The sequence below is a fragment of the Cornus florida genome, unplaced genomic scaffold (assembly GCF_030987335.1).
Source record: "Cornus florida cultivar Cherokee Brave unplaced genomic scaffold, ASM3098733v1 CherokeeBrave_3.0.0_Hap2_Chr01, whole genome shotgun sequence".
NCBI lineage: Eukaryota > Viridiplantae > Streptophyta > Magnoliopsida > Cornales > Cornaceae > Cornus > Cornus florida.
Window position 1 is genome coordinate 43,347,666 of NW_026775571.1, and position 72,089 is coordinate 43,419,754.

At 36.2% G+C, this 72,089-nt stretch overlaps 1 protein-coding gene across 1 annotated transcript; it reads right to left on the reverse strand.

The window, feature by feature from the left end:
• Positions 1-6,845: 6,845 nt before the first annotated feature.
• On the reverse strand, positions 6,846-56,036 carry LOC132271386 (probable LRR receptor-like serine/threonine-protein kinase At3g47570). Its single transcript, XM_059772744.1, has 3 exons — positions 55,553-56,036; positions 9,017-9,160; positions 6,846-7,045 (listed from the first exon to the last, which is right to left on the reverse strand). The coding sequence occupies exons 1-3, from the start codon at positions 56,034-56,036 to the stop codon at positions 6,846-6,848; spliced, it is 828 nt and encodes a 275-aa protein (XP_059628727.1).
• Between the last annotated feature and the right edge of the window lie 16,053 nt (positions 56,037-72,089).

The window sequence follows — 72,089 nt, forward strand, 5'->3', positions numbered from 1 at the left end:
TTAAAAGCAAAACTTAAAGTAGAATTAATCATGATGACCTTACCCCCAAACTTAAATTGTACATTGTCCTCAATGTGCAATGAGAACATTGAAAAATGATGGAAAGAGTATACCGTGATGGCAAAGACTATGAAGTCTGGCAATATTCCATTAGGAACGATGTCTCCCCCAAACTTAGATGTAAAAACCTACTAGAATAGCCACACTAGCAACTCACATTAAATATCAACATGGGAGAAGAATCAAACATTCCAAAACAATATAAAACACGATGCAAAGGGACATAAGATCAAGCCCTTGGTAAAAGATGAAAACATGCATAACCAAGCAGAATGGCATAACTGTAACACATATTTTTGAATTTTTTGGTTTGTTCTGCATTTTTTTTTTTTTTGGTTAAAAAAATTAATAAATAAACAGAGAAAAAGAACATGTATATACAACTTACAAAATAAAAAATGGGCTAAGTTTAACATCTCTAGCAAGACAGAATGCTTCTTGAAATTTTTTTTTTTTATTTTATTATTTATTTTTTTTAATTTATGAATGCATAAATGTACAAAAGGAAAAGAAAATAAAAGAAGAAAATAAAATAATAATAAAATGCAAATGAATTATTTTATTTTTATTATTATTATTATTATTTTAAAACTCTACGAAAAACTAGTGTGTAACGTCTCTAGTAAGACGTTGGGGCGACTCACTTGTCAAAAGAATAAAAAACAGGACATGACACATCGTCATTGATTCATTTATCTATTTTCCCCAATGGATCTTCTCTCACAACAATATATGCATCTCCCAAGAGAATGATTTGAAAATGAATAATGGAAGATGCGATTTGTTTCCTTTCATCCACGGTCTTGAAGACAAAACAAACATTGGTAGGCCTTGCAACCTTGGGGTGCTCTTGAAGCATATTCGAAGAATTGCTTCCATTGGTATTTGGCAAGGTGGTGTCTTTCAAAAACATAATAGGATGTTTAAGAGACTCACTCTCTTCATCATTTTCCTCTACCTCTAAATGAATCATCTTCTCCTCACTTACCAAAGGTGTCTCAATGATGTTATACTCAAAATTATAAGGAATGTCCTCATAAATCAATGTAGAATTGAGGAATGGAATGGGTGGAATACTAGAGAGTGGAGAAAGAGATTCCTTTGAATATTTCCATGGCGGGAAGTCTAAGATGGCCACGGAGTCCATTAGAGAATTCACTTCATATATGGAGCTTTTAATGTCAAATACGTCCATATTGAAGTGAGAGAGGCACGCCTCAAGAGGATATTCGGAAGGAATGGAAGAAATAGAAGAAATGGGTTTCTCAACGAGTTCATCTAAGACATTCACTATGAAACACTCGCCGTCATCGATGGGATGTTGGCTTGTGTTGAAAACATTAAGCTTAACCATCATATTGCCAAAAGAGATATCCATAATGCCGGACCTACAATTGATTGTCGCATTAGCAGTGGCAAGGAATGGTCTTCCTAAGATGATAAGAATGTAAGTGGTAGGATTTGCAATCGGCTCAGTGTCAAGCATAACAAAATCAACCGAGAATAAAATTTGTCGACTTTGATGAGGATGGCCTCAACAATTCTGCTTGGTTATTTTGTAGACCTATCAGCGAGTTGAATAACTACCGAAGTTGGCTTAAGGTTTCCCAAACCTAATTGAAGATACACGAAGTAAGGAATAATGTTAACACTAGCCCCTAAGTCAAGAAGAGCCTTATGGACCTTATGGTTCCCTATAGTACAGGAGATAGTTGGTGCACTAGGGTCTTTAAACTTAGGTGGGGTGTTAAGCTTAATGATGGAGCTCACTTGCTCTGTGAGAAGCAATTTCTTTGGGCTTGGTCTCTTGTTCTTCCTCTTTTGAGTACACAAATCCTTCAAGAACTTCGCATATGGTTGAATTTGTCGAATAGCATCAAGAAGATGAAGGTTGATTTTAATTTGTTTAATAACTTCCATCATGTCATGGATTTTTCCTTCTTACCTAAAAAATGGAGTAGAGTTTAAAGCGTGAGTAAATGGAGCTTTTGGCTCATAAGGCTTCTCCATATGGGAGGAAGATGTTGATGATGGAATTTGCTCCTTAATGTGACCACTTGCCTCTAGTGAAGTAGGAATGGAATTGGGAATGGTAAATGGGCTAACATTTGGTTGCTCCGGAACACTAACTTCACTAGGTCTCTCAACTTTGTTATTAATTTTTCTCTCACTCCTCAAGGTGGAAATAGAGTATGCCTTTCGATTAAGCTTGGGTTGCATAGGTCCTTTACCTTTCATTGATTGAATCATTTGCCCTATTTGGACTTCAAGCTTTGCAATTGATTGACAATGCGAATGAAACACTTGATTTTCCTTTCAAACATCACCGAAAGCTTCTAAAACCTTGTCCTAAAAATTGGAATTTCTAGGAGGCTCTTGAGGTGGATGAGAGTAAGATTGATGATTCGAAGATTGAGAATTGAAGAATTGATTCACATTTGGGAGAGGATAAAATGGAGATTGTATGCTTGGGACTTTGCAATTCGGAGGTGGGGAGTCACATACTTTTCTTGGGAATTTTTATGAAGGGAAGGAATGATTCCTCCTCCTTGATTTCAACAAGAAAAGTTAGGATCACTCCATCCGGGATTGTAGGAGTTGGAATATGGACTAATTTCTAGATGAATGAAAGCGGCGTTGACTTGTTCTTAATACTCAATCGGAAAAACCTTGCCTAAGAGGACAATTGGAAGTATTTTGAGTATAACTAGAGCAAGTCATGCACATTACACTTTGAGAATGGAAAGAGTTGAATGATTGAATTGCCGGGTTTTGGCTCAAAAGGAATTTATCAAACCTTTGAGTAAGATTTTTGACCTCGGCTACAATCTCCATGGAACCCTCCACTTGAGAAAGATTGGAGGTTTTCTTCCTTTCTTTATTCAAATTTTGGCCCAATCGGGATGATGAAGAACAATGCATTGAATTTTCGCTTATGCGATTAAAAAGATGCCAAACATCATCTTCATTTTTATCCAAATAGGCTCCTCCACATGAAGCATCAACCATACCTTTTGGGGTATCGGATAAGCTTTCATAGAAGCAGCGAACTAATTGCCACTTTAGAATGTCATGATGTGGACACTTCCGTAACAAATCGTTCAAACACTCCCATGCTTCATGCAAAGGTTCTCCCTCTCTATGGGAGAATTCACGGATAGAAGCTCTCATAGCATCGGTTCTACTTGCGGGGTAATTTTTTTTTAGGAATTCACATAGTAGTTGAACCCAAGATGTGATTGAATTTGCCATCGAGTTGTTGAACCAATATTTAGCCTTTTCCAGAAGAGTGAAATGGAAAAGCTTCATTTTTAAGACTTTTTCTGGAAGATTCATGATTTTCACGGTTGAACAAACTTCCAAAAACTCATCCAAATGTTTATATGGTTCTTTATTGTTTAACCCATAGAAAATGGGGCATATTTGGATGGTTGCGGGCTTGATTTCATAATGGGATGCCCGAAAGTTTGGCAACCGGATGCATGTTAGTGCATTATATTCATTGGGAGTGTAGTGATCTCGAAGAGATAATCGAGGATTGGGGGGATACACTACATGACTTTGAGGATGGATTGGTATTATTGGAGGTTGTTGCATTTGATTTGGTTGTGGAAACACATTAGGATGGGGAATTCTCAAGAGTGGATACACATCTTGAGGTGGATGCCCACTAAGAGGATGATACACACCTAAATTATCCATATGCCCTAGATCTTAGAAATGGTTTTCTATTAAGTGTGGGATTGTCAAGAATGGGAAGAATTCTTCTAGAAACAATAAACCACAACAACAATCAACAACAATTCACCACCTCCACATACGATGTTCCCATACTCCCATGCTATATCAATGCACAAAATTAAATTGCCTCCACATGGGCCGATGCTTTCTATCAAGAAAATAATAGCCTCCTTTTGGTTTATGCTTGGACAAGAATTTAAGCAATGTGATAGCCACGACAAGGGCTATCTCGCAAGCATACAGAAAATTGAACAATTATAGTAAAAAAAAAATCAAAGAAGCTCACGAAAGTCCCTAGCAATAATGTCACAATGGTGTCAAGATCCAATGCTTGCTCCTCTTCTTTTCAAGTACCTAATTGAACAAGAAGGATTAGTAAGAAAATAGTAATTTAAAGAAAACAATCAAATTAGCCCTAATGCCTAATTCAATTCCAACTAAACCATCAATCCCTGGCAACGGCGCCAAAATTATGTTACGACCCGAGCGTGTGCACAAAATAATGCACAACACTTTGGTTTTGGAAATGGTATCAAATGGGCATCATACTTTAAATTTATATAAAAGCCGCTTAACACCTATACCATCAAGTATGAAGTGAGAAGGGATCATTCCTAATGGATTGAATACGTGTTGGGATTAAACTTGGTTTCAAAGTTAATTAGATTGTAAAAGAGAGAAGAGAGGGAAAGAGTTTGAGATAAAAAGATTTTTGGTGAAGTGATTAAACTAGAGTTCAATTTAAAGCATGGAAATGGAAATGACAATGCAAGTAAATTAAACTAAGAATTAAAGAGATAGGAAGAGAGTCTTAGGGTTAGGATTCACCACTAAGCTCATGTAATTAACCATTTGCTTTCAATTAATGGGGAAATCATTAGTGTAATTATAGATGTAGCCACAATATCATTACAAATCACAATTGTAAGCATAGATTTTCAACATCAAGAATGAGTTGTCTACTTAATGATAATTAAACTAAAGTATAGAACCCATTCAAGACTACGTCATAACCCACCATACACATTCACAAATGTATCCAATAAGAGCACACACCAATCAAGATAATAATACTAATTGTAATTAGAAGTATGGATTAACATAATCAAGCACAAATTGCCTATTTAACTACAATTAACTAATAACAAGTAAGCTTATTTGTAAAACAACTCATCAAGATTGAGTTTTTATCCATCAAATTAATTGACAATTGTATCACATAAGTACTATGCCATGGCCATCACTAAACACAACTACAAAAAGTATCTAGTGTAGAGTATAATTTTAAGTCAATCACACATAGACATGCAATTTACATATAAAATCAATGGAAGAATTAATTTTCAATCATCTAATGAAGAATAAAATCTCTAATTAATTATACATAGACTTATAATCAACTAGAGATTTCAATGGTAGAATTTATCAAATTAAGCCCTAATTTGTCAAATCAAGCATGTATATATAACGAAATCACAAGGCCACACATTTAATTACAACATATTAATTCCCCAAGAAAAGAAATACAAAGGTTTAGGTTACATAAACTTAGGGCTCATCCAAGCCCTTAGTGAAGAACTAGCTCATGGAGGAGATGATCATAGTGTCAACAAGCCCAATCCCCATCTTTGACTCCTTCTTCTTCTTCCTTGAATATTTCTCAAAACCCTTTCTTTTTTTTTTTTCTTTTTTTTTTTTTCATGTTTTCCAGAGAGAACATGATATTGATTCCAGAAAAATAAAATGTAATATTCAAATAATAAAAATTAACTCCTCAACTAATGGGTCCTTCTTTCCCTTAAATACAAACCCTATTGGAGGCCAATAGTTCACAAAAAAAGCCCCAACAAGAAAATCCTGTAGCCAAGTAAATAATAAAATTCTTTTTAGACCTGTTTAACTCCATTTTGGCCCCGGGCTAATCTGCGTACTTCTTAATCGTTAGGAACATCATCAAAGACCCGAAAAAAGGTAGAATTGACCACTTTTAAAGAATAAGCACACTATATGAACAATGGGTTACTGCCTCCTTTTGCCATTTTGTAAGCTTTTTCCGACTGCCTTTGCTTGACTCCAAAAAGGTTTTAATGAACCGAAATTAGTTCGTTTGAACCTTATTGACCTGAAATTGATAAAAACATAAATTAGAACTAAAATATGCAAGTAGGATAGATGCAAGGACTAAAATACCCTAGCTTAGGTACTGAAATGTGCAACATTTAAGGACTTATCATATATATATACACACATAAGTTCAGCAAACAAGGTACAACACATAACATCAGTTGGCTCGACAAACACAGATAACGATACAACAAATCTGATAATTATATATATACAAACAGTTTCTTGACACTTGTTCAAAAACAGGTACACGAATTAAAACAGTGTTCGTATATCATAAATTAAAATTATATAATTATTTAATATTAATTTAAACTTACACATATTATTTATACAATGATAATGGAAAAAAAAAAATGAGTTCCATAACTATGGGCTCTGATACCACATGTAAACTCTAATTAATTTGTGTTAGACTTGGATCATAAATAATCCTAAATCCTTAGATCTTAGAACTTCAATTAATTTCACATTCTTATAACGTATAAATATATATAGTTAGATATACATACCTCGATTCATGATATCAAACCTTATTGAGACTAAATCCAACATCTAGATCCTTTAACCACGAACTAATTTGCAACTCTGATCAACAGGTAAAGGTAGAAACTGGTTTTTCTCTCTTAGCCTTTTGCACACATAAAACTTTTATGTGTTGTATCAGTAATCGTATATAATTGATGGAGTATATGCACTTTTATAAAGGTAGAGAGATGACCAGTTTTTCTTTTAGTAACATAATTTTACTTTCCATCAAAGTAAGCAATGAGAAGGAAAACACTTCTCCAATAAGTAATTACCAAAAAGGTAATTATAAGTTGACCAAAATAAATAATATTAATTGATATCTATTTACTTAGCCACCAAGTAATATGTCACATGTCCAAATCATGTGGGCCACAATTAAATAAATAATCTTACAAAAGGTAGTCAAGATTGGGTAGAGTCCGGCCTATACTTGATGAAAGATTGTCTGTAAGGTGTTTCTCAACGAGTCCGATCTCTTTTAGTGTTGAGATATTGAACATTGTTACTCGGATAAGTCCTGTTAAGCTATTAAATTCTAAAAATATGGTTTCCAACTCATAAAGGTTGCCAACCTCTTGTGGTATCACACCTGGTAATCCATGTAAAAGAACATTGAAATGTAAGGTTAATTCATGGGAAATGATTAGAGAGGAATCATAAGAACCGACACCTAAACTGAATCAATGAATAAAAAAAGAGCTAAAAAGTAGAAGACTTCGATAACGAATATTTGTAGCTCATATTAGCATGTACAGAATCAATAAATAAAGAAAGAGTTAAACAGATTGATTTTCTAGAAGTTGTTATAGAGAACTACCCAATACAATTATTTGAAAATAGACATTTTTTAACTAAATTTTGAATAAAAAATTAAAATTCCAAAAAATTGATGGTCAAACAAATTTTTGTACAAGTTTCCAATTTTCACATAATGGAAAACACTGTTCTAGAAAAGGTAAACAAATAAGTGCATAACAAAGGATGGCAATGGAGCGATTTGTGGCGAGGAACCCCATCCCCATCTAAAACCACTTATTAAATAGGGCGGAGACGAGTTTGACGAGTTTTTATTTTATTTATTTATTTTTTAAGTACTTTCATAATTATATTACTAATTTAACAAAAGTAAATAATGAAACAAATTTTCATCTATGGTAATAATTTTTTTTTTTCTCTTTTGAGGATAGAATTTAGATTCAACTTCTCAACGGGCTAGTGGCCTAGTGTAACAGGTGAACGCTTGCTCATTTACCCAAAAGTTATAGCTGTTGGGTAGTATTACATATCCATTACCCACCCATTTATACACAATTATTTTCTCATCTGGATCCTTTCTTTCCAAAGGGAGGTCAGGGGTTCAAGCCTTAGTGGAGGCATGTGTGTGTGACTACCAATTAGGAATATAATATTATTGTAGGAACATCAAAATAATACATATAAGTTCTCAAATAAGAATAATACAAAATGATATTTAGTGATTCGAATAGGATAAACTAAGATTTACTTAATATATACCTAATATTATTGAATATATATATATATATATATATATATATATATATATATATAATTTATCACTATAAACGAGTGTGGCGGGGCAACCCATCCCCGTCCCATAACTAGGGATGGCAACGGGGCGAGGCGGGGATTCCATTCCCCATCCTCATCCCCAATGAATTTTTCAATCCACATCCCTGCCCCCATCCCCGCTTAAAATTTCACAACTATCCCTGTACCTACCACCGCCCCCGACTCCTCATCCCCGTCCCCGCCCCGGCCCCAGCCCCATAAATTTTTTTTAATAAAAAAAACACATTTTTTCTTATTTTCATATATATACTAAATCTAATTTAGCAATAAATTATTATATGTAAGGGTATATTAGTAACTTTATACTTAATAGGGGTGGGGCGGGGCGGGGCGGGTTTACCCCATCCCTGCTCCCGGCCACGGCGAGGATTCATAATTTGTCCCCATCTCCATCCCCGTTTAGCTAAAAGAATCTCCATCCCTGCTATAGACGGGGTGGGGTGGGCTGGGGCCCCGGCAAGGATGGTAAATTTGCCATCCCTACCCATAACTATGCTGATTTTCAATCCTATCCCCATCCCCGCCCAAAAACCATTTAACAACCCCATAATCATTCTAACGAGGCAAGTATTTTGCCTTGCCATCCCTAATAACAATCCGTTTGGAGAGTAATCAAAGTGGCCTCTTGTGCCTTCCTAACCCAAATATTGAATCCTCGCTTGTAGAAATAGTATTTTCCTACAAGACAACTATACTATCTTCACGTACACAGCATAATTTATAAAAATTTTATTTTCAAACAAAAAAGGGAGGGGCATGCACAAGGCGCCCGAGCCATGTCTTTCAAGTTCAAAGTTCGTAGCTCATAGGAGCTCTCACTGGAGGGGCTGTGTCTAGTCGGCATGAAGCGGATCGACGAGAATAGCAAAACTCAATTTGGGGAAAAAATGATAAAATAAAAAAATTATAGTGGAACAAAAGTTCAAAACACAACTAGTGAAAGTTGCCCGAGCATATATAGGGGTCATACCTCTCAGGTTATTATCTCGAAGATGAATAACTTTTAAAGAATTAATGTTAAATATGGAAGATGGAATAACATCATTGAGATTAGCACTTAGCATTGATAATCTCTCCAAATTAAGAAGATTACCAATTTCTTTCGGAATTTCACCTGCAAAAGAATTTCGAAATAATACATTTAAGTTCTCAAATAAGAATAATACAAAATGATATTTTGTGTTTTTTAAAGTTCAATTTAATTTGTCTGGATATATATATTCATTTTTTTTTTGTAAAAACCTGACAAGTTTATCACCCCTAAATGTTTGTCAGTTTGTTTTTTGTTTTTTTCTTCCTTGGGTTGGGTAAAGAATTACCCATAAATGTTGTTTACCTTTTAAATTGTTAAAAAGTTTATTTATATCTCTATGGCTATTCCATGAATTAATTTTTGGTTAAACAGAATGCAGACAAGGACCTGTCATAACACGTTATTTTTGAAGCTTCCAATCTATGGCTACTTCATGAAGTAAGATTGGAAGCTTGAAAAGGAAAAACTTGAGAGCACAAACAATGAACCTTTCCGGAAAAAGAGAAAGAAACGGCTATATACCAAATTGATAAAATTAAATAAAAATGAAAGGTAGTATGTGTAATAGTACTTTTGAGGTTGTTATAGCCAAGTAGTAACGTCTTAAGCAAAGTTGAATTCGGAATCCCTCTTAGCTAAACAAGACAAAAGACAGTGCACAAACAACACTGCATGCAAAAGAGCAAACCAAGATTTCTCCATGAGCTAGTGTATGTGATTAATGTGGAATACCAACTCAGTTTGCAAGACATATAACATAAATTTTCTGAATATCTTCTTGCTTTAATGCAGTAAAGAAATATTGGATGTCAAGTCAATGGTATATAATTGAGTTCAACATTGACAAATTGGTCAATGATGATTACTGTGACGTATTAGCCTTCACATTAATTGAGCTTGACGCCAATTCAGCATTTATAGTCTATGATTTCACTTTAGTAAGGATCTGTATTGAAGTTTGACTATTTATTGAGATAACTTAGTAAGGATAAGAACAATTTACACAAGGCTCGGTGCTCCTTTGTTTGAATAGAAAATGTTTTATTTATTTTTTGAAGTTTGGTTATCATAAAATATAATATTTATGAAAAAATAGATATTAAAATTTAACAAAAATAATTTATCCTTTGACAAATTATTTTACATTCGTTCATTTTTTTAATACACAATTCATACATGGATTATTTTACATTCTTAACTTTTATTAAATTACCTAAATTAATTTAAACATAAACTATAAATATGTTTTAAATTAGCCATGTCATTTTATAAAAAATTCAACTTATGATAAATTTAAAAAGTTTTAATTTAGAGAGTTTAAGTCCAATTTTTTAATACACAAGTCGTAGACGGCTCATTAAATGGAAGGTGGCCTAACTAATTGAAACTCGCGAGGAGCTGCTTTTATTGACATAACTACCATCTCGTAGACAGTGGAGCTATCATGTTGAACTTGACCTAACTACCATCTCGTAGATAGTGGAGCTATCATGTTGAACTTGACCTACCACCATCTCAGTGACTCTGTGCTATCATGCGATTGATGGTCATTAGTCTTTTCCAAATTTGCCAGGAATTATAGTTAATGGAGAAATTATTATTATTATTGGCCACTTATTAATTCCCCTACGATGAAATTAGAATGGTCCAGGTAACTATCAATCCAAATTGAAATTTGAGGCATTGAAGCTAGGCAATTAAGTGAAGTTTTTCAATTACATACCACATTTGTAACTAGTTTTCAAGCGACTTCAGCATTTCAAAACTTCTATGCAAAGGTTTTGACCTTTTCCACAATTAGATAAATAAAAAATTAGTGATTTACAACCCAAAAAAAATAAAATTTGTGTGCAAAAACAGAATTAACATTGATTCTTTCAGATTTCATCTCACAATTTTTGTTTAATTGAAGTTCGATCTTCTTGAGTGCTACTACTACTAGAGCTCCTTTCATGTTGATCCTCGTTTGCGGTGATTCTCCAGAGCAATTCAAAGCCAATTCCGTAATGGATGATACAAATTGCACCTTTGCAATGTAGTCCTCCGCCTCCGCCTCTAGCCTTACCAAGTTGGAATCTACAACCTAAATTATTGAATGGGGTAGTGACTCATTTACCCAACCATTGAGTGCTAGATCTCCCGTAAATAAATCATTAGTGGTTTTCTTCTAGTAAATTAATGTTTTCATCAACATAATACCATAATTGTAAATGTCACACTTTATTGATACTAATCCTTTCAATCCACACTTTACATCCAACATAATAATTTATCAATGAATTGATGCGTTGAGATGAAAGAAATTTTGTTATGAGAAAAAGAATTCTAGAACTAGGATTTGAACAAAAATTGAAGCTAAAAGCTTTACTTGGTGAAATATACCCAAATGTGGCTGCTGTCTTGGTTAGTGCAATTTTTCTTTTCATTTTTTTTCCAGAGTAAATTTTTTAAAAGGGGTGCAACACAAGGACTTGTCCAGGTCACCCATCTTAGTATAATTCTCGTCCAAACACACTTAACTAAAAAGGAAACATATGGGCTCCACATGTAAAAGTTGAAAAGAAAGAAACAAATGTGATTTTGTTTGTGCGTGAGAGAGATCCCTATATATGGAATGTGATATATATGTGTGTCTTACAGAGTTGAAAGTAAATGTTTTCATGTGAAACCCAAATAGTATTGTATAACGCAAAGTAAGAGTTTGTAGTGTGAGTGCCATAAATGGCTACAATAGGAATAGGAATAGGAATGGGAAGGTTTGTTGGTTAAGGTCAGAGATATATATGTGTGTCTTACAGAGTCGAAAGTAAATGTTTTCATGTGAAACCCAAATAGTATTGTATAACGCAAAGTAAGAGTTTGTAGTGTGAGTGCCATAAATGGCTACAATAGGAATAGGAATAGGAATGGGAAGGTTTGTTGGTTAAGGTCAGAGATCTCAAGCTATAGGAGCACTTAGAAGCACTTTTTGTATTGCAAGGTCACCTATAAATATGTACTTGTTGAAGGAAAACACATTCCATCATTTAAGTGAAAAACCTGAAAGTAAAATCGTGTGTACTCGGGCTCAAAGTAAATAATATCATATTATGTGATAGAGTGAATTGTTACAAATGATATCAAAGCCTCACTCTGTCGAAAATGTGGCCAATGGAGACGTTGGGCCCTAAGGGGGTGATTGTGGCAATTTATGTGGGCGGGTGCAAGAGACACTAGCAGGCTATCACATTAGGCGACCTAAATGTGCACAATCCCACATTGCTTGGGTGTGAAAATGGGATGTGCTATATATGTGTGATTTGTATACTCCAATTGGTATGAGGCCTTTTGAAGTAAAATTCAAAAGCAAAACCGTTTGAGCTTGAGTTTAAAGTTGACAATATCATATTAGCGGCATTTTTGAAATTCAAGATCTTTTGCTATTTATTTGTTGAGATTTTCCCCGGGAGTAATATAGATTTGTCTTGCTTATGTGCTTCCCTATTGCTCCGTTCGGTAGAAAGGAAAAAAATTGGATGGAAGGGAGAAAAGAAGAGAAGGATGAAACATCTCTAGAGAAGAGATTATGAACTTCTCTCATTTTGTTCGGTTGGATGGAAGAGAAGAGAAGAAGATGACAACCTATTCTGTTCATTAGGAAAAGGGAGTAGAGAGAATTTCAAATTATTTTTATCATTATACCCAACCCTATTTTTACTACTCATTTGACCATTTATTGTGTTATAAGTACAAATAATTTACTATAATTTGTTGTTAGAATCATATTTCATCATAAAAAAAATAATCGAAAAAATAGGCGACTTGTGTTGAAAAAAAAAAGAACATTAATCATAAAATGTCAATTATTAATTGTTAAGAAAAAGATAGATTGAATTGATTTTAATAATTCTATACTCCATTAAAATGATTCTTGTAAATTAGGAGGGGAGAAGAAATCCAAAGCAAAGGAAAAGGTTAAGATAATTCTATACTATATTTGTCTTCAAGTGCAGAAGAGATAGCTTGCTGAGAGCTACAATTGTTTCAGCCGGAGCAGCAGTTTTGGAAACGTCCTTAGGAATTAGGACTTTGATTCATTCCTTGACAGCCACTTTAGAGAGAGAATAATTTAATCAAATACCTAATGCTCCAATTGAAACGTCCTTATCGGAATGCACTTTGATTCATTCCATGGAATCGTCCTTACAATAATTCCTTGGTAGCCACTTTGATTCATACCTTGGAAATGTCCTTATCGGAATGCTCCAATTGAAGTAATTGATTTAATCCTCTCCGACATATATATATATCACATGAATTTGATCAGTTTATAAATACTGCCGATATCAATAAATTAATCATATTTATATGTGGATCTATGTATATGCATAGAGGATAGCAAGCGAGAGTCTATTACATGCGTGAGAAAGATTGGTTGAGAGAGTCAGAGTTCTTCTTGATAGGGTTTTGCGTGAGATGTGATTGTAGAGTTTATTAATATTTGTGAAGGATGATTTTGTAACTTAACATTTTTATAATAGCTTCACTTGTTTTCTCTCATGTCTTTCGTCCAAATTTGAGTGGATGAATATTTGTAAAGAAGGAGGGATGAGTCATCCCCCCTATTTTCTTTTCTCTCTTTGTCTCTTCCCTACCGAACAAAGGAACTTTGTTCATTTCCTCCTATTTTCCTTCCACCCTCCTTTCTTCTTTCCTACCAAACAGAGCATATAAGATCATAAAGATGAGGGTAGTAAATTCTTTCTAAATGAGCCCCGCTTAGGTACCATGTTCAATCAATCTTGAGCCAACATAGCTTTCTTACTTGCACTTGACCTTCCTTCTTTGAGCAAAGAATGTTGTTGTTCTTGTCAACTCACCGGAAAGCGTTTCTTTCTTCTTTTAACACAGTCGAACACAAGTTTGATTTCACCTTTAACGCTTTTTTAGTTAGGAAACGGGTCGGATTGTTATGTTTCTGATTTTTATCATTTTCCACTTTTCGAAATTTTCTGTGACATTTTTGTCTTTTCTCGTTTTGCATGCCGGACACTGTGGGGTGTGCCGGGTGTGCTCGAGAGTTGGTTGGGGCATTTCATTGAGTCTAGGACTCTTTTAAATGTAAGGGTGACCATTTTGGCATTTTTCCCTTTTTTTGGGCCGGACAATCCCGTGTGGGACCCGTTACCGGAATTGTCGTGTACGGGGGTGTTGGTAGGATCCATTTGCATCACATGTATTTTTATTTAATGTGTTTTATGTTGTTGTGGGCTAGTATGTGTGATGTTTCCGATTTTCACCATTTTTCTTTTTCTGGAAATTGTGTCGCCGCAAGGGCATTTTCGTCTTTTCACATTTATCGAGCCGGACGTTGTGGAGTGTACTGGTTGTGTCCTAGAATTGTTTAGGGCATTTCATTGAGTCCAGGACCCTTTGAAATGTAAGGGTGATCATTTTAGCATTTTTTAATTTTTCGAGCTAGACGGTCCCGTGTGGGACCCGCTATCGAAATTGTTGCTCATGGGAATTTTAGTTGGGTCCATTTGCATACATGTATTTAATTTAATGTGGTACATGTGAATATTTTATATTTAGTGCAATTATATGTATTTGTGGTGAGGAAATAAGAGAAAAGAAAAAGGAAAAAGAAAAAGGAATTGGCGGGACCCACGCTTGGACCATTTAAGGTCATGAGACTATAATTTGGTCACATTCTCTCATTTCCCTCTCACTCTTCTGTAGGTTCTCTCTCCCACTCATTTGCTTTTCTTTTTCTTTTTCTTTTTACTTCAAATCTTTGAAGTTAGATCTCTTTCTCATTTCTTAAAGTTTTTAGATGCCGTTTGCGGTAACTTGAAGCCCACGACGAGGTCTACGAATTGATCTGAGCTAATCTTCATTTGGCCACCATTTGGAGGATCTCTAATCCTAGGGTTTGTGAGAAAATTTGGATGATTAATTTGAATTAGAGGTAGGGGTCTCTAATACTCAATTTTCTTGCTCCTTTATGAGTTTTCCTACTTTAATTACTGTCAAGCATGATTAATTTGAATTAAATGTTTCTTAAATGACTTATTTATGTATATGAATCATGTAAGTATGTGTATTTTGTTAAATTGTATGAAGAGCATACTTTATTTGAATTGATTGCCTTGTATATGATATAATTTTTGTAATTGGAATCCATGCCATAGTGTTTGTTATTTTCCTAGAAACAAATATGAAGAAAAATGTTGAGCTGTGATGTGTAAATTTCCCCCATTTTTATACAATTGGAATAATACGTGGCATGCATCCATGGCATTGGGCATAAAAGAAAGGGAAAGTGTTTTGAAATGAAATTGAAAAGGGGATTTTGGGGAGAAATTTTGAGAAAATGGTTTGAGAAAAACCTGGTCGCCGCGGGGTCACCAAAGGGCCGGAGTGTTAATATAGTCTAGAGGGAACTAGGGAGATTGCCCTAGTGTGGTTGAGCTAGCTGGGCCCAAAATGACGCCGCGGGGGTACCAAGGGTTAGGGACATTAGCTAATCCTTATCTCGTGTTGCTACGGGGTCGCCAAAGGGCGGGTTATATTAACAGTTGTGAAAGCGATGGATTTTCCTGAAAATGGAGAGCGACATGCATTACATTGCATTTATGGCACGACATTAATGTGTTTTGAACTGGAAATTGATATTGTATTTTCCCTGGCTTAGTATGACCCCGTTCCCTATTGATCTATTCATTGTTTGGATTCACGGGGTAACAAGAGGTGCGTCTTAGGTATCACCTACTGTGCTTTATGCTCACCCCATCTTATTTAATATTTTTCAGGACCAGGAAATGGAATAGGAGACGCAGACCCTTCAGAAGCATGACAAAGACTAGGATTATACTTTGTTTTCTTTTGTGTATCCACTAACCTTTTGTAAAGTCTCAGAACTATAATAAAGTACATTCATTTTACAAACCTTGACTATGTATTGTAATTATAATTTTCAATGAAATTTTGATGTAAATTGAGACTATGCAGCATTTCCCAATGAATGGGTTAAGAAATTATATTTTTGATCTGTTATGGATGCCATCCAATTGTGTAATGTCATGAGTTGTTGCCGTGAATTTGAGAGTTTCTGTAAACAGGTCTAGTGTGGGTTTGGATTTCATTAAACACAAGCAGTGGCCATTCCAGTGGGTTTTTAGAGTTAGGGCCTTGTGTCGGCCTGCTGATCCTCCTCATCAGTTGACCGAAACCCCAGGTTCGGCTGACCGAACCCCCTCCATCAGCCGACCGAAATGCCTACAGTGAAAGTCCAGAGAGCCTTTTTTCTTCACCACCATTTCGGCCGACCGACCTTGCCTTGTCAGTCGACCGATCCTGCCTTGTCAGCCGGCTGACAGCCCCTCTTTGATCCGTATTGTTTGGACTTCCTAGTAAGCTTGACTTGGGACATTTTTGGACCTTGAATTACCTTATATAATGGTTAAGGACTCAAGAAAATTGACGATGTGACCTAGTTGACCTCGGGTTCGGGTAAGGACCCGGGTAATGGTCCGGATCCACAGATTTAGGTCGTTGCAAAATTGGTATCAGAGCGATGGTTCGAAAACCTTCAGGACGACGGGTAAAGGCCTACTTGGGATTGCATAGGGGAGCTGAATTGCATGATTATGTGCTACGTGTTAAAATGTTTAAATGTTTGAGCAACATGTTTACATGTTTACTTACTTACCTGTTTATTTGCTTACTTGAAATCACATGCTTATGTGTTACATGTGTGTAGCACTGACTTAAATGATCCATGAGTAGATGTTATGTTTTCAGTATATAAATGTTTTGCAAGTGCGTTATTAGGTTGTATTAGCTCTGCGAGTTATCCCTTACGACTGGGAAAGGTGTTAACATTGTGAGCATGAGGGATGTGAATAGTATGATCTTTTGAGTCCAGTTTAATTTGGGCACATTGTTTCATTAGGAGTCTTTTCCTTAGAGACTAGTAACAGTGGAAGGGTTTGATCTTAGGCGTCATCTGGGACGGAAGTTCTCATTTTCTTGCACGGGCGAGAGTTTGTGTTGTGTTTCCTCGATATAGTGAGTGGTATCTTGGGATGATGGATTAGTGGAGCATGGTGTGTGAGTCATGGGATCCTTTCATGTAAGCCAAGTTGATTAGATGTCATAGGATGTGAGATGGTACGTAGTGTATGACTTGTAAGGTTCAAGTGTTGTACGGGTTGAGCAATGTTTGTATTTGGATTTTTAGTTAGAAGTTCACTGATGTTTAAGGTTGAGAGTTTGTCCCTTAGATTGCCATTTTGAGAGTATGAGTTGAGCTTGACCTTGAGTTAGTGACGAGACGAGTAGGTTGTATCTTTTGTTTTGATTACCAGTGAGGAAGACAGAACTTTAGTATGGTGATGTTTGGTGACCATAGAGTGTTGGTCACAGATTGTGTTGAGCCAAGATGAGGAGTGACCTCTTGGGCTTGGTGGCCTGTTTTATTTGATTTTTTTATTTTGTGGCCCTGTGGGCGGGTGTGCGTGAGCGTGTGCAGGTGGCACAAGAAGACTACCACACTGGGTGAGCTGCGGGCACACAACTCAGATGAAATCAATGTGGACATTCCATTGTGTTGGATGGTAATCATAGCAATTGGTTGGGAAATGATAGTGTTAGGGGTGTAAAAGTTGTATACCCTTTTTGTTTGGTCGGATAGGTCAGTTGTAGGTATGACTTGAGTGTCCAGTTAGATACTAATGAGAGACCATTATTTTGTAATTATCGTAGAGTGTAGTTTGTGTGGTTGACTGTTAGGCGTAGTGTATGTTATCCCTCTTAGGGGTTGTTCCTGTAGTGTTGCTGCGTAGGATTTTTATTTTCTTGTAGCGGGTCGTTGACGATGGTGTCGGGTATCATGAGTGATATGTGTTTTCATGTTGAGTTGGCGTCATTTTTGAAGGAGCGATTAGTAATAGAGGCTTGTTGATTCCAAGGGATTGGAATCGTATAGTTATTTTGGGAAGGATGATCATAGGGGTATTAGTACTTGGGGTTCCTATATTGGAGAGTAAGTCAGTTTAGGGGTGACCCCAGTATTTAGGAAGACAATAGTGATTGATTGCATTATTGATAGTTTTAAGGAGATAGTTGGGTGTTGAGCATATTGGAATTTTGTACTTATTTTTGTTTTGAGGGTTTGTCAGCATGGTATTACTGTATGGATGTTCTTTTCATGCGGTAACTAGTGGTCACTATGGTAGTATTGAGAGTGGTGCTCATTTTATTGTTACGATGGTGTTATCTTAAGGATATTGAAGGAAGAATCGCTTGGTGGTGGCTTGATGGTCTGATGGGATGATAGGTTTGAACCATTGTCTTAAATGAGTGGCAGTGGAGGCGTTATGGTGTGATGATTAGTGTTAGGGAGTAGAACGGTTTAAGGTGTGACTCGAACATGGTTTGGGGATTATGATTTATTTGTTGTATGTTGTCTGGTAGGTGATGGGATTATGCACTAATTGAGGTGATTGTGGACAGTTTAATTTAAGAACCAGCGAGAGCGGTGTTGCCAGATAGGCATCTTCTTCTTTTGAGGAGTCAATGGACTGTTGTGACTAGGGTCACAGGTCTTGTATGCACGGTGATTGAGGTAATGTCGTTTTGAAGGGTGAAGGTAGAATGGGAAGTAAAATGTTATTTTAGGACCTTGAGATTGTTTCTTGGGAGTGACTAATTCTAGGAAAAACGGGACGTGGTATCCGAAGGGCTGTGATTGTTTTTAGTGTTGGTATGTTGTGAGCATTGGCGCTTTTGTCCAATGGTAGTGTTATGAGCTGTATCTTAATACTTGACGAGTGGGTGGAGTGAACCTAATTGGTTTAGGTTAGCATGGGTGTTGCAAAGTGCCGTATATGAGGTTTTTGTGTTAATAATGTGCGACGGTCCGTCAGGGGCGAGGTCGCCTAGAATTGAGGTCGTAGTCCTGTGTGTGTTTCCGGTTAGTTCTCCTCCTTATGTGTAGGAAGTTCATTTCATCTCAGGTGAGATTGGGTGTCCATGGTTGGACGATTAGTGAGCAGTATGTGATAAGGTGTTTGGTTCATTCAGGTGCGAGTTGTTGGTCTCTCGTGAGAGCGGGGTTCGTTACCCTTTTTCATTTGTTCTAGTCCTGGCAAGGACATTGTTTGTCATGAGTTTTGTTCTCCGCCTAGGAGTTGTGCACATCTGTGGGTGGACAGATCTGTGAGTGGTTTGTTATGCTGTTAGGGTTCACCAGTAAGGTTTGATTGTATAGGTCAACTCACTCCCACGGAGGGAGGTGGAGTCTCGAGTTTTGTGGTACTTGTTCTGAGAATGGTTTCGACAGGTGGAATGTGAGGCATGGGTTACCAAATAGGGATTTTGTTTTCAATGTTTGGTACTAGTAGTGGTGGCTAGGGAATGTATTGTGAACAGTATTTTGAGGGTGGCTAGGTGATGTAATATGAGTTGTGTACCCGGATGCTTTCATTGATGTCTGAATTGAGTAGTGCATTGAGGACAAGTGCTGGTATTGTTTGAGTGCTAAGCAGCTAGAGAGAAAGAATGTGTGATTTCATTAAGAAATAATAGGAGTGATTGACTTTAGTTTTGAGGTTTCAGGCATGAGATAGGTGTATTGTGTGTTCTGAAGAGGTAAGAATTAAATCAAATGATGCTATGAAGTTATTTATCTGGTGTGGGTGTTATGAGGAAATTAGAGATCTTTTGTACGGGTTGATGATTGCGACGCTTGGTGTTGTGTTGCTTTTAACTTGTTATGATTATGTGATTAAGGCATGATTGAGATTCTTAGAGCTAGTATGGGATTGCTTAGTTATTAAGGTTACATATAGTGATGGATGGATAGTGAGTGGATCTCATTATTGTTTTATGGACTGTGTGAGGCTGTGTTTGAGGTTTGGACTTGAGGACAGGAATGACGTCTGTGTTGGGATCGGATCGATGATGAGAATGGCCTGGCCACCTATTTCTCCTAAGTCAGTCCATCTTTAGCACGATGTCGGATCAAGGGTCAATGATTATTTTAGTCTGTCAGAAACAGTGAGAGCACAGAATTATGGATTGTATTGGTGGGATCGTGTGGATTCAGGTGGTTGTCATGGATAACGAGGTGTGAGGTAAGATCAAGTGTCTGATAAAATATGTTTGTGGTACTATCATTGATCATTAAAAATCTTGATTTGAGGATTCGTGTCTTGGGTATAGGATAGTGCACTTTACTGATTTGGTGACAAATGTTTATGCAGTTGTTGGGAGAATTATTGTTTGGTCATCTTGAGTTTGATAAGTATAGTGATCGTCGTATAGTGTGATTGGTAGTCGTTGGTACGATTTTGGGATGGTGTGGCTATGTACTAGGTAGCAAGTGTTTGGCCTGTCAAAGATATGTAGATTAGAGTTGAGATTGATTGATTGGGAGATGGATGGGATTTCTTGTTTGGGGTTTAGTGTGTCCCTTAGAGGATGAGTTGGGTTGGACGTTGTCATATTCGGTGGTTTGGTGACCATTCATTTCTTGGGTTTTGAAACCTTTCGTGACTATATAAAGTAGACTGATGTCCGTCTTGAGCCAGGCGTTAGGTCTAGTTGGTTCTGCGTTATGATGAGATGAGTTGTGGGTACCCGCATCGGGTTTTGGTGGCTGTGACGTGTGATTGCCTTGTGATGACCGATGTTAAAGGCAATATAATTGATGGGTTTATAGTCTCGAGGTTTTGTGAGGTGTTCTTGAAGAGTTATGGCTGTGGAACTTCTTCTTAAGGAGGGTAGATTTCGTGGACAAAATCTCTTTAAGGAGGGTAGATTGTGATGTTTTCGATTTTCATCATTTTTCTTTTTCCGGAAATTGTGTAGCCGCAAGGGCATTTTTGTCTTTTCGCATTTATCATGCCGGACATTGTGGAGTGTACCGGTTGTGTCCTAGAATTGTTTAGGGCATTTCAATGAGTCCAGGACCCTTTGAAATGTAAGGGTGATCATTTTAGCATTTTTCAGTTTTTCGGGCCCGACGGTCCCGTGTGGGACTCGCTACCGGAATTGTTGCTCACGGGAATTTTAGTTAATTCCATTTGCATACGTGTATTTAATTTAATGTGGTACATGTGACTATTTTATAGTTAGTGCAATTATATGTATTTGTGGTGAGGAATTAAGAGAAAAGAAAAAGGAAAAATAAAAAGGAATTGGCAGGACCCTACCTTGGACCATTTAAGGTCATGAGACCATAATTTGGTCAAATTCTATCATTTCTCTCACTCTTCTACAAGTTCTCTCTCCCTCTCATTCGCTTTTCTTTTTCTTTTTCTTTTTACTTCAAATCTTTGAAGTTAGATCTCTCTCTCATTTCTTAGAGTTTTTAGATGTTGTTTGTTGTAAATTGAAGCCCACGACGAGGTCTACGAATTGATCGGAGTCAATCTTCATTTGGCCACCATTTAGAGGATCTCTAATTCTAGGGTTTGTGATAAAATTTGGGGCTTTTCATCCAATTAGAGGTAGGGGTCTCTAATACTCAATTTTCTTTCTCCTTTGTGAGTTTTCCTACTTTAATTATTGTCAAGCATGATTAATTTGAATTAAATGTTTCTTAAATGACTTATTTATGTATATGAATCATGTAAGTATGTGTATTTTGTTAAATTGTATGAAGAGCATACTTTATTTCAATTGATTGCCTTGTATATGATATAATTGTTGCAATTGGAATCCATGCCATAGTGTTTGTTGTTTTCCTAGAAACAGCTATGAAGAAAAATGTTAAGCTGTGATGTGTAAATTTCCCCCATTTTTATACCATTGGAATAATACATGGCATGCATCCATGGCATTGGGCATAAAAGAAAAGGGAAAGTGTTTTGAAATGAAATTGAAAAGGGGATTTTGATGGAGAAATTTTGAGAAAATAGTTTGAGAAAAACCCGGTCGCCGCTGGGTCACCAAAGGGCCAGAGTGTTAATATAGCCTAGAAGGAACTAGGGAGATTGCCCTAGTGTGGTTGAGCTAGTTGGGCCCAAAATGACGCCGCGGGGGTACCAAGGGTCAGGGACACTAGCTAATCCTTCTCTTTTGTCGCTGCGGGGTCACTAAAGGGCGGGTTATATTAACAGTTGTGAAAGCGATGGATTTTCCTAAAAATGGGGAGCGACATGCATTACATTGCATTCATGGCACGACATTAATGTGTTTTGAACTTTAAATGTATATTGTATTTTCCCCGGCTTAGTATGACCTCGTTCCCTATTGATCTATTCATTGTTTGGATCACGGGGTAACAAGAGGTGCGTCTTAGGCACCACCTTCTGAGCTTTATGCTCACCCCATCTTATTTAATATTTTTCAAGACCAGGAAATGGAATAGGAGACGCAGAACCTTCAGAAGCATGACAAAGACTAGGATTATACTTTGTTTTCTTTTGTGTATCCACTAACCTTTTGTAAAGTCTCAGAACTGTAATAAAGTACATTTATTTTGCAAACCTTGACTATGTATTGTAATTATAATTTTCAATGAAATTTTGATGTAAATTGAGACTATGTAGCATTTCCTAATGAATGGGCTAAGAAATTATATTTTTGATCTATTATGGATGCCATCTAATTATGTAATGTCATTAGTGGTTGCCGTGAATTCGGGAGTTTCTGTAAATAGGTCTAGTGTGGGTTCGAATTTCATTAAACATAAGCAGTGCCATTCCAGTGGGTTTTTAGAGTTAAGGCCTTGTGTCGGCCAGCTGATCCTCCTCATCAGCCGACCGAAACCCCAGTTCCGGCCTACCAAACCCCCTCCATCAGCCAACCGAAACGCCTACAATGAAAGTCCTGAGAGCCTTTTTTCTTCACCACCGTTTCGACTGACCGACCCTGCTTTGTCAATCGACCGATCCTGCCTTGTCAGCCGGCAGACTGTGGGCCATCAGCCAACTGATGGCCCCTCTTTGATCCGTATTGTTTAGACTTCCTAGTAAGCTTGACTTGGGACATTTTTGGACCTTGGATTACCTTGTATAATGGTTAAGGACTCAAGAAAATTGATAGTGTGACCTAGTTGACCTCGGGTTCGGGTAAGGACCCGGGTAACGGTCCGGATCCACGGATTCGGGTCGTTACAGTATATGTGTATATATTTGTGTGGTGTAAAAAGAAATTAAAAATAAAAAGAAAAGAAATTATTTTAGAGGGGGACCCACCACCACCACTTTAAGTGGTCATAAGACCACATTCTTAGCCTCAATTTTCTCTTCCTCTCCCGCTGGTCTCTCTCTCACCCTCTCAATTTACTTTTTTCTTTTTCTTTTTACTTCAAAACTTTGATCCATGATTTCTCTTTCATCATTTGGAGTTTGTAGATACCGTTTGCGGCAAATTAAAGATCACGGCGAGATCTACGATTTGATTAAAGCAATTCTTTGTTTAGCGCACTTGGAAATTTTGGGATCTAGGGCACAAAATTGGGGTTTTTGCTTATTTTGAGGTAGAGGTCACTACAAGAAATTAGGGTTTTAGGGACAGTCGAAACTGTCCCTAAAAGCTCAAAAATCGTCCCTAAAAGTCAAATTGGTGCGTCACTAAAAGTAGCGTGACAAAAGAGTTTTAGGGACGGTCAAAGATGAGCATGACAAATACTTTAGACCTTTAGGGACAGTACTTACTATCCCAAATAACACCGTTCCTAAAACTTATTAGGGACGGTATAGACTGTCACTAATAAGGTATGAATTAGGGACAGTTTCAGGGATTGTCCCCAATACGTATGGGATGGATGGACTGTTCCTAATACATTTATTATTATTATTATTATTATTATTATTATTATTATTATTTTATTAGGGACAGATAGACTGTCCCTAATACATTAATTTTTTTTTTTTTAATGCTTGATTTGTGGGTTTAACCATTCCGAATACATGTAAAACATAAACAAAATGGATCTACAATTACATTCAAAAAGATATTACTAGCCATAAATCAAAATAAATCCACAATATATATAGCGAAGATCCATAAAACCTCTAGTTTTCTAAACAAAAACTAAAACCATCTGATAGCACAAAAAATTGTTCCATCCTCTTCACCATCCATTATTCATCTGGTTATTCATTCTGTCCTAGAAGCCTCGTCACATGATGTGGAGGCACGTTGACGCTTTAGAGCCATGAAACTATATTTGAATCCACGGCAATATCCCTTCCTTATGCCTAGTTGGTTTTGCACTATCTCAACATCATTTATGATTGGACTCATACCATCACAATTTTGAGAATTTTGTATAGCCTTTTCTTTCATTCCATCCTACAAAATATTTAAGTGCACTATTAAATTGAAAGAATATGGCATAGGAATAAATCATGTGCAAGCTAGAATATTAATCTTAGCGAGAAAAAAAAATACTTATTATATTCAAGATCTGATATTAGAAACTAGAAACAAAAATGTCCTTTTCTCAACATTTCATCATTCTCTTCTCTCAAAGAAATTCATAATACAAACCAGACCTTTAATTTTATAAAATATCTCACTTGCACAACAAAAAGGGCAGCACAACTTCTTCTTTCAACTTTGGGATTTCTCACAAATACAAATACTCTTATTACTTTTAGAAATTCTTGGAGCATGTGAGGATGGGTATGCAGATCATTTAAATGCTTTTTCATGTGTTACTATATATGCAGATGACAGTTTACATGTCTCTGTTTCTGCTTTACCTAATTTAATTGCCTCTTGATTTGACATGTTCATAGAGAAACTTGTTGACAAATTTGACGTAATGGAAAGTAGATATAAAAATTTGCTACAATGTGCTGTTATCTGTTGATACTTTTGTACAACCAGCTAAAGTGTAGCTTCTGCTAGACTACTTTATAGTTTTATTGATCATTAGTAAGTTATTTTCAATTAAAAAATGACAATTCTTGAGAATACAAAGAATATTTTGTGAGCACTGCTACATACTATTCAAATTCATGCAATGATACATCTCAAAACTCATTTAAAATGTGAGAGGGCTATTAGCCTATCACAAAAAGAATTGCAGTTCATTTATAATTGGACAGTACCAATGTAAACAATATGGATCATAATTTAATTAATTAAATTTATAAAATATCTAAGAGATAAGTGTCTTCTCACAAATACAAATACTCTTATTACATGGCCAACTAAGTTTTACTAATTTCAGAAACAGAATGATAAATATAATAGAAACATAAAAAGGGCCTGAATTTGGGATTTCTCCAACCTTCAAAAATTAGATTTAGAAACATAAAAAGGGCCTGAATTATGTTCAAAATACAGTACTCTTAGTTTAAAAGATGGCCATTACAACTACCATCTGACGACGGCCGTTCCAATACGCCAAACTGAATGTAGTGAATGTGTGGTTCAAGAAAAGCCTTTTATGTCAAATTTAAATTTATAAAAACCACTACCAACTCTACTACTAACGTAGCAAGAGTGAGTAGGGATCGTCCCAAGGGATTATACGTGTTGGAATTTCAACTTCGACTCTAGCGTACCAAATGATTGCAAAAGAGAATTGGGTTGGTTGATTACTAATTAAAATGCAATAAGATAAAGAGTAAGTAAGAAGGAAAGGTCTTGGGGTGTAGAGATCACCACCAAACAATACTATTCCAAACCATAATCAAGTGACTAATGAGGGAAATGAATGTGTTGCAACAATGTTGTGTGTGTAAAAGACATTCAATTGGTAAAGGTGACTCAACAAGTGCAAATTGTCTCAATCAACATGTGTGAGGCCACAATACATCTATTGGTAGAGGAATATATTGTCTAGACATCATGTGAAGAGAACAAAATATCAAATCAAGTCATTGAACCTTTCATTAAGCTCATAGTCCAAGCAATCCATAAGGATGACTTAGTTAAACATGCATTATCTAAACATCATGTGAGAGGTATAAGATATCTATTGGGAGAGGAATAAATTGTCTAAACACATGTGAAAGATACAACATATCATGACTAGTCATTAATCATTCATTAAGCTCACAATCCACATACAACACAATATTAGAGGAATATGCTATTTGGACTCACAAGCATGGAACATCAAACATCAAGAGTAGATTATCCTCCATCTAACATTACACTATCACTACACTACTAGCATGAAAATAAAGCTATCTAGACTAGGGGAGAGGCACAAACCATCAAGAATAGGCATAAACCATCAAATGAACCAAAATAGCATTCATTAAGCATATCATCTTGATAATCTCCAGATCTATAGCATCAATACACATAGACATGCATCAAAAACACTAAATCTAGAGATAAGCACATGAATATCCTACTCTAGCATACATAGACATATGGGTAGAATAGAATAGTCAATTGGAAGCATTAAACCATACAAACCATGAAATAATCAAGATTTATATATACATGAATATCAAGATGTATCATACAACACTAATCCCTCAATAATACACAAGATTAGAGTATAGAAAGCATGCTTGGGGCTAACTCTAGCCCCAAGAGGATGTCTAGACACTCATGGTAGTGATGATCCAACCCTCAAGGGCTAACTCCATGGCTGCTCCTTGTTGGTGAAGATCTCCTCCAATGGTGCTCTAGCTTCCCTCCTTCCTCCTCTCCAAGAATAGCCTCCAAGATGATTTTCAATGTGTGACAAGAGACTCTAGACTCCTCTCCAAAAAGTGTATCATATTCCTTATATAGGTAGGTCAAATACACCCTATGATGAGCTGTGGTTGTGCAAGGCATATTCTCCAATGATTGGGTGAAGGACGGAATAAATGAGCTGGACTTTAACTTTTTCTCGCTGGAGGAAGTTCGATCGATCGAACCTTAACTTGGATCGATCGAAGATGGGTTCGATCGATCGAACTGCATCTTGGATCGATCGAAGTGGTCTGACTCCTCCGGATAAGGACAAGGCTGAGATATTTCGAAGATATTTATGGGGAAAAGGACAAAAGTGGTTGGTAGGCATACAGCTGTGGATAAGATCAATCATTTGAATAGGACAAAGTAGGGTTCGATCGATCGAAGGTGATGTTGGATCGATCGAACTTAGAATTTCAGCAAAGGCCAAGGTTAGATCTATCGAGAAGTACTGTGATCGATCATAGATGTTCGATCGATCGAACTCTAAGTTGGATCGATCGAACTTTTCAACTGCACAACTTTGATTCCTTTTTGCTCCTTGCTTTCTCCACTTTGCTCCCTCCTTTGGTTTATCTCAGGATTGCTTCAATTAAGCTCTTATTTGGCTGAGTTAGCTCAATTTTGGGATTAGTGCCTGAAAATATAAATAACACGTAATAAGTCTAAAACGGCAAAGTAAGATAGATAAAGGTACTAGAATGCTTAAGCTTAACGGGTTTAAATGCGCACTTTTCAGTGCTCATCACACCCCCAAACTTAAATATTGCTAGTCCCTAGCAATGAACTAAGAATTAAAGGAATGAAATGAACAACTAAACAAGTATAAACTAGAAAGCAATTAAAATGATAACACCATTTTCGCAGGGAACACGATTGCATTTAGCATATGCAACAAGCCTTTTAAACCCCTAAGTTACCCCTAGTGGACGAGTAAAGTCTCGTGAGGGTTTCCAGAAATGGTACCCACAAACATTAAGCTCATTCTATCAAAAGAGGCACCAATATTACAAACAAGCATTGGGAGAAAACTACCTTAAGTATGTAATTTTTCAACTGTTTCTAAGCAATCTCCCAAAATTTCAATATCAAGCAAGCAAGCATGGTCCTCCACACATCAAGAAAATGATCATGAAAATCGAAACAAGTCTAGAATCCATGTGAGAGGTCCGGCATCAAGTGTGTTGCTATCTTAGCTAACTAGAGAAGTAATTACATCCTTACCCTCAAACTAGCACACAAATCTAGTACCGATCATCAAGATAAGAGAGTGGACCTTTTATTAAAGTTTTATTGTTCTAGGTACGCTTATTCTTTTCACTCTATTTTTTTTTATTTTTTATTATTGAGGATCAAAGATGGAAGTATTGTGCAATGTGTTGATCTCTTAAGCTTTCTAGAAGATTCATGTAGCGAGCTTTAGGTCAATGACTCCCAAACCAGATGGCTTTAGGGCATTAGGTGTTAAGACACCCCTACGGACTTACAAACTCAAATCAACTAGGCTACAAATCAAGACAACAACCATCTAATCATTTCCCACTTCTTACCTTTTGGGAGAAGTCCTCACTTTTATTGCTTTTTGCAACTTCTTCTTCTTTTTTTTTTTTTTTTTTTTTTTTTTTTTTTTTTTTCAATTCAATTATTAACCTAGAGTTTGGGCCCTCCACCTTTCGGTGTGAGAAGTTCACTGCTTAATGAGGCAAGAATCCCGGCTACTCAATGAAAAGGGGTTGTTATCCACCTTTATCAAGAATGAAAGCTTTCAATGCACTATTAGCCCAATTGGGATATAACCAATTCAATAATCAACAAAGCATGTACTCCACAATTGAATGCTAGTGTGCGCCGGTGCTAGTGTAGAATCCTAAAATGAATCTCAAAACAATCACAAATTCAGGATGATGTGGACCACAAATGCAAGTAAGATATCAATCTTTCGAAAAATTTACTCCTAAATGGCATCCTCAAGGTATACAAGGAGTATTGGACTCTCAAGTCAAGCAATTTTTAAATTTTAAGCAATATAGTCCTCAAAAGATCAAAATCATGGCTAAAAATGGACCAAGTATAGAAATATCCCTCAAATACACAAGACATGCTCAAAATTTGAATTTTAAAGTAACACTGAAATATACACCAATACCCCTAAACTTAAACTACACATTGTCCTCAATGTGTGAAGAGAACAAAGGAAAGAGTATACCAGTGCTTTAGACATGAATGATCGGGATAGAAGTATCCAAAGTGGGTGGCATGGCCCCCCCAAACTTGGGATAAACTATGGTCCTGAAAAGTTTGCACTCGGATAAACTCATTAGATAACAAGATAGGATAATCAGTGCACAGTGGACATGCAAGTGTAAAATGGGATAAATAGAGAATAGAGAGAGAGGTGTAAGAGTGGTCCTGAAAAATTAGGCAGCACTCTCTCACTGAAGTCACTGTGGTGTACCTGATGGAGTCAAACATACAAATATGAGATACTAAGAGACATCCATAATCAAAAAGCAATATATAGAGAATATAAAGTGCAGGTACATCAATAAAATAATAAAGCCGACAGACCGGCCGCAAAGTATAATACAGTAACAGTGACAATATAATACAGATCCAGAATAAAAGAAATGAAAGCATAGAACAACTGGAAGTGGAGTCTCAGGAGGCGTGATCGTGAAGATCTGCAGTGGTTGGAGGTGCAGGTGCGGGTGCAGGTGCGGGTGCAGGTGCAGGGAGTCGGCTGGAGAGATCGGCGAAGCAAGCCATGACATCCGCTCTGAAAGAGGTGAACTCAGCTCGGTGGGCAGTGATGTCGGCTCGTATGGCTGCTACGTCCTCCTCCAGTGTCTGCAAGCGTGCTCCGAATCCGGGAGTGGGAACTGGAGACTCAGGCAGAGATGCCTCTGAAGAAGACTCCCGAACTCGCTCCTGAGCAGCGGCTCGATCACTGGTATCATCGGCATCAGCATCATCTGCAGCATCGGCATACTCCTCCACAGGTCGCTCCAGGTCAATGTCCATGCGATCGGTAGTCGGACCGACCGGTGCGTCGTCCGCTGCAATATCTGCTGCTGCTGGAGGTGCCTGCTGTGCCTGGGCTGCCTCCTCCTCCTCTAGTTCAGCTGCTGCCTCTACAGCTGGCTCCTAAAAACTCCAAATAAGAGCATTGTAGCTCTTATTCCAGTCGCTCCTCCTATAGAAGCTGGACCGTGCAAGGGGCTCCTCATCTGGGGGCACTCTGTAGTGCTGGTCAAGAAGGATCTGTGTGATGAGGTGTCTGAAGGGCAGGACCTTGGACCGCTTAGGGTCCTTCCTGGAAATGAAAGAATCATACAGCAACCTCATCACGCTCCAGATGAGGACTGGGATAGATACCCAGCAGCCCGTGTAAAAAGCGTAAAGAGCTATCAAGTAGTCATGACGCCTCTGGATCTTATGGCCCACTATGTAAATGTTTTGGAAAAGAACTGTGTCAATGAACCAGAGGTCGTCAGGCAAGAAGGTCCTGGTGGCGAATGTCTGACCACCGGCATGATGGCCTTTCAAGGAGACAGCCATGTCAGAAAATGAAGGCCTATGCAGCCTCGGGTATGTCTCTGCAAGCTCAGGTGGACACCGGTATGGGCACCGGCAAGCACGGGCCAGAGTGTCAACTGTGATGACAATCTCGTGGCCGTCCAGTGTAGTGATCATCTCTGTGGTAGATCGTGGCAAGGGCCGGAGATGCTGAAAGAATAGCCACACCAGTCGCGGATATACAAGGCCGGTGACTAGGGCAAAGATGGCTGAGAGGCCCCGCTGCATGATATCCTGATAGCCAGACCGGGTTAGGATAGACTCAGAGAAGTACTCAGTATCGAAGTATGACTCCTGAGCCACGGTCATAGCTGCATATCTCGGCAGCAACTGGTCACGGCGCTGAGCCGGTAGAGGTGGCTGCGGTGATGGCATGGCGGCTGCATGTACCTGATGGCGCACAGGAGAAGGTGATGGTGTGAAGGCTGGAGGAGCCTGGGATGTAGATGGCATGTGGTTAGCTCCCTCCTCAGCCTCGTGGGATGGGGACTGAGGGGGAGTAGCCTGTGCGGGCTCCTCCTGAGCATGAGATGGCTCTGCAACCATCTCTATCCTAGGCCGTATATGTCTGTGGGGTCGCTGTGGCCCCGAAGATCTCCTGGCTGTACTCTTGTACCGCGGAGGCATGATATGCAAAAAGACAAGAAAATTTCAATATAAGTCAGTGCCAGATATAAGAATTTAAGTGCATAATAGAAACATGTATGTCAAATAAGATAGACAAAATACGGATGACATGAATCTATGATGATGATGATATGTGAATCATGCTAAGCAATATAGGTATGAAATGCATCCAATGTGGAATATCACAGGCATTGTGCATATAAAGATAGCATGAAGACGACACAAGATGAATGGAGTGTGTATGTATGATCTGTGAAAGTTCGATCGATCAAACTTTAAGTTCGATCGATCACAGAAATTTTTGATCGATCGAAGTGAAAAATGTTCAAAAGTTGGATCGATCGAAGTGAATTGGATCAATCCAACACTTGGATCGATCGAAGCATGAAAGTGCATAAGATTGGATCGATCGAAGATAGTGAAATGAAGTTCACTACTTCGATCGATTGGATCGATCGAAGATAGTGAAATGAAGTTCACTACTTCGATCGATCGAAGCACAAGTTCGATCGATCGAACTGTGCGAATGCCGAATTTGAAAAGTCACAGATCTGTGAGATCTAAAGCATGGGGCCCACACAAACGTGTTTGTGGGCCCATCTACACACCAAACATCCCATCCTCAACACCCAAACACTCCCCAAATGCCAAATCAAATAAAAAATCCCCAATTTGGTTCGGCCGAATGCATGTGTGAATATGTATATCATAATCATGAAATTGATGCTTTAAAATGGATGATTAATACACATACAACATAAATCAATATAGAAAATCATGAATCATGCATCGATTAAACTTTTAAATCAAGAAATGGCTCGCAGTTTACCTTAAAACCGAGAGGGATGAGATGAGAGAGAGGGTGCGAAGCCGTGGTGAAAATAAGGCTCTACCTTGCCGGAATTGGCTCGCCGGAGATGGGGAAGATGATTAGAATGGAGGTTGGCCGGATTGAGATGAGATTAAGAGAAGAGGGAGACTAGGGTTTGGTTTCCTTTTGAAGTTGGATCGATCCAAAGTGATCGATCTAACTCGGTTATATTTTTAAAAACACGATATGCAGAGTTCGATCGATCGAATATGGAGTTCGATCGATCGAACTTAGGTCTCCACTCTTAATGGCATTTTTTTTTTTTAAATAAATTTTGAAAAATCAAAGGGAATTAAATTAATGAGATGTAAATTTCGATCGATCGAAGAAAGATTTCGATCGATCGAAGAGGATAAAGAATGTACAAGTTTAAGGGTTCAAGAGTTGATATGTGTTGGAACCTTGGATCGATCGAACTTGGAATTTGATCGATTGAACATGAAAATTTTTGAAAAGTCCCGAGAGCATGCATTTTGGAATTTGGATGCAGGTCCAAAATTTTTCTAAGTGTTGGGACTCATGATCGATCGAACCACATGTTGGATCGATCGAAAGGTAGTTCGATCAATCGAAATGGTTTACGATCGATCGAACTTTTGAAAATTTGGAGATCCCGAGAGCATGCATTTTGGAGTTTGGATGTAGGTCCAAAATTTTTCTAAGTGTTGGGTGCAAAATGAGAGCTGGATCGATCGAGTCCATAGTTGGATCGATCGAACCAAGACTTGGATCGATCGAAATTATGCCTATATGCTTAAAATGACTTGAATGCTCATGCAATCCCTTACTCAGTTCCTTCCAATGTATATGAACCACAAAAACAGTATCTAGACTTCGCAAGAATCAAAATGCAAGATAGAAATGAGGGAGGAATAAAGTTATGAAACTCTATGAATACTAGTGTTTAACGTCTCTAGCAAGACGTTAGGTCAACTTACTAATCAAATGAATCAAAAACTGGATATGAAACATCCTTATTGACCCTCTTTTCACTTTTCTCATTTAATGTCCCACTTATGGCAATAAAATCATCCTCCAAAAGAATGACTTGAAAAGAAATAAAAGAGATGATATTGTTCCTTTCATCCACGGTCTTGAAAACAAAATCAATCATGGTTAGGCTTGCCTCTTTGTTGTGTTCTTGAAACACATTCAAATGATCATCCATATTGATAATTGGTGAGGCATTGTCTTTCAAAGACTCATTTGGATTAATAAGAAACACCCTCTCTTCATCCCTCTTCTCCTCCTCATAAATTACCATTTCCTCACCTTCTAAGTAAGCTAAGGAGTCCATTAGAGAGTTTATTTCATTTTTAGAGCTTTTAAAGTCAAAACCACAATTTTTATACATTTCCAAAAGACATTCCTCAAGAGGGTCATTAGAGATAATAGAAAGAAGGCCCTCTTCAACAAGTTCCTCCTCCTTTTCTCCTACCTCAAGTGTGGTCAACATCTCCTCACTCTCTAGAGTAGCCATATCATAGATAAAATCATAATCAAAACAAGGAAAGTCCTCATTAATCATGTTATGTTCTATTGGATTAGCCACTAACTCACTTGCCACTTCCTCCTCTATACAAGATAGAGTGCTAGGCATTAGCTCACTTGTTTCATTCTCCTCACTCTCATCATCCTCATCTATATACATTGAAGTTCTTGCCATTTTTTTATTTGCCTCTTCCTCCTCCTCTTGATGAGAAAGAGTACTTGCAATTTGCTCAACTTGAGCTTCTAAGTTGGCTAAAGCTTGAGAATGAGAATTAATAAGTGAAGTGTGTGAAATATGCACATCAAGTAAAGCTAACACTTTTTCTTCAAATCCGGGTGAGTACTTAGAAGGTGGTGGAATTGATTCATCATAAAATGGTGGTGGAGGGCAATAGTCATAAGAAGGATTAAATGAGTGATCAAGTCCATAATAAGATGATGCATGAAATGAATTGGACTCCATCTCATAAGGATTAAAATGTGATGGAGGAGCATAAGGTGAAGGGATGTAATTCCCCCCCAAACTTGGATCAAACAATTTCTCCATTCACAATTAAAACCCAAATGCAAGAAAAAATTGGCCTCAACAAGGGCCTATGCTTGGACAAAAATTTAGCAATAAAATGAGCCTCAACAAGGGCTATCACAAGCATACAAAGAAGTGAAATAATTAAAATACAAGAGAGCCAAGAATTGGTCACAATGGTCCTTTAGCACTTCAACTCCAAAGTTCCAAAGTTCGCCTTCCTTGTAGTCAAGTACCTAATTGAACAAATAATAATGAGAATCAAGAGAAAAGAATATACAATGGAAAATAAAATAAAAATAGAAGCAATCTAATGAACACTATTGTCTAGTTTAATTCCAACAAAACCGTTAATCCCCGGCAACGACGCCAAAATCTGACGACGGCCGTTCCAATACGCCAAACTGAATGTAGTGAATGTGTGGTTCAAGAAAAGCCTTTTATGTCAAATTTAAATTTATAAAAACCATTACCAACACTACTACTAACGTAGCAAGAGTGAGTAGGGATCGTCCCAAGGGATTATACGTGTTGGAATTTCAACTTCGACTCTAGCGTACCAAATGATTGCAAAAGAGAATTGGGTTGGTTGATTACTTCTAGAAAAGAATTAATTAAAATGCAATAAGATAAAGAGTAAGTAAGAAGGAAAGGTCTTGGGGTGTAGAGATCACCACCAAATAATACTATTCCAAACTATAATCAAGTGACTAATGAGGGAAATGAATGTGTTGCAACAATGTTGTGTGTGTAAAAGACATTCAATTGGTAAGGGTGACTCAACAAGTGCAAATTGTCTCAATCAACATATGTGAGGCCACAATACATCTATTGGTAGAGGAATATATTGTCTAGACATCATGTGAAGAGAACAAAATATCAAATCAAGTCATTGAACCTTTCATTAAGCTCATAGTCCAAGCAATCCATAAGGATGACTTAGTTAAACATGCATTATCTAAATATCATGTGAGAGGTACAAGATATCTATTGGGAGAGGACTAAATTGTCTAAACACATGTGAAAGATACAACATATCATGACTAGTCATTAATCCTTCATTAAGCTCACAATCCACATACAACACAATATTAGAGGAATATGCCATTTGGACTCACAAGCATGGAACATCAAACATCAAGAGTAGATTGTCCGCCCATCTAACATTACACTATCACTACACTAAATCTACACTACTAGCATGAAAATAAAGCTATCTAGACTAGGGGAGAGGCACAAACCATCAAGAATAGGCATAAACCATCAAATGAACCAAAATAGCATTCATTAAGCATATCATCTTGATAATCTCCAGATCTATAGCATCAATACACATAGACATGCATCAAAAACACTAAATCTAGAGATAAGCACATGAATATCCTACTCTAGCATACATAGACATATGGGTAGAATAGAATAGTCAATTGGAAGCATTAAACCAAACAAACCATGAAATAATCAAGATTTATATATACATGAATATCAAGATGTATCATACAACACTAATCCCTCAATAATACACAAGATTAGAGTATAGAAAGCATGCTTGGGGCTAACTCTAGCCCCAAGAGGATGTCTAGACACTCATGGTAGTGATGATTCAACCCTCAAGGGCTAACTCCATGGCTGCTCTTTGTTGGTGAAGATCTCCTCCAATGGTGCTCTAGCTTCCCTCCTTCCTCCTCTCCAAGAATAGCCTCCAAGATGATTTTCAATGTGTGACAAGAGACTCTAGACTCCTCTCCAAAAAGTGTATCATATTCCTTATATAGGTAGGTCCAATACACCCTATGATGAGCTGTGGTCGTGCAAGGCATATTCTCTAATGATTGGGTGAAGGACGGAATAAATGAGCTGGACTTTAACTTTTTCTCGCTGGAGGAAGTTTGATCGATCGAACCTTAACTTGGATCGATCGAAGATGGGTTCGATCAATCGAACTGCATCTTGGATCGATCGAAGTGGTCTGACTCCTCCGGATAAGGACAAGGCTGAGATATTTCGAAGATATTTATGGGGAAAAGGACAAAAGTGGTTGGTAGGCGTACAGCTGTGGATAAGATCAATCATTTGAATAGGACAAAATAGGGTTCGATCGATCGAAGGTGATGTTGGATCGATCGAACTTGGAATTTCAGCAAAGGCCAAGGTTGGATCTATCGAGAAGTACTGTGATCAATTATAGATGTTCGATCGATCGAACTCTAAGTTGGATCGATCGAACTTTTCAGCTGCACAACTTTGATTCCTTTTTGCTCCTTGCTTTCTCCACTTTGCTCCCTCCTTTGGTTTATCTCAGGATTGCTTCAATTAAGCTCTTATTTGGCTGAGTTAGCTCAATTTTGGGATTAGTGCCTGAAAATATAAATAACACGTAATAAGTCTAAAACGGCGAAGTAAGATAGATAAAGGTACTAGAATGCTTAAGCTTAACGGGTTTAAATGCGCACTTTTCAGTGCTCATCACCATCCAAATTGTGGCATTATTCTAATATACATAAACAAAAAGTAAAGACAAAATAAAACCATAGATAGGATGAAGGTACCATCAACATCAAGGCCATCATTTAAGTGACTGTCGTTGCACAAGTGTTTGGACATTTTAAAGTAATAATTTTGATTTTGTATAAAACCAAAGTAGGAAATGATATTAGTATTTAAAATTTGTTGAGTAGCTTCAAAGCAGTTTGAACATTTTAGAAATCAAATTCATACTCTTTTTGGGAAATTTTCTGTATAATCATAGTTTAATTTTTAGGTTCTCTTTTATGATCTCCCTTATCACATTAACATAACTTTTAACTTCTCTTAATGTGAACTCTCTTTGTCACCTGGCCCCAACATTTCAACAAATTATTCCCATTATATATTTTTTTATTTTTTAAACTTGAAATGCAATGAAAGAAAACCATACTTCATCCGCAACAATTTCCCACCTCTATTTGTGCATCAAAAAACAAGAATGGTCACTTAAAGGCATGTAACCCCTATAAACCGCAAAAATGGTCACTTAAAGGCATGTGACCCCCTATAAACTGCAAAAATATTATGAGATCCAAATTTCATAATCCAACATGCTAGCTTATAGTTAACTTATAAAATTCCTCTTAGCTTTCTCGTGTGCCCATCTACCTTGTTCCTTAAAATGTGTGTCCTTGTACAAGCGAATAGCAGGATCCTCATCCTTTTCACCGTCCTCATCCCTAGCAACATAATTACAAGAGAAATACATTTCTTCTTTTTTTTTAAAAAAAAAAAAAAAATCAAATGATTAACAAACAAAATAAGATTTAATGATTAAGAAACAAAATAAGAGTTAAGAGTCATATTGCATGATATGTGATACATTTTGTACTAAATATATATTTCAATGGCTTTTTAAAAATAAATTTTAAACTTTTCTCAACAATTATATTATGATATTAATTTGGGAAAATCTACATTTTAATGTTTAAAACTAGTTAAAAATGTGTATTGAAGTATGCGAGAAGTATTTGATATGTGATCGAAGTAAGAAGTATCGAATACCGGTTTTTAAAATGAATTTGTTAATAAACAAAGAAATATGTTTTAATTTGAGTATACGTTCATTGACTGTCATGGGTCAACTATCGCTAATGTCCATCTACCTTCATATATTAATGTCCATCTGCCAGGGAACTCTCAATTATAGGTTGTTATTCTTAAAATAATTTAAAACTCAGATGGAGTATTTTGAAGTAATGCCATAGCAGCAATAATGTAGAAAAAAATTATAGATGGAAAAAAAAATTGCTAAACATCTCTCAATAGAACAAGGAAATTCATTAAACGTTGTAACGACGATATCATTGATTATTTAACATGCACCTTTAGATGATAAAAGTGGAAAACCAAAGAATTCCAAATCTGTTGTATATCATTATAGATTTACTAAAAGAAAGTCCAATGGAAAAAAAAAAAAAATTGAAGAAATTAAAAACTTTAATGGATGACCAAATGGTCTGCAAAAGGGATGGTCACTACAGGGGTTCATTGAAGAAGCAACTATTTGCTGGTTTAGTTAAGAACTTCCCATCATTTTTTGTCCTTTGCTTTAGAGGAAATTGATACTCATCAAATAAAGAAATCCAATATATAAAAGCAGGATGTGCTTGGTTTAGTCCTAATATATTTTACATTTTCTTAACAGTAGATAATACCCTCATAGAAAAACTTTATTCATAAAAGTGTCCTTATTCCTTATAAAAAAAAAAAAGTATCCTTATTCCTTACATCCCACTTACATGAATTGTGGTTTCCTATATTGACTCTCTTGCAACTATTCTATGATTCAACTTGGAAATAAGGTGAATACATGTTTTGCTCTCTTTCTACTTCACTACAAACTCTATTCCAGTTTCTCGTTTCCTTTCCCTAGATTATAAGATCTCCCAAGTAAATAGTTTCTCTTGGTTTTCTCTGCAAAATTCTCAAAAAATTAGTTGTTCCTGGAAATTTTTTGTCCTTGTCTTGATCTTTGTTTCAAATTGTCTTAGAATGTAATTCCTATCTTATAATGTGAGATAAATTTTAGTAGTATGATATCTGTGATCTAAAAGTTATTTTCATGCTCACATATATTTTCCATCATTACTATAATTAGTTTATTTTAGTGTTCTCCCTCTTCATCCAAGTGATTTTGATATGCTATCCAACTCTGAACAGTTGTAGTTTGACACTATCCTCCAAAATTTCATGTACAAACATGTTGTCCTCTATTGTGATTGATCCCTGCCCTCTATGATTTCCACTAAATCATTCTGGGTCATTAGAGATGCAATGATCTTGGTCATTCCTTTTTGAACTTAGATAAAGCTTTTTTCTATATATGTGTGTGTATAAATAAAGAGGCCATTACGTAATATAGTCTCCATTAATCAGGGGTGCTGGAACTAGAAGGGACAAAGCTGTATTGTGACATAATCTTTCGTTTTTCGGATACTATGCGCTATTTCGTCTTTTCCCTATTTTGTCATTTTCCCTATTTTGTCTTATCTCTGTTTGTCAGTTTTTGGCACAACCTCACTTCTCATGCTCGGAGTTGGTTTTTGACTTCACGTGCCTTCATCTTGAGTGGTTTCCTCGAAATACGTATCTTTATTTTTGCAAGAAAGTAATCTGGTTGCTCCCGGTGTCCACAGGGGCATAGATGCAAAGTTCTTTGAAATTATTTTCTTTTCTTGGGGTGTTTTTCGTAAATATCTTTTGAAGATATTTTATTTCAGGGGTTTTTAAGAAAATATTTTTGGAAGAGATTTTCATTCTGGGCCATAAGTGCAGTTTTCACTTTTTGGAAGGGCCATTGTGCAATTAATGAAAGTTATTGCAAAATGTCTTGTTTTGAGCCTGGATCCTCGTACGGGATTCATTTTCACGTTTCGTCGAGTTGTGTACTCTTGGAATTTCCTCCTGGTCAATGTTTTCCAGTTTCAGGGTTTTTGGCCCTAGTTATCGCCAAACTTGTTTTGGGTATAACTTTCTGCTCGGGACTCAGTTTTTGACGCCAGTTCTTCCGTTATTCATATTTTTATCATTTTGAATCTTTTTTATTCACAAAGTTTTTCCATTTGAGCGCATCTACTCAAATTTTACTTTTTCAGACCCGACGGGACCCGTTCGGGGTACTTTTTGAGATTTCTATAAAAGGGGGGTGAGATATTTCATTTTTTATCTTCTCCCCTCTTTATGCATGACCTGGAGCTCCCATGGCAGCCCAAGGGTGCTGCCATCTTCTCTCTCCTCTTTTGGTTCACTTTTCCTTGATGGAAAGTCATCGGCCTTAATGTTTGTTGTTCCCCTCGCCGTGCTCTACCTTTCCCCCTTATTAGAATTCAGTTTTGACCATTTCTTGAGTTTGGTTTTGAGGTTAAGTTATGATTTTGATGGGGCTTTCATGGGGGTTATGTTCACGGCGTTGTCCCCGACAAACCTAGTAGTTTCGTCGGATTCGGAGCTGTTCCATTTTGATAGCTTTTGAGATTTTTATCTCAAATTATGGTGGGGATGTTCTAAGTTTAAATTCTTGTTATATAGCATGCTTGTGATGCTTATACTACTTGTTTGCATGATTAAATATAAAATGTAGAGATTTTATTATTTATTTTTCTTGTACGGGATCTAATTTTTCCGGTTGCTCATGACTTGATTTAAACATGTAGCATGATATTATATTGCCCCATGATATGCTTATTGTCGTGTATTAAAATTAGAGCATTTAAATAAGTACTAAAGCTTTTATTTAAATATTTATCTTAGGTGAAAGATTAATTCACATGGCCTTAACTAGCTTGAAATCAATATGTGTTAGCATATTAAATTAGGCCTTAGCATGCTCTCCAACATAGTTGAATTTGAAAGTAATTGGAGGTGTTTTGAAAATTAGTAATTATTAATTAATTAAATTAATTAATTTGCCCCGAGTGCACTATTCACTCTATTTGAATTCCGACTTGATATTCTTGATTTACATGCCATATAGCTTCACATATATTTGATTTAGAATATTCAGTTAGGTTTTGAAACCTTTTATTTAATTAAATTCCATATTTAAGATTTAATCCTCATGGTGATATACAACTTGGAATTGTATTGTGGCATGCTAGAAAATTAAGTTTTGATATGGTTTTTCCCATGTATTAAATTGGGATTTATTGCATGAAAATTGCAACTTTTGTTTTATGTTTAACTTTAGTGAAAGTTTAATTCGCATGGTCGTAAATTGAATGAAATAAACTTGTAATGTGATATTACATTAGTCCTTGGCATGTTTTCCAACATAGGTTAATTTGAGAGCATTTGGTTAAGTTTGAAAATCTAGAGATTTTAATTAAAAGAATTAATTAAAATCTAGTTTGTGGTCCCATTAGCTTAATTAAGGTTTTAACTTGATATTTGTATTGGCCATGACTTGTTTACTAGTATATATTAATTTGGAACTATTAGAAGTTGTTTTAGAACCTTGGGATTTAAATTAGCATGATTTATTGAAGTTCTACCTTATTATTGTATTTAAACTTATGAGCTTATGTTTTCAATATTGAATATATTGTTATCTTGCGTAATGATTTGCACACTTCATATTTAACATCATTCATGCATAGCGTGTAACGAATCGCACACTGAAGATTCGACATTCATCATATCATATTAGTTGTGAACTTAGACATGTATTGTATAGGTTTCCAAATTTGGTTGTGCTTAGTAGATAGTTGATTATCTTGCATATTCCTGTTGATTTATACGTTGTTGCAGAACTTGTTAATTTTGGAAACTTGGGGATGTCGTTATTTGACTATGGCTATGACGTGGTTCTAGTACGGGGGATAGTCCCTCTATATAGTCTAGTGCGCACATAGGGAGGTTACCCATGGGCTAGTAACCCTAAAGTAACTATGTTGTCGGTCTGATCCAGCGTGACGTCCGAGTATCCACTTTGTTTGACTTTGCATTTCATTTTCAAGTTGATAACTAGATGATGTTGTAACTTGTTGTTCCTTATTTATCGTTCCATTTTAAGTTACATGATGTTAACTTTGCGAAATTATGCTTTATGCGTTGTATTGGAAGTTCCAATATTGGTTAAATTGCATCGATATTGAAAATTGTGTTTTGACGTTCTAACAAAGCTTAGGATTGATCCTATTGATTCATTTAGAACTTAGACGTTAGGTGGCATGAACCACCACTATTATTTTGTGCTTTAGATTCTAAGTTGATTGCTTTGAGAACTCATACCTTGTTGCATTCTATAACATGCTCTTTTGTTATTGAATTGCATGGAAAATGTGATTCTTGTTAACTTGTATTCAAATATGCTTTTGTTATGTTATATGGATTACTCTAGACCTAGTTCAATTGTATTGAAAATGTAATTCATGCTAATTTATGCTCAAGCATTCTTCTTACCGTGTTCTTTAGATTATCCCAACCATGATTCGTTTCATACACGTATGTATATCATGATTCTTGTTACTTAGACTCTAAGGTAGCTTAGGATGCTCCCCGAGTCTCACTTGGATGTAGACGTTAGGTGGCATGAACCCCTTTAACATGCTTCACCTTAAGGTGATAAATTTGTAAAATACTAGGTCGATGCATGCTCATCTCCTACGAGTAGCTTTATGTTACTCACCCCTACGATACTGGGACATATTTCATGTACGAAGACTTGGCTCATGACGCCTAGCATTCCTTGGATGTCGTGTAGCTTTCAAGTTTCCATTTCATGCGAATGTTAGCATGAAATGTCATTTTGTAGACTTATATGTCAAAATATGTATATTTGATTCCATGTATGTAATGTGTACTTAAGTACATTCCTTTCAATGTATTTGATGTGTATGAGATGAGGCTGGAGGCTAATGACCATTATATTGTATTCTATGTACTTTTTAACTTCATGAAATATTGTGAAAATCTTGAAAAATCACAAGTCATTGCTTCACCATGGTTGCATCGGGTGTGGGAATTCCATTCTCATTCTTTCATAGGGTCTCACAAATCATGTTTGAAGTGTGGCCAAGGGCTAAATGGTCATTTGATCCCGTTTTGTATTTTTGGATTCCGAGTTTTCATTCCAAGTTCCATTTTTGCCTTTTTGCCCGTTGGGGGGTCGGATTTTGTATCGGTGGTATTTTTAAGTCATGGACCATTGTAGCACGTCCAAATAGGTAAGTTACGTTTGTGTGCATGGTCGTTTCCAGGCAAAACCTTATCGTTTGTGTTTTGAGCCTCTTGTGAATTCATTTCGTATTTTTTTTGCATAATCTGACCTAGGGGCATTCTGGAACTTTCATATCATTTTTATTTTATTCTTTTGACATGGTCGCTTAGAAAACATGATTTTAGAGGGGGTTTCTTTTTGTGTTTTTCCAGAAAATGTCATCTTGGTGCCGAAAATCGATCGCAAAGTTCAGCTCTTAGTTTTTTAATTTAACAGCTTTTTGGACCTCCATGACTAGATTTCATGGAGGGGCATTTCGGGCATTCTACATTACATTTTTTTTTTTTTATTTCTCTCATGAGTCACATAGGAAACTCATTTTTGAGGGGAGTTTCTTCTTTGTGTTTTTGCAAAAAAATTCATCTAGGTCTTCAAATTCAGCCTCTGTTCCAGATTTTTTCTGAAAAACAAACCACACAGCAGCTTTATAGGCTGCTGCCAGCCGTGTGTGCACCCAGCGCACGCGCAACGCATGGGCGTGTGCTTGGGCGTGCACATGGGTGCGCGCATGGGCGTGTGCATGGGGCTGTTATGGCCCCTCGTCGGGCCGCTGCGACGTCAATTCTTCTTTTGGGCTTTTCTCCTTCGTTCGGACTCCGATTGAAGTGAATTTTTTTTTGAACTTGACTAATTTTTCACTGTATTTCCAACGGTATGCTCGGTTGCACCAGGTTCTTCCTGAATAATTAATAGTTTACCCTTTTTGCCTTAAGTGCTCGTTTTTCTTCGTCATGCCGTTTCTCTTTCATCCGGACTCCGAATCATGTGATTCTTGAGTCCATCTTGATTAGTTTTTCGTTGTCCTTCTAGCGGTGTGCTCAGTGGCACCCGAATCCACATTTTTTAGAAATAACTATTTTGCCCCTGGGGGCTTATTTGTCATATTTTTAATCTTTTGCTCCCGCATGAGTTCTCATTGAGTTCCACTACCTCATGGGAGGTCACTTTGACTTCCTAAAGTCTTGTTTCTTGCTTCCACATCTGGATCCGTTATCGGGTCAATCTTCAGTTCATCACAGGACACGCTAGCCTAAAAACCAGGGTCGTCATAGAAAATTAAGCCCAAAGAATGTTTGAGAAGAACTGAAGAGGTTTGTAAATGATATAGGTCTTCATATTTCGTGATAGTGGAAGTGCTCTGCAACTTTTGAGAAGAACTGAAGATTTAGGTTTACAAATTATATGGGTTTACTATTTTTTTTAGACAAAAATGACGTAGTTTGATGCCTCTTCCCTATTTTGTAAAACAAAATAATTTTATATATTTCATTTTGACGCATACTATAGCGCTAAACAAAAGGAAAAAAAAAGGCGCTAAAACTTGGCGCTACTTTTTTTATGGAATTGGGGACGGTATTTAATAGACCGTGCCAAAAAATAACATTTTTAGGGACAGTTCTTAGGGTTTTGGTGACATATTAGATTGACTATCCCTAAAAGCTAGTATTAGGGACAGTAAAATTTGCTCGTCCCTAATAAGAAGATCTTCAGGGACAGTTTTTTAGTGCGTCACTAAAGGATTGTCCCTAATAGCCTAATTTCTTGTAGTGGGTTTCTAATTCCCAATTTCTTGTTCTCTTGTGAATTTTCTTTCAAAATTTGTTGTCAAGCATGTTTAATTTGGGTTGATTGCTTTTAAAATGATGTAATTGTTGTATTTGAAATCTATGTTTATGTGTGCTGATGGAATTATGTGAAAAACATGCGTAAATTTTAATTTCCATACCTATGGTATTTATTAATTTCCTAGAAATTACTATAACCTAGAGGGAACTAGGGAAATCACCCTAGCATGGTTGAGCTAGCTGGGTCCCAAATGACACCGCGGGGATACCAAGGGTCAGGGACAGTAGCCAATCCTTCTCTCGTGTCACTGTGGACTCACTAACGGACGGGTTATATTAACAGTTTGAAAATTGATGGATTTGGATTTTTAAAATGGAGAGTGATATACATGGCATTGCATTTCATGGCATGAAATTGTTTCATTATGACTTGAGTTTGTATTTTATTTTTCCCAACTTAGTATGATCCCGTTGCCTTATTTCTATTCATTGTTTGGATTCACGGGGTCACAAGTGGTGTGTCTTAGGCACCACATACTGAGCAAATTTTGCTCACCCCTTATTTTAACATTTTCAGGGCAGGTTAAAGAAGTAGTGGATGCTGACCCAACGAAGCATGAAGAGGACTAAAAATCTATTTTTGTCTCTTTATGTGTATTTGCTAATCTTTTGTTAAGTCTTAAGCTATAGTAAAGTGTATTAGTTTTGCAAACCATGGCTATGTATTGTAACTATGACACTTGATAGTATTTACAAGTAAAGTGGGACCATATAAGTATTTCATGATGAATGGGAAATGCAGTTATATTTTGACCAATTATAGATGTCTTTAACAATATTATGTCGTGTTCTATTGCCTTGAATTCAGAATTTGATTGCACAATAGGTCTAGCATAGGCTTTGTTTATAACAAGCACAGTTGGAGACCATTCCAGTGAGTTCAGGGGTGTGAAGCCTTGTTTCGGCCGGTTAAACCTTACCATCAGTGGACCGAACCCCTTCACTAGCCGACCGTCAGGTATTTTGGAAAGTCCGTAGAGCATTCATCTTTGACAACCGTTTCAGCCGACCGACTATGTAGGTCAGCTGGCCGATCCTGCCTTGTCAGCTGGCCAACCAAGGGCTATCAGCCGGCTGTTCTTTCCTTTTTGACCTGCATCATTTGACCCTCTCTGTAAGGTTACACCTTAGGGTATTTTGGGACCCTGGACTAACTCACATGACACACACAGGAAATGGATTATATGACCTTGTTGGCCTCGGGTTTGGGTAAGGACCCGGCTAACGGTTCGGACCCATGGGTGCGGGTCGTTACAAAATTGGTTTTAGAGCATTAGGTTCGAATACCTTTCGGATAACGGGTAGTGGCTTACCTAGATGGGATAGAGAGTTGACTTACATTGTTTATGTGCCTATGTGTTAAAGTGCTTAACTGTTTAAGCAGCATGCTTACTTATTACCTGTTTAAGTGTTTATTATTTTGAAAGGCATGCCTATTTGCTAAGTGCATACGTGTTTAAATTGTCAATACATGTAAATGAAGTGTTTATGTTAACTGTAAGCATTCCATATATGATAAGGCAGGAAGTATGAGATATACGATGGTGGCAAGAAGTAGGCACGGTTAGTGCAATTTTCTTTATGATAATGTGACAAGTAATGAATATAGTATTGTGGTTTCATTCATTTTGTATACATGCATATCTATATTTTTATGTGTTTATGCAGTCGAGCATGGGATGGTTGTGTGAGCTTTAACCTGAGTTGGCGAGGAGCTCGGTTGCTCTAGGGCGATTGGGTGCCAGTTCCTATCGAACAGATGGCTTAGTCTTTTAGCTCGTGGATTGAACTATTTTTCATGTAGCTATTTTTATCCTCTTGTTACCTTTTATGTGGTGCTTAGAGCATGACTTCAAACAGGTTGTATTTCAAGGCATAGTGACTGTATTATGTATGAGTGTCATGTTTTGGTGTGTGGGTTTTGGTATGACCATAGGAGGTTGGTGTTAGTGACTTGGGTCATGGTTTGGTGCAGAGGTTCTTATCGAACCGGTCATGGTAGGTGTGACTGAGATTGTTTAAGTCACGAATGTAGTCTGTGAGTTGTAGATGTGTATCTTGTGGTATGATTTAAGGAAGCTTGTTGGTTCTGACTATTGTGGGGACTTGTTGGACTTTATAGGTCTAGGGTGACGTAGGACTGATTGTAGATGTGGATCATTTCGTGGTCTTGTAGGAGTCTATTTTAGAGATTGATTTGTCGAAGGGTGATCTTCATTTCGGAAAGCTTCAGGGGTGTGCTAAGGGTAATTGACTCTCGGTGAGTTAATTACATGGCTCGGTCGGAGAGCGGAGTTCGGGGTTGGTACGGCTGTCTAGAAGGTCTCGAGGTGAGGTGTATTGGTCAGTTCTAGCTGTGTATTGCAGGGTTGCACGATAAGGCAGGTAGTACGGGGTCATTGGAGTGCTTAGTTGTTTATGGATGAAATGATAACTGGTGAGTATGGTGTTATCAAATGAATTGTGTTTTAGAATTTGAAAGCTGTGGATTCGGGTTGTATTTCAATTGTGTTTGACATATCAGGAGATAGTGCTCGGCGTTTGAGGATCTAGAAAGGTAGACTGATGATAAGAATGAGTGGAACGAGGTTGATTTTGTAGACTTAGTTGGTAGGCCATTTGATTTTGTCGAGGCCAAGAGTGTTCTAAGGAACAGTGAAGAAGGGAGGTAGTGATGTTGAACCTGGAGTATGAGGTTTTCTCATTTAGGCACATAGATCGCCTTAGAAGGAGTGGATTATGTTATCGGCTAAGTGTTAATGATTGATGGCATCATTGATGGTAATGAGGTGACAGTCGGGTGTTGAGGATTCAGGGCTTTATGCTCATTTTTGTTTTGAGGATCTATCGGCATGGTATTGTCATATTGAGGTCTCTTTCTAGTGGTATGCTGTAATGACCCAGTCATTTCCTTCCTTTCTTTTTTCTTCAAATTTTACGTATAAATTTTTTCGTTGGAATTTCTTTTCTGAGTTCAGTTTCTCGTCACTTAGTGTCATCTCGAGTGCTCGAAAATAGTTTCTGAGACTCTTTCCTTTGGATTGACAATTTCCTTAAAGGACCGCGTCATTTCCATATTGTTCGTTTTTTGACACTATTTACTTTTGTCTTTTTCCCCGTTTGTCACTTTGTTGGCAAAACCTCACTTTTCATATTCAGAGTTGGTTTTTGACTTCACGTATCTTCATTCTAAGTGGTTTCCACGAAATACGTATCTTTACTTTTGTAGAAAAGTACTATGGTTGCTCTGGTGCCCATAGGGGCACGGATGCAAGGTTCTTCAAAAACACTTCGGTTTCTTGGGGTGCTTTTTCATAAATATCTTTTGAAGATATTTTATTTTGGGGGTTTTTAAGAAAATATTTTTAGAAGATATTTTCTTTCTGGGCCAGTTTTGCAGTTACCCTTTCTTGGAGGGGCTGTTGTGTAATTAATAAAAGTTATTGTAAAATGCCTTGTTTTGAGCCTGGATCCTCATATGGGATTCATTTTCACATTTCATCGAGTCGTGTACTCTTAGAATTGTCTTGCGGTCGAACCCTATAGTTTTCGGGTTTTTTGCCCAATTAGTGCCAAACTTGTTTATGGTATATCTCTCTGCTCGGGGACTCGATTTTTGATGCCGTTTCTTCCGTTGTTAATATTTTCTCATTTTGGTTCTTTTTCATTCATGGATTTTTTCCTTTAGAGCACGTCTACTCAAATTTCACTTTTTCGGACCAGGTAGGACCCCGTTCGGGGCACTTTTAGGGTTTTTTTTTTTTTTTTTTTTCTATAAATAGGGGTCTCTAAAATGAAAAGTGAGATATTTTCATCTCTTTCCCCTCTATTGGCCGGTAGCCATGGAAGCCCATGGGGCTGCCATCTTCTCTTTCTTCTTTTGGACTTCTTCCCTTTGTTAAAAAGTGGTGATGCCTTAGGCTTTATTGTTCGCCTTGACGAGGCCTTCGATTCTAACCAATTGGAATCCCATTTTGGCCATTTTTTGAGTTTGGGTTTGAAGCCAAGTTTGGATTTTGGTGTGACCTCCTTGGTGTTTAATGATCACCTCGTTGTCTATAATGACTTAGTCATTTCCTTCCTTTCCCTTTTTCCTCAGAATTTTACGGATGAATTTTTTTCGTTGAAATTTCTTTTCTGAGTTCAGTTTATTGTCGCTTAGTGTCGTCTCGAGTGCTCGAAAATGGTTTCTAAGACTCTTTCCTTTGGATTGACAACTTCATTTGAGGACCGAGTCATTTCCACAGTTTTCGTTTTTAACATTATTCACTTTTCGTCTTTTTCCCTGTTTTATCCTTTTCCCTATTTTGTCTTTTCCTCATTTGTCACCTTGTTGGCATAACCTCACTCCTTGTGCTCGGAGTTTGTTTTTGACTTCACGTATCTTCATTCTAAGTGGTTTCCACGAAATACGTAATCTTTACTTTTGCAGAAAAGTACTTTGGTTGCTACTAGTGTCCATAGGGGCATGGATGCATTATTTTTTAGAATCTTTTTCTTTTCTTGGGGTGTTTTTCATAAATATCTTTCAAAGATATTTTATTTCAGGGGTATCTAAGAAGATATTTTCATTCTGGGGCAGTTTCGTAGTTAACCCTTTTTATAGGGGCCATTGTGCAATTAATGAAAGTTATTGCAAAATATCTCATCTGGAGCCTGGATCCTTGTACAGGATTCATTTTTACATTTTATCGAGTCAGGTACTCATAGAATTTCCTTCTAGTCATTTTTCTCCAGTTTCAGGATTTCTGGACCCGGTTACTGTTGAACTTGTTTGGGGTATATCTTTCGGCTCGAGACTCAGTTTTTGACGCCGTTTCTTACGTTATTTATATTTTCTCATTTAGAATCTTTCTCATTCATGGATTTTTTATGTTTGAGCTCGTTTACTCAAAATCTACTTTTTCAGACCTGGCGGGACCCTTTTGGGGCACTTTTGTGATTTTCTATAAATAGGGGACTTCAAGAAGAAAAATCAAATTTTTTTCATCTTCTTCCTTTCTTGGCCGGCAGCCATGGATGCCCATGGGGCTGCCACCTTTTCTTCTTCTCCTCCACTTGATTTCCTTTTCTTCTTCGGCCTTAACGTTTGTTGTTCCCCTCGATGTGCTCTACCTTTCCCCCTTATTAGAATTCATTTCTAACCATTTATTGAGTTAGGGTTTGAAGCCAAGTTGTGATTTTGATGGGGCTTCTTATGGGTTCATGTAGATCATGTTGTCCCCGACAAAACCCTTCGGTATCGTCGGATTTGGAACACTTTTTTTTCGGTGGGCTTTTGAGATTTTTATCTCAAATTGAGGTAGAGGATGTCTTAGGTTTATATTATTGTTGTATTGATAGCTTTATAAGTATATATAACTTGTGAGCATGCCTTGTTCAAGTTTTTAGAATTTAATTTATTTATTTTCTTTTTTTAGGATTTAATTTTAATTATGGTGTATAGTTTAGAATTAAATTGTGGCATGCTAGTAAATTAGGCCTTGGTGAGTTGTTTAACATATATTAAATTGAGGATATTTGGATATGTTTGAAAATCTAGAGAGAAAAATTAATTAGTTAGCTTAATTAATTTTGTTTTAAGTGTGTATGTCACTTAAATTAATATTGGATGTAATAGGATGATAATTCCTTAAAATGTAGTCCGTTTAATTACCATGTGAGCATGCTACTAACTTGTCATAGAATTAGTACTTGTAGCCCCTAAAGATGGTAATTTGACTTAGCATGATAGGTGATATCATTGTCTTAAATAGCTTATTTAAATATATCTTGTGTATGTATATAGCTTGTTAGAATATTACAATTGCTTACCTTGGGAGCTTGTTACTAAATTGTAGCTTATTTAGTACTTGTGGCTTAGGATGGTAATGTGGTTCAATTGTTGTAAAATATTCTTACTTTGTGATTCAACTTACTTGTGCATGTAAATTGATTCCTAGACATTATTTGAAATGTATAAGTTTTGTTTAACTTATTGATTTTACATAAGTTTTAAACTTATTATTTTTAGAGGCTTGTAAGGATCATGTTCATATGATGGCTAGGGTCTGGTCCTAGTACGGATTCGTGAGTTTCCTAAGTCATATGAAGTGTGCAGTAGGTAGTACCTTGTGGGTCGTAATTACCCCAAATAACTTATACACCTGCGCATTAGGTAGTACCTTGCGGGCTAATAACCCGGAATAACGTGATTGGTCTGCAGCCAAGGATCCTAGTCTTTCCACTATTCAATTTCGCATTTAATTTCAAGTTATTAATCATGGATTACATGTAACTTGAGAATTGATGCTTACTTTGGGTATTTGAATCCTATTTTGTATACTTGAAACTGTATACTTGCTTTTTGTATTTAGATCTTATTTAGTATACTTGAAACTGTATACTTGTTTTGTGTATTTAGATCTCATGTACCATACTTGAACTTATGTCTTTGGTTGTGTGTCTAAACCCTAATTAGTATACTTACGCATTGTATGTCTGATTTGTGCAATCGGACTTCATTATGTATACTTGTGTTGTGTATGCTTGTCTTATGCGTAATTCATTTAGCTTAGTATACCTGTGCCTGTATACTTAATTTATGAGTTTTCCATGTTAATTGTATGTTTGTATATGCATGCTTATCTAATACATAACTTGTTTAACATGATTTAGGGTACTTGAGCATGTATGCTTGTATGTCATGTATCATGTTTTAATACAGTTTAGTATACTTGAGCATGTATGCTTGTATGTCATTGTTCATTTCAATTGCATGAGTAGCTTAGGATAATCCCTGAGTCTCATCTTAACATAGACGTTAGGTGGCATGAGCCCCTTTAACATGTTTCACCTTAAGGTGATAAAATTGTAAAATGCTAAGTCGATGCATGCTCATCTCCTACGAGTAGCTTTGTGTTACTCACCCACGTAGTGGGGACATTTTGCAGGCACAGGGACCTTGACTTGGGATACACACTATGCCATGGAAGTTTCGTAGACTTGAAGTAACATTTTCATGAAAATGTTGGCATGAAATCCTATTTGTAACCATGTAAATCAAAATTTGTATTCTTTGATTCGTATATGTAAAGTATACATAAGTACGCTCATTTTAATGTATTTGATGTGTATAAGATGAGGCCGGAGGCCAATGACATGTATCATGTAATCTATGCACTTTTGCTTTTATGGTTTATTATGGAAATATTGTAAAATGCTAAGTCATTGTCTCATAACTTTTGTGTTGGGTGTGAGAATTTCATTCCGTTTCTTTCATAGGGTCTTTATGATCAAGCATGAGGTGTGGACAAGGGCCAAACATCATTTTGTTCTAGGTTTCACATTTTAGTTCCACTTATAGCATTTTAAGGCATTTTTGGCTGTAGAGAGGTTATATTTTGCATTTGGGTTGTTTTGACGCCGTGGACCATTAGGACGCGTCTTAAATGACTTTTTATATTTGCATGCATGTCCACATTTCACAAAAATCTTGAGTTTAAACTTTGGAACTATTTTTGGGGGATTTTATTAGTTTTTATGTAAAAACCTTGCATTGGGGTGTCAGTTGAGTTCCTTTTTGTTTTGGCGTGTGTTTAGATGTTTGAACTGGGTTAGGAAATGTTTTGAAACATATTTGGATCATGTAGGATGCATGTAGAACCCTAGAATTGGCCCAAGTACCATTTCCACACGTTGCAGCAGCTTTTCATAGCTGCAGCAGATGTGTCGGCCGGCTGGTGGAGCACCATCGGTTGACCGACGATTCTCGAGACTCTATTCCAGTAGGCTTTTTATTGAAAACCTTGTTTCGGCCGACTGATGATTGGGTTTTGGCTGACTGATGATTGGGTTTCGGCCGACCGACGGTTGAGTTTCGGTTGGCTGACCCTTGCCTTCGGTCGACCGATCCTCCCTGGGGCAATTCCTACATCTTTTCCTTGGACAACTTTGTTGTTCTAACTTTGAGGGATCATAACTCTTTCATTTCTTGTCCAAATTGGTTCATTCTTGAGCCTAACTTTGAGAGCATGAAGTTAGCTTTCCAATGGTACCAACCATTCATCAAAAATCCACCTATAGTGAGAGTTATTCCAGTTTTAGTGAGGTAGGTTCGTGGTAACTCTTAAACGAAAAAGGCCACTTCATTTTTATTTCACATCTTTTCCGTTCAGACTCAGAATCAGGCGATTCTTGAATTTAACCTTGTTTATTTTTTCGTTGTCTTTCCAATGGTGTGCACGGTGGTACCCATTTTAGTGTGGAATGACCATTGTACCCTTGGTTCATTTCTTTTAGGGTTAAGCATTCTTGCTTCATTTCTTGGCTCATTTGAGTTCCATAGCTTCATGAGGAGTCATTTTGGTGCCTTACGGATGACGTACATCTCTAGTGGCCATTTTGTTTCTTTTACTTCCATATTATGGATCTGTTTTGAGTCATCACAGGACACACTGGGTTTGTAAAAATCGAGGGTCGTCACATTGTCCCCAACAAAATCCCGAAGTTTCGTCAGATTCGGAGCGGTTTCATTTTGGTGGGGATTTGAGATTTCATCTCAAATTGAGGTAAGGGATGTCATAGGTTTATATTTGAGTTGTATTGATTGTTTTATAAATATATATAACTTGTGAGCATGCCTTTGTTCAAGTTTTAGAATTTAATTTAATTATTTTCTATGTTTAAGATTTAATTCTCATGATGGTATATGACTTAGAATTAAATTGTGGCATGCTAGTAAATTAGGCCTTGGTATGTTTATCAACATATATTAAATTGGGAGAATTTGAATTAGAATTGTAACTTTTATTTAATATTTATCTTTTATGAAAGATTAATTCACATAGTTGTAACAGGCATAAAATTAACTTGTAATGTGATATTAAAGTAGGCCTTAGTATGTTTTTTAACCTATGTTAATTTGAGAATGTTTGGAGTTGTTTGAAAATCTAGAAAAAATTAATTAATTAGCTTAATTAATTTTATTTTAAGTGTTTTAATCACTTAAATTGATATTTGATATAATATATGTGAAGACCGTGTTATGTCCTTTAACATATATTAAATTGAGGTTATTTGGAATTGATTTGAAATCTAGAGATTTTTCATGTTAGGTTAATAACCTCTTGAAACTTATTATGTTTAATTACCTTGTGAACATATTACTAATTAGATATAGAATTAGTATTTGCGGCATCTTAAAATGGTAATTTGACTTAGCATGATATAGGATATCATTATCTTGCAAAGCTTGTTTAAATATATCTTGTGTAGGTATATAGCTTGTTTAGAATATTACAATTGATTACTTTGAAATCTTGTTACTAAATTGTAGCTTATTTAGTACTTGTGACTTAAGATGGTAATTTGGTTCAATTGTCGTAAGATATTCTTGTTTTGTGTATAAATTGCATATTAAGAACTTGACATATCATATGCCATTTACACTTGAATTCTAGGACATGGTTTATGTGGATTCAACCTTACTTGTGCATGAAAGATGATTTTTATGCATTATATGGTTTTGTATAAGCTTGGTTTAACTTATTGAGTTTATATAAGTTTTGAACTTATTGATTTTTGGAAGCTTGTAAGGATTTGAAAAGGTGATGGCGAGGGTTTGGCTTTAGTATGGAGACAAGAGTTTTCTAAGTCATAAGTGTGCACTAGGTAGTACCTTGTGGGTCGTAATTACCCGAAATAACTTGTATGGCCTCGTGGCCAAATATCCTAGTCTTTCCACTATTTGATTTTGCATTTAATTTCAAGTTGTTAATCATGGATTACTTGTAGCTTGAGAATTGATGCTTACTTTGGGTATTTGAATCCTATTTAGTATACTTGAACTTGTATACTTGCTTAATGAGTTTTAATTTCATTTAGTATGCTTGTGCCATGTATACTTGTCTTATGTGTATTTTGTTTAGCTTAGTATACTTGTGTTTGTATACTTGATTACTCTATATATATATCAGATACTTGTGTATGTATGGTTGATATTGCTTATGTCGTTTAACATGATTTAGTATACTTGTAAATGTATGCTTGTATGTCATATATTGTGCTTCAACATTGTTTTGTATACTTGAGCATGTATACTTGTATGCTGTAATTCATTTCAATTGCATAAGTAGTTTAGGATGATTCCTGAGTCTCACTTTTGATATAGATGTTTGGTAGCATGATTCTTTTGAATTGCTTCATGTTAATGTAATAACTTTGTAGAAAGTTAGGTCGATGCATGCTCATCTCTTACGAGTAGCTTTATGTTACTCACCCCAAAGTTATCGGGGTCATTTTTCAGGTACAGGATTCCAGATTTGGGGATTTGCAATTGCCTTGGGTGATATGTATAATTGAAGTTCTTTTAAATGTATTCTTGTTCACATGCAAGTGTCAGCATGTTTATCCTCTCTTTTAAAGTTGTTGTGTAATGTTCGGTTTAACATATCATTTTTCAATTTCAGGTATGTAATGTGTGCCTAAGCACACCTTTTGACATCTATTTTATGTGTATGTATAACATGAGGCCAAGGGCCATTAATTTTAAAGTTCACAAGTATATTTTAAACTTGCTTCTGTTTTGTTATTCGGCAGTCAAAACACCTGACCATGTAAGTCCAAATGCTTGAACCTTTTGTTAGAATGGTTGACCATGTAGGTCAAAACGCCTGACCATGCAAGTCCGAACGCTTGAACCTTTTGTCAGTATGCCTGACCATGTAGGTTAGAACGCCTAACCTTGATGAGTACGGAACTAGTGCTCAGCCTTGATGAGTGCCAAATGAGCGCTCGGTGCTTTGGCGTTGGACAAGTGTTCGTCTATGCCTTAGAACCTTTCTTTCTTTTGCTTTGATCATCTTCTTCATCCGGACTTCGAATCAAGTGATTCTTAAGTCTAACTTCATTCATTTTTCATTATCTTTCTAATGGTGTGCACAGTGGCACCCATTTCAGTTTAGAATGACCATTAGCCCTTGGTCCATTCCTTGGAGGGTTTTGAAACCCGAACTTCAATCTTGTTTCCGTTGATACACACTGCACCTTTACAGTGTAGTGCTCTTCCTCTTGCCTTGGCAAGTTGGAATCTAAAACATAAATTATTGCATTGGGTAGTGACTCATTTACCCAATCCTTGAGGCTCAAATCTCCAGTAAATAAATCATCAATGGGTTTTCTTCTTGTAAATGTTTCCATCAACATAATACCATAACTGTAAACATCACACATTGTTGATACTAATCCTTCCGATCCATATTCTGCATCCAAAATAATAATTAATTAAATGAGTTGACGTGTCGTGATGAAATTGAAATTTTGTTATGAGAAAAAGAATGCAAGAACTAACATTTGAACAAAAATTGAAAACTAAAAGCTTCACCTGGTGCAATATACCCAATTGTGGCTAGAGTTTTGGTTAGTGCTTTGCTATCCTCCTCTTCTAAGAACTTTGCCATACCAAAGTCACTCACATGTGCAACTATATCTTTATCTAGGAGAACATTGCTATGTTTGAGATCACAGTGAACCACAGGTGTTGAGTAGTCATGGTGGAGATATTTCAATGCACACGCGACATCTATCATTATGTCTAATCTCTGTAAGATATCCAACAAGTAATTGTGTGAATACAACAACTTCTCAAAACTCCCATTAGGCATGTAGTCGAGTATCAAGGCCTTGAAATCAAGGTTAGAGCAACTACTAATGACTCTGGTGAGATTCCGGTGATGAATATTACGCAATATTTCGCATTCTGTCTCGAAACTCTTAAAATCGGTTTCTTGTTGTAGATTGAATACCTTTGTAGCCAAAACCGTCCCATTTGTTAGTTTGCCTCTGTAAACCGAACCAAAACTCCCCATTCCAAGTAAATTACTTCACTAAACCCATCTGCTGCTCGGACAAGTTCATGGTATGTAATTCTATCATGTATAGGTATCAATTCAGCTTGAGTTGGAATTTTATTCTTCCTCCATCGACTTCTTAGGCACAAAAATATAATTGTTAAGGCAACAAATATTGAGCCCTCACTGGAGGGGCTATGTCTAGTCAGCGTGAAACCGATCAACGAGAATAGCTAAACTCAATTTGGGAAAAAAAAATGGCAAAATAAAAAATTTATAGTGGAACAAAAGTTCAAAACACAACTTGCGAAAGTTTCCCGAGTATAGGGGTCGTACCTCTCAGGTTATTATCTCGAAGATGAATAACTTTCAAAGAAGTAATGTTAAATATGGAAGATGGAATGAGACCATTGAGATGAGCACTTGCCATTGATAATCTCTCCAAATTAAGAAGATTACCAATGTCTTGCGGAATTTCACCTGCAAAAGAATTTCATAACAATTACCACCAATTCTAAGCAGTCTAAGCCTTTAATTATTAATAATCATATATTATAATTTTCATACAATCAACTAGGGAAAAATAAAATTATTCATACAAATCATATTTTCTTAAGCAAATATGATTGTATGAATTGATAAAATAAAACAAAATAAAAAATTAAAGGTAGTATGTGTAACAGAACCTTCCAGGTTGTTATTGCCAATATATAAATTCTTAAGCACTGTTGAATTCTGAATCCCTGTAGGAATGGGTCCACTAAACCTGTTAAATGAGCGACAAATCTTGAAGTTCTGAGCACTCGAATAAACTTGATGGAATTTGACCATATAACTGGTTCTGGGATAGATAAAGCCCTTGGAGGTTTGGAAGACGATGGCACAAATCCATTGGAAGATTACCAGATATGCCACTGTCCGTAAAGCAAATAATTTTCAGTGACGAGATGTTGAAGATGGTGAGTGGTAAAGAACCTGTGAGCTCGCTATACTACATATCTAGAATCTCTAGCTTTGACATGTTGGACAAGGAAGGTGGGACAATACCTATAAAACTATTGTTACCAAGATATAACTGTTTCAGTTCAGTTAAAGCACCAAAACTTGATGAAAGCTCTCCACTAAATTTGTTAAACCTCAAATCCATGAAATTCAATCGACGCAGATGAGCTAACTCATCGGGCAGATGAGCATTGAAATTATTTTTACTAAGGTTGAGTGAAATAAAAGAAGACAGGTTACCTAGGTGTGGATGAATTGTACCTTCAAAAGCTATATTAGATAAATCTAAGGATGTCACTCGTAGGTGGCAAGTGCCGCAAGTGACTCCAAGCCAGTTACAAGTGGAGGTTGCTGTGGACCAGTTGTTAGCCAAGACACCATTAGGATCAAAATGTCGGGAAACGTACATGTTTTAAAAAACTTTCTGAGAGATTTTCATACATAAATCTTGATTCATTACATAGAGACAAGTTTTATGGAAAAATAAAATATGATATATCATTCAATTAATAAATTGAATACTTACATCAAAGGTTTGAGTAAACCTTAAATCTTTCCTCTAAAGTAAATGTTTCCATTTATTACAGATCCCTTTGCTCGATGCCTTCTCCTTAGATCTCCATCTTCTTGATAGTGATCTTACTTTTAAGAATTACTTATAAGCCTCCATGAATGACTTTAGAAAACTAGGCTTGTGGGAGCCTCCATTAGATGAGAAAGCAAACCCTAAAATCTTAAGAGTGAAACAATATATTCCTTTTTTTCTTTTTCCAAAAGTCTCTCCTAAAATATACATGGACCCATGTATATATAGGCAAAATAAAGATAAGGAAAGTAAACAATAAATCTTTCTCAATCTCTAATTCACATATCTCAAATCTAATAGGATTCCAATATAAAGTTGGGCTATGAATGAGAATCTTTGGGCTTATTATTTTGTTGGCTACGATGAATTAATAATTGGCCCGGTCCATGGACCCAATTAAATTAATTCATTAATTAATTTCTACTCCACTAAAAAAATTAATTGAACTCCAATTAAATAATAAATAAGTTCTAAGTCAATGTTGCACTTTGACTCCTCTATACATAATTAGTTATCAGATAAATAAAGCCATCAATCCGACTACTTAATTAATATATTTATTTTGGTACCTTTGATTATTTCTGGCTTGATCACAATAAAACATTTGTTTGACAAAAATAATAATTTAAATAAATAAATATATAATAAATCATTTTGTTTAAAACATACGAAGGATTTCGAATTTACTTTGTGATCAACCATAATCAATACAAAATAAATACAAGTAGCAATGATACAAATATTGAAAATATAACCCTCTAACTATTAATTACATAATTACCCAAAGTGCCGGTCTAAGGATTCCGAAGATTTCGCCGAACAAATCAAAGTAATTACTAATTAATAAAATAGTCTATACTTCTCTCATGCTTAAGAGTCAAATGCCATGACGGTGATAGGGAGCAATTGCATATGATGGCTCTCGCAATATATCTGAAGCTACCGTGGATCTAGTTCAAGTCTTAGTTAATAATGAGTTCATTCATCATTACCGACTATGAAGCCATCACATACATATATAAATATCTCTTGTAATCAAATGGACACTATCAATTCTATAATGAATTGAAACATAATACATTGAATTCACTAATTATATAAATCATAAATATTTCAGATATGTCAGGAACATATGTCACTATAATCCAAAAAGGAATTTGCTATGCCAGGGTATATAAATCCCAATAGCTCCCACTTACCCTCATAGCGAATTCAAATTGCATTTAACTCCAATGTTAACTAGGTGTTGATCAAACTATTGATCGATGACACCTTTGTAAATGGATCAATAAAGTTGTATTCCAATACAATATCCTAGTCATGAGTACATTTTATTGCTGGACAATATCATGCAAGATATGATAGTTCCTTTCAATGTACCTTGTTCCTCTATGGAACCTTGGGTCATTGATTTGGACTACTTCTACACCATTGTCGCAATGTAGCTCAATAAGCAGGTTAGTATGCTCCACAACCTCTGAATCAGTGAGATCAAACTAAAAGGCTTCCTTTGCCGCCTTTAAGGCTACAATGTACTCCACCTGCAGGTTTGAGTCAGTAGTTAAAATCTGCTTAACAATCTACGAACTGATTTCCCTTCCATTGAGTGAGCATACACCAAGTCATGAACCTTAAAGTATCTACATCTGATTAAAAATCAAAACTAGCATACCTGACTAGGACCACATCATCACATCCATAAATGAGTATGAGATCATTGGTTCTCCTAAGGTACTTTATGATATTTTTTCACAACAGACCAGTTATTAAGTTTGGGATTGGACTGATATCTACTGACTATCCCTACAATGTAGCGGATGTCTTATTTGGTATAGACCATGGCATTTATGAGACCCCCACGTGCCGAAACATATTATTCCAGTCTCATTTGCTCAGTCTCCTCTGCTAGTCTTGGATAATTACTTAATAGAGAGAACAGACCATATCAATAAAATAAAAACTCATTCTTTGAGTTTTGCATACCAAACCTGGTCAAAACTTTATTAATGTAGGTTTGTTAAGATAAGTCTAGTTTCCTTTTAACCCGATCTTAAAAAAGCTTAATCCTATAGCTTATATTTTTAAAGATCCTTCATTCCAAAGTAATTGAACAACTACCTCTTTAATGATGACAAAGCTTGCACGTCATTATAAATGAGTAGGATGTCCACAATATATAGAATTCGAAAAATAATGACATTATCCTATACACATATGGTTCATTCACTAAGAAATCTTCTGGTATCCTTTTATAGATTAACTTGCCTTCCATAGGTATCACCTTACTAGAAAGTTCTACAAGATCCCAGATTTTATTAGAATACATAGATTCCAACTCTGATTCCATAACAACTTGCCAAAACGATCTATATCCATATCGGTTCACGCTTTCGTGTAGCTTATTGAGTCCAACTTATGTTTAACAGGGATGTCCATAAAGGTCTCACCTAAAAACATGATTCTGTCAGATTAGATGATAATCGTCCCACTACAACAATGTACTGATACAGGAATCTGTGTACAAGATGATGCTGACGCATCCATTAGGAATTCATATATAAGTCTTAATCTCTATAATAAGTGTGTTCATTTGTGGTACATCTGGTACTAATACCATATTCTCAAACATTATGCTACTAGGTATATGATTCATAATATGATCCTCCTATAGATAAACAATGAGTGTAAATAATTAACTTTTATCACTGAGATCATAAAATAATCCATCCTAGTGCCTTTAGAGTAGCTATCAAATCTATCATGCATATGATTTGCTTCCAACTTACTTGTCCATATCAAGCGCACATGTACAAGACTACCCTATATGTGCATGTGATTTAAACTAAGATTTAGTCAAAAAGACAGCTCAAAATATATCCTTAAAATAGACTAAGATGAAATACAGTTCATAATGTGCATCGATATCATTAAAGCTAATCTCTAAAATGAAAGAGATAATGTAGCATATCAAATCATAGATCTAACCGTGTTAAGTAGAATTTTGTTATTTTTATTTGACACCTCAATTCATTGAGCGTCAATTGCGGGAAAAACTGGTACGCAACACCCTCATTGACCATATAGTCTTTGCACTATCCCAAGAAATACTCATATTCACGATCAGATCGAAATGTTTTGATAAGTTTACCTAATCTGTGCTCCACATCAGTCTTGATACTTTCGGAATATACCAAAAGTTTAAGACTTGTGTCACATTAGGTAAATTTATCCAAAACGTGAGTAATCTTGCTTAGATGTTCATAAGACCGCACGTATCAGTGTGTACCGACTCCAATTGTTCTTTATATCTATTTCATTTGGCTGATGAAAGATCTTAAGGTTATCTATCATTCAAAATAGGATTCACAAGTTTGTTTTAGGCTCCCCTGCCTTACTAGGTTATAAACTTTCTTTGACCAATTTTTAAATCTCATTTTAACTAATTACAACCCAAAAATAGACACTAAAAATACAATGAGTCAGGAATAACAAATTTTCTCTTAACATTCAATCTAGAAGATGCAATATTAGTTTCTACATCCTGCAAATATTAAGAACTCGTGGTTATAGTATATGAACCATCTTTTAATGCACCAGAAGCAATCGCACATCTAGTCAACTTTATAAAACCAGTTTTACAAAATAACAACACAATTTTTATAAACCAAAAATGAAACAAGAATTAGATTGCGTCTTACATCTGTGCATAAAGACAGTTCTCTAATACTAATATCCTCATACTCTCAAATTTTAGATGTAATACTCCCATTGACTTAGCTACAACCTTGGCATCAAGTCAAAAGACAAATATATAGCCATATCATTGAGGCTTCTAGATTCCTGAAATCCTTGCAACGAATTGTAAACATATTCAGTGGCTCCAGAATCTATCCATCAGGAATTAACAGATACAACCATATAATAATGCTCAATGATTAAATATACATTTTCCTATGCCACGTCATTGCTAAGACAGTTCATCCTTTAGTGTCTTAGTTAGCTGCAAAAGAAATAATTTCCTTCGCCCTCAACTAACACTGCCTTATTCCCTTTGACCTTTTGGATACCCATGTTTTGTGCTAGCCTAGTCCTATTATCATCCTTCTTCTTTCCTTTGCCTTTCCACTTGGGCCTAGAAGAAGATGGTATAGACCAGGTTAGATTGATAGGAAAACCTATACTTTTGATTATCCCTCCATCTGTTACCAATTCTATAAGAATATCAGCGAGTATGAACTCAAAATGGTTCCTTATTAGTTCACTCTAAAAGAGTTGAACCAGTTTGGTAACAAGGCAATAATTATGTCAACTTCAAACTTACCACCCAAGTCAGCCTTATTGACCTCAGTTAAATTTTTAAATAATAAACAATCATTTTCAAAATTCGATCTGTTACCGGAGATCCTTAGGCTATCTTGATGGTATTTAAATCTGACATAGTACTTAGGCATATCTTGATCTAATCTCACCAAAACATCTCATTGAGATTTAACATAATGCTTAAAACAAATAAAATAATACAAATATTAGCTTTAGAGCGTATTCGAGATAAACTCTAGAATATTGCATCGAGCCATATCATTTGTCTTATTTCACTTATTAAAAGTATTAAAATTCTCTTAGGTATCTTAAAGTAAAAAGATTAGGTATAGGAGTAGTAAATACATTTTGTACCCTTATGTTGTGAATAAAATATCTAAGTTCCTTTTTCAGTCCGTATCAATAAGGTCCAATTACATTGAATATAATAGCAAGTAGATAAAATGGATTAGACATAATAAATCTAAATATAAATGCGTTCATACAATATGCAAGGTGAATTATTAATACTATCATGCATATTTAAAATTAAAATAAGTTTGTCAACCACATAGTGTAATAAATCTCAAATAGAATAAGAGACCATTATCATTATTGGTGAACAATCCCTTTTAATTAATGCGGGTCCCTTAACTTCGTAGCATAGTAAATCACACAATCAATACATCAATAACTTATCCTGATGGAGGAGTTCATTTTACTATTATTGAGATTCATTTGCTATTAGGTGAACACTTCTATGAAAATAATAATATGTGGGTCCCTTAACCACTGCATGAAAAATTGGATAATCAATACGCCAATAACTTATTCGGTTGGCGAAGTTCATTATTGTTATTGGCAGGTAAATCCCATAATTTTCATATCTCTTAAGACAATGCCTCGTCTATCTATTTGAAATGATTCCCGATTATGTTTAGCCTTTCTAAAATCACCTAGTGTAGACCACTCCGTTGGGGAGCTAACACTATTGATTTTAGATTGAGTGTATTACATTATTAATGCTCCAATGAAAAATAAAACATTAAATATCTTGTCATTATAATCTAGACTCTTTAAATCATGTGTAGGGCCTTATTTTTAAAGATCTAATTACAATGAACATTTAATATTTTTTTTTTCATGAGACAACCATTTTTGTAATATTAAGACTCTTCAAATCATGCATGGGGTCTTATTTTTGAAGATCTAATTACAATGGTTTTAATAACGAAGGCCATGGGGTATTGTATAAAAATCCCCACTCCCACTCAATTTTTAATCATTCATAATTAGGGTTTTTCATTTATTCATATCCATGAGTTAATGCATGCAAAACGCCTTGATTTTAATCTAATTAAATTTAGAAAATAACTAGACGTTTAAATGATTCACTAATATTTAATTTGAGGCACACTTTAAAAATAATTTTTAAAAATAATTTTTCATTTCCCAATAAGTGCCCTCTAATTAATTAGTAATCAAGTCAAATTAATTTTCATAATTTAATTAATATAAATCAGGTCATTTAATTAAATATCATGGAACCAATGCATGAACAATAATAATTAACAATTAATTATTCCATGCATCCCCTAAATAATTAAATAACAAACAAAAGCAATTTAAATAGCCAATTGAATTAGCTTTTAACATTTAAATACTATTCTTATTGTATAGGCATCCACCAACAGCTTGTAACCACCCGTAGGGAGTCGTAGCACGACCCTATGCGCCACCGGACGGTCCTGTATACCTCTACGTACCATCAAACGCGTTAGAACGCGCCTGCGAAGGTTCCTAACATATGCCACACTTTCCCATGTACCTGCACGCGCTGGAGGGAGTTAGCAACATTTGTCACGGGCTCCCACGTGCCTCCACGCGCGTGTGGGAGTGAGCAGCACGTTTCACGCGCTATGACGCGCTTGCTGGCACAACTTCCTTGGTGCGTGAAGCTCACTTGCTTCTGGATTGGGTGCGCATGGAACGCACCCTTGGCTGCGAAGTATTTGATCAATCAACCTCCTGAGATCCGACGGCTGCTGGTGTGTGCGCATGTGGACCGTGCCACACTAGATCAGTTGTCCACTTTCCGGCGCCGCCCTCGCCGCCGGCGAATCTCCAGTCGCCAGAAAATAGTCAAAAATTACAAAAAATAATTTTAAAAATTCCAGAAAATTAAATTAAGCCCAAAAAATTCTAAAATTTTTTTGAAAAATTCTAAAAAAATTTCAGAAAATTCCTGAAGCCTAATTTAACCTTTTTGGAACTTTTTGAAGATTCATAGCATACTTTGATGAAGATTACATGGCTTTAAATAAATTTACAATTTGAAATACAATAAAAAAATTAAATTATATCATTGAACTTTCAAATGGCTAAATCAAAGCCTTAATTACATTCATCCAAAGATAAAATTATATTTATTTAACCTATAAGCTTCATCCATGGCCCAAACATACATTAACATCATCCATTCACAAATATATATATAGATCATCATCATATATTAATATATACATATGCCTATATTAATTTGGATCCATGAATGACTAATTTTCATAAAAAATATGATCTTTAGTAATGAATCAAACCATGCTCTGATACCACTGTTAGGAAACGTGCATGTTTTAAAAGACTTTCTAAGGGATTTTCATACATAGATCTTGATTCATCACATAGAGACAAGTTTTATGCAAAAATAAAATATGATGCATCACTCAATTAATAAATTGAATACTTACATCAAAGGTTTGAGTAAACCTTATATCTCTCCTCTAAAGTGAATGTTCTCACTTATTGTAGATCCCTTCGCTAGATGCCTTCTCCTTAGATCTCTATCTTCTTGATAGTAATCTTGCCTTTAGGAATCACTCATAAGCCTCTATGAATGACCTTGAAAAACTAAGCTTGTGGGAGCCTCCATTAGATGAGAAAGCAAACCCTAAAATGTAGAGAGAAAAAATATATTCCTTTTTTCTTTTTCCAAAAGTCTCTCCTAAAATATACATAGACCCATGTATATATAGGCAAAATAAAGATAAGGAAAGTAACCAATAAATCCTTATCAATCTCTAATTCACATATCTTAAATCTAATAGGATTCCAACATCAAGTTGGGCTATGAATGAGAATCCTTTGGGCTTATTATTTTGTTGGCTATAATGAATTAATAATTGGCCCAGTCAATGGACCCAATTAAATTATTTCATTAATTAATTTCTACTCCACTAAAAGAAATTAATTGAACTCCAATTAAATAATAAATAAGTTCTAAGTTAATGTTGCACTTTGACCCCTCTATACATAATTAGTTATCGGATAAATAAAGCCATCAATTCGACTACTTAATTAATATATTTATTTTGTTACCTTTGATTATTTCTGACTTGATCACAATAAAATATTTGTTTGACAAAAATAATAATTTAAATAAATAAATATATAATAAATCATTTTGTCTAAAACATACGAAGGCCTTCGAATTTACTTTGTGATCAACCATAATCAATACAAAATAAATACAAGTAGCAATGATGTAAATATTGAAAATATAACCCTCTAACTATTAATTACATAATTACCCAAAGTGCCGGTCTAAGAATTCCAAAGATTCCGCCGAACAATCAAAGTAATTACTAATTAATATAAGAGTCTATACTTCTCTTATGCTTAAGAGTCAAATGCCATGACGGTGATAGGGAGCAATTACATACGACGGCTCTCGCAATATATCTCAACCTAACGCGGATCCAGTTCAAATCTTAGTTAATAATGAGTCCATCCATAATTACCGACTATGAACAATTTATGATTACTATTTATGTTCATGTATTAATCGCCATCACATACATATATAAATATCTCTTGTAATCAAATAGACATTATCAATTCCATAATGAATTGAAACATAATACATTGAATTCACTAATTATATAAATCATAAATATTTCAGATATGTCAGGAATATATGTCACTATAATCCAAATAGGAATTTGCTGTGCTAGGGCATATAAATCCCAACACAAAAGTGGTATGGGCTTTCAAGGCGTGAAGAGAAGATTGGTCACTGCTAATGTTAAGTACACCCTTAGCTAAACAAGCCAAGAGATGGTGCTCAAACAACACAACGTGCAAAAGAGAAAACCAAGTTTTCTCCATGAGTGTGTGTGATTAATTTGGAATACCGACTCAGATTAGAAGACATATATATATATATATATATATATATAAATAATGAAAATCTATATATATTAATAGCATATATAATTTTTTTAAATATATTTATTGCTGTGATATAGTTCAGAAGTTGATGTTTGTTGGACCAAGAGGGGGGGTGAATTGGTTCTTTTAAATCTTTCCAAGCAAATCAAAGTAAATCAATTATGCATAAATTAGGCTCATAACACAAGATGTACAAGGAAACCCTTTCAATAGGGAAAAACCTTGGTTTTTGGTCTCAACTAATAAAAGCATCCACTAGCCGCAAGCAAGTTGTTACACACTCAGCTGGCTCACTCTCTACACACACCCTTGTACCAGAAGTAGACACTAGTTTTCATACACTCTACTCACACACTAGTTCATCCCAGGGTATACAAACACTTCCCCTGTCCTAAGCAACCTTGCTTGGACACATAAGCTCTCAATAGCTAAACCAACAATGGAATAAAGTGTCAATACAATAGGAACAATGTACTTAAGCTGTTACAACAAATGAGAGTGCAATACTCAACCTTAAATAGTAAACAAAGTGAAACCCTAACTTCCTATTTACTGCAACAAGAAGGATTGAACTGTAAAATCACAATGCAGCTTCATTGTAGCTCACACTAGGTTCCCACAGTCTTGAATCAGCCAAATAAACTTGCTCAAAGCAGTAATGGACAGTGAATAACAAGCACATAACAGTTTTATTCAAACAAGGCTTCAAACCTTAGACAAGGGTATTTCAGTCAAATTACTCTGTAGCTTTACCACTGACTGAACTTCTGTATCCACAGTCTTAAAATCACACTACTCACTTGCTTAATAGGTTACAACAATAATTAAAGCAAGGAATGACAAATTCAGCTTACAATAGGCTTGAACAACAATAAGCCCTAAACTTCAGCTCTCAAGGACAATTATGTCATAACACCTGAATCTTAAGCAACTGTAGGTTCTCACAGCTTCAAATGATAATAAGACACTTGCACAAATAATGTTATCAAGTAGCAGAGCAAGTTTAGTAGACTTTCAGCATAAAAAAAGTAACAAAGGAGCTCAATACCGATTCAATTTTAGTGCTATTGTGATGTCTCTGAATCGAGGATATATATTGTATTCTGCAAGGTCTCAGGGTTGAAAAATATTCTCATATACTTGGTTCAACTTCTCACACAAGCTTAGAGGTCAAGCACATCATAACACAATCCAATTTTAGCCTCAAAATCTGTTAAAAATCAGTTTCTGCAGAAACTCTGCACTCTAGGACTAAACAGTAAAATCACAACTGCACACCCTTTTACTCAAACCCCTCAGTTATATTTCATGTTAATACATGATGAGCACTGAAAAGTGTGCGTTTAAACCCGTTAAGCTTAAGCATTCTAGTACCTTTATCTATCTTACTTTGCCGTTTTAGACTTATTACGTGTTATTTATATTTACAGGCACTAATCCCAAAATTGAGCTAACTCAGCCAAATAAGAGCCTAATTGAAGCAATCCTGAGATAAACCAAAGGAGGGAGCAAAGTGGAGAAAGAAAGGAGCAAAAAGGAATCAAGTTATGCAGCTGAAGAGTTCGATCGATCGACCATCTATGATCGATCACAGTACTTCTCGATAAATCCAACCTTGGCCTTTGCTGAAATTCTAAGTTGGATCGATCGAACATCACCTTCGATCGATCGAACCCTATTTTGTCCTATTCAAATGATTGATCTTATCCACAGCTGTACGCCTACCAACCACTTTTGTCATTTTCCCCATAAATATCTTGAAAATATCCCAGCCTTGTCATTATCCGGAGGAGTCAGACCACTTCGATCGATCCAAGATGCAGTTCGATCGATCGAACCCATTTTCGATTGATCCAAGTTAAGGTTCGATCGATCGAACTTCCTCCAGTGAGAAAAAGTTAAAGTCTAGCTCATTTATTCCGTCCTTCATCCAATGATTGGAGAATATGCCTTGCACGACCATAGCTCATCATGGGGTGTATTTGACCTACCTATATAAGGAATATGATACACTTTCTAAAGGAGTCTCTTGTCACACATTGAAAATTGATCTTAGAGGCTATTCTTGGAGAGGAGGAAGGAGGGAAGCTAGAGCACCATTGGAGGAGATCTTCACCAATAAGGAGCAGCCATGGAGTTAGCCCTTGAGGGTTGGATCATCACTACCATAAGTGGCTAGACATCCTCTTGGGGCTAGAGTTAGCCCCAAGCATGCTTTCTATACTCTAATCTTATGTATTATTGAGGGATTAGTGTTGTGTGATACATCTTAATATTCATGTATATATAAATCTTGATTATTTTATGGTTTGTATGGTTTAATGCTTCCAATTGACTATTCTATTCTATCCATATGTCTATGTATGCTAGAGTAGGATATTTATGTGCTTATCCCTAGATTTAGTGTTTTTGATGCATGTCTATGTGTATTGATGCTATAGATCTAGAGATTATCAAGATGGTATGCTTAATGAATGCTATTTTGGTTCATTTGATGGTTTATGCCTATTCTTGATGGTTTGTGCCTTTCCCCTAGTCTAGATAGCTTTATTTTCATGCTAGTAGTGTAGATTTAGTGTAGTGGTAGTGTAATGTTAGATGGGAGGACAATCTACTGTTGATGTTTGATGTTCCATGCTTGTGAGTCCAAATGGCATATTCCTCTAATATTGTGTTGTATGTGGATTGTGAGCTTAATGAAGGATTAATGACTTGTTTTGATCTATTGTGCTATCCCCATGTTGTCTAGACAATATATGCTCTATTGTTTAGATATATTGTGCTCTTCACATGATGTTTAGACAATACTTGCTTGATTTGTCATCCTTACCAATTGAATCAACCTAATGCACACACACCCTTATCATATTGCAACACATCCATTACCCTCAATTGATCACTTGTTAGTAGTATAGAAACGTAGTGCTTGGTGGTGATCTCTACACCCCAAGATCTCTCTCTCTCTTTTTTACTTCATATTATTTTATTTAGTTGAATTCAATTTAGCTTAATCAACCAACCAATCAATTGTGTGATCACTCGACCTACTAACCCTAATTACCATAGTTTCACAATTCGATACACCATCTAATCCCTTGGGACGATCCCTACTCGCCCTATCTATATTTTATATAGAGAAAGGTAGTAGTGGCTTTCTATAAATGTAAAACTTGGCCACCTCCTAAATTCACAACTCTTCAAGCTTTGTTGGTTGTGGCGACTCCATCAAGGAAGCCAACAACAAATTCTTGGCGTCGTTGCCGGGGATTTTAAATTGGCAACGTCGAATTGTGAAATTCAATTAGGATTAGTACTTTTTTGATCGTGTCTTTACTTTCTTTTTATTTTCTATTTTTGATTGCTTATTAAATTTGTTCTCCATTGACTAGGTACATTGAGCAAGGAGCTAGCAAAGTAATTCCAAGCTAAGGAGCAAAGCAAAGCAAAGGAAAAATGCTTAAAATGAAAAATTGTTAAGTAAAATTGCTAAGCTAAGCTTTTAATTTTGGAGTTGAAGTGCTAAAGGACTATTGTGAGACCTTCTTACTCAATCTCCTTAGTTAAATCGGGGCCCACGTGGAGGCATTGCATAGCATCATTAGATAAATCGGGGGCCCACGTGGAGGCATTTATTTGACATTCATTGCATTTGAAAATTGTGGTTGTGAAGTTTAATTGCATTGTTGAGAAAGTTGCTTATTCGTGTTGCATTGTGCATGCATGGTCGTCGTTCATTGAGACCTACTCTTGTCCCTCTTGATTTGCATTTAGAATCCACTATTAGGAATCCAAGGGGAAGAGGAAGTTCACATAGAACCAATCTACCAATGGACGCTCTCAATGATGATCATGTTGAAGACCTTGGTCACAGAGACCAACAAGGCATCCTTCATCCTAATGTGCAAAATGATAATATGCAAGTTCCATCAGGCATGCCTAGGCCATACATTCATTAACCTCCTCAACAACAAGGCCAAATTCCAATGGGAATTCCAAGGCCAATGTATGCACCATAACCCCCCATCATTAATCAAGCTTAATATAACTAAGGTGTCCATGTTGCACCTCAAGTTGCTAATCCACCACTTGCATTGAGAGATCACTATGTGCCTAATGAGTATAATGCACCCACATGCATTCAATTGCCACCATTTAGAGCACACCATTATGAGATTAAAGCACAAACTATCCAAATGCTACCTAACTTTCATGGACTTCCTAGTGAAGAACCTTACAAGCATTTGGATGAGTTTCTTGAAGTTTGTTCTACCGTTCGATACACGGACATGCCGGAAGAAGTTTTAAGGCTGAAACTTTTTCCATTCACCCTTAAAGATAAGGCGAAGTATTGGTTTAACAACCTTAGGCCTTTTTCTATAACTTCTTGGGCAGAAATGTAACAAGAATTTCTGAAAAAGTACTATCCGGTTTTTAAGACCAATGCTATGAGAACCGCCATTAGAGAATTCACACATGGGGAGGGAGAAACTTTCCACGAGGCATGGGAACGCTTCAATGAATTGCTTAGGAAGTGTCCTCACCATGACATACCTAAATGGCAATTGGTCCAATTCTTCTTTGAAAGCTTATCGGACAATTACAAAGGCATGGTTGATGCTTCAATGGGAGGTTCTTATATAGACCGGCAAGAGGAAGACGTGTGGTGTCTTTATGAGAGCATGAGTGAAAACTCTTTGCATAGAACATTGTCATCTAGGAATGGTAGAAATTCTCAAGGTAGGAAGAGTGTTGGCTTGCATCAAGTTGACCACTTAAATGATATAACCGCCGAGATGAAGTCTTTATCTCAAAAGTTTGATCAATTGATCAATCAAAACTTGGCGAATCAAGTGTCTTCCTTTCCTAACCATTCTCCTAGAGCTCAAAATGAATCATGTATGACTTGTTCTAGTGTTCTTCATTCTACTTCTAATTGTCCTCATGGACAAATTCAAAATGAACCCATTGAGTAAGTTAATGCAACATTTGTGAACCAAGGGAACAATCCTTATGGTAACCATTATAATCCCGGTTGGAGGAATCATCCTAATTTTTCTTGGAAAAACCAAGGGGAGGGCTCAAACTCTTCCCAAGGTGGTTTTCAAGGGAAATACATTCCACCTTCACTTCAAAACCAAGGATCCCAAGGTTCAAGACCATATAACTCACAAGGAAATCAATTTACTAGTTCTCATTTTCCTAACCAATCATATTCTCAAGGAAATTCTAGAGGTTCCGCTTTTGAGGAAAAGGTTTTAAATGCTTTGGGCACTCTAGAAGCAAATACTCAATTGTTACATTCTCATTCTCAATCAATTGCCAAGCTAGAAACCCAAGTAGGGTAAATAGCTGAAACACTTAATGCTAGAGAGAAGGGAAAGATGCACATGAATGCCCCAATCAAACAACAATGTGTTGTAGAAACCAAATCCTCATTGGAAGGGCATAATGTTGAGCATGTCAATACAGTAACAACCTTGAGAAGTGGTAGGGTAGTAGACAATCAAGTTAGAATGCCTAATGAAGAGAGTGAACCGGTACAACCTCAAGTCGTCACCCGTCCCGTTCCACACACTATTCCTCCTTCATTGCATGTGCATGATCTTGAGAATGAGAAGCCCTCAAATTGTGAGTTGAAAGATAATTTCCAAAGAGATTCATTAAAAACAGTGTTAAAAAATGTGTTTGAGAAAAGTTCTTTGAAAAATGTTATTCATGATTCTTCTTTGAAAAGTGATTTGAAATCTAATGAATTGAACAAGTCCAATGCTGAGAATTCTTTGAAAGAAAATGCTGAAAGAGTTTTTGAAAAAGCTCTATTTCCGGACGCCTTGAAAGGGTCCATTTCAAAAGAAAGGCAAAAGACCAAGAACAATGAGATAATGGATATGTTTAGGCAAGTCAAAGTCAATCTTCCACTTTTGGATGCAATTAAGCAAATTCCGGCTTATGCCAAA

Excerpts from the sequence above, each read along its gene's own strand:
- LOC132271386 (XM_059772744.1), bottom strand. The coding sequence starts at position 56,036 with ATGGGGAGTTTTGGTTCGGTTTACAGAGGCAAACTAACAAATGGGACG. Across the intron at positions 9,161-55,552 it reads AATTGGGTATATTGCACCAG|GTGAAATTCCGAAAGAAATT; the intron begins GTGAAGCTTTTA and ends ATTCTTTTGCAG. Across the intron at positions 7,046-9,016 it reads TCGAGATAATAACCTGAGAG|GTGTGATACCACAAGAGGTT; the intron begins GTATGACCCCTA and ends ATGGATTACCAG.